The sequence below is a fragment of the Cornus florida genome, unplaced genomic scaffold (assembly GCF_030987335.1).
Source record: "Cornus florida cultivar Cherokee Brave unplaced genomic scaffold, ASM3098733v1 CherokeeBrave_3.0.0_Hap2_Chr03, whole genome shotgun sequence".
Lineage (NCBI taxonomy): Eukaryota > Viridiplantae > Streptophyta > Magnoliopsida > Cornales > Cornaceae > Cornus > Cornus florida.
Genome location: NW_026775573.1, coordinates 50401857 through 50473945, shown reverse-complemented (window position 1 = coordinate 50473945; position 72089 = coordinate 50401857). Strand labels below are relative to the sequence as shown.

General features: G+C 36.1%; 1 protein-coding gene and 1 pseudogene across 3 annotated transcripts; both read right to left on the bottom strand.

Moving 5' to 3' along the window:
• Positions 1 to 44727: 44727 nt before the first annotated feature.
• LOC132300489 (12-oxophytodienoate reductase 1-like) lies at positions 44728 to 45387 on the bottom strand (annotated as a pseudogene).
• A 2452-nt stretch (positions 45388 to 47839) lies between these two features.
• On the bottom strand, positions 47840 to 64795 carry LOC132300490 (putative 12-oxophytodienoate reductase 11). 3 transcript variants are annotated; one of them, XR_009480449.1, is made up of 5 exons: positions 64567 to 64795; positions 61354 to 61494; positions 61114 to 61243; positions 57756 to 59642; positions 47840 to 47955 (listed from the first exon to the last, which is right to left on the bottom strand). XR_009480449.1 is itself a non-coding variant. In XM_059797587.1 (4 exons), exons 1-4 carry the CDS (start codon positions 64668 to 64670, stop codon positions 59568 to 59570), a joined length of 450 nt encoding a protein of 149 aa, XP_059653570.1. In that variant the 5' UTR covers positions 64671 to 64795; the 3' UTR covers positions 57314 to 59567. The 3 variants fall into 3 exon arrangements, 1 of the variants encoding a protein (XP_059653570.1); XM_059797587.1 differs by lacking the exon at positions 47840 to 47955 and having other exon boundaries at positions 57314 to 59642; XR_009480450.1 differs by lacking the exons at positions 47840 to 47955; positions 64567 to 64795 and adding an exon at positions 61831 to 61846 and having other exon boundaries at positions 57314 to 59642; positions 61114 to 61494.
• Positions 64796 to 72089: the final 7294 nt, after the last annotated feature.

Genomic DNA, 72089 nt, shown 5'->3' with positions numbered 1-72089 from the left:
AGATAAGGGAAGAGAAATTGCAAATTATAACACGGCGATTTTTGCGAGGTTCGGAAACTCCTACTCCTCGGCTCAAGATCCCTCTTGAGACTTCCCAATCCAATATAGCTTCTCCTTGCGGGTGGAGAGCAAACCTTTACATGAAGCAAGACCTTGCTTCTTTTCCTTACTAGGAGAACACCCTTCTCCTAGGCTTCTTTTGGGTCACACCAACCCTTACAAGTTTATAGAAAAGATTGTAATTGAAATACAAGATTGAATCTCTCTCAAGATAGATATACAAGTGCATGCTCACAAGAAATATCTCTCAAAGATTGATGTACAAACGTTAGCTCTCAACTAGAGTATATATGAATATAAATGAAGCTCAAACTCTATAAATGATATGAATGAGAGAAGATGATATAAGTGAAGAACAAAAGCTCTAATGAACTCAATAAGATCTCTCAAGTGTAGAATAGAGCAAAAACTCTATGAAGATTAAAACAAGAGCAAAAGCCCTTTTAATCTTTACTAGAATCTCTCAAGATAGAATAAGAGTGAATGAGAGAGATGAAAAGAAGATTGGAGAACAAAAGCTCTCTTTAATGCAATATGATGTCTTTCAAATGATGTCTCTTAGTTATTTAGACATTCCCCACTCTATTTATAGAGTTTGCAAGCTCAATATAGCTGTTGGGAGTTGAATGCACAAAGGTCGAGAAGAATAGAGTCGTTACAGTTTGAAATCTGCAGATCCGACAAGAACCGGTCGACGTATGGCATAAACCGATTGACGTATCCTTATACAAACCGGTCGACGTATGCTACTTATCGGTCGACGTATATGTTGAGTTCCTGAGATTTTAGTACTGCCTAGATACCGGTCGACGTATGTGCAAACCGGTCGACGTATAGAGCTTCTTCTTGAATTTTGCTATAACATAGATACCGGTCAACGTATGCATCAAACCGGTCGACGTATGTTATGTTTCTAAAATTTCAGTACTGCCTAGATACCGGTCGACGTATGTGCAAACCGATCGACGTATGCTTCATGAACCGGTCGACGTATGCATCAAACCAGTCGACGTTTTTTGGTGCATTGACAGTTTTGACAGATGACAGGTTTATGCTTAGGACTTTTAGTACAGGACATCTGCACAAATATAAATTAAAGTAAATGTATTTACTTTAATTTATATGTCCATTTACTTTAAGTTTACAATGTAAATAAGGAAGTACCCCCCATTTGGATTCAATAAAAAATAATAGAAAATTGAAATCCAACTAAATCAAAATGTAGAAATTCAATTTTAGTACAAATTTAGATTTCGGACAGTTTTGGTAAAAATGAATCCTTATGTAGACCAATGTAGACTTGGTCAAAAATTCTGATAAAATCAGTTTAGGCTAGTTTAGGTATAAAGAGTTATTACCGGGAAAAATTATTTTGAAATAATCATTATTTCAAAAATCCATTTTTCACACTTAGCCAAAAACACAGTTTTTCATGACACGCATTCTGGGGTCCTAATGTCCGTTACCAACTCATGGTAATGAAGGCTTCTCATACCTTAGTTGTTGACCAATATGAATTATATGATTGATGTGCATGGTCTTAGCATTTATAGCACAAATGATGAGTTCTTTCAAAGCTTATGCAAGCTTGAACTAACTCAGTCTTTAGCAAAGACTCCATATGTCAATTGTATATAAATAAAGTACATAGTCTATTGCTAATGGATATAGGAGCATATGAATGATGATATGATATGCATGGTCCTATAGAGATGAGCTTCAAATGGATTCATAGATACTTTGACATTGAATCCTAAACACTCACCATCCTATCTACCCTTTTCGTCAAGCTTTGTCCATAATCCTGTAAGCTTTTAGGTAGACTTGCTTTCTTCCTTTCTTTGAGTTGCTTTCTTGCTCGTTGTAGTTCAAACCATCTTTTCTTGCAACTTTAAGTCTTTGTCTTCTTCGCCTTCCATAGATGTGATCTTGAGTAATGAAACACTTGGAATAGTCTTTATGATCTTCATTGAGGTTTTTCTTTGAATGCAAATCATCTATATCACTCAATGTAAACATTAGTCCTTAAACACTATTAATGATTTGTTATCATCAAAACAACTAGATTGTCCTTGGATGTAATCCTTAAGGTCAACAATTATATAAATCTTGAGTTTCTACATGATTTATATGTATTAATTCTTCTAATTGATCTTTTAATTCTATTCATATGTCTATGTATGTTAGAATGAATGGTCATGTGCTTACACTAGATTTTATGAGTTTAATGCATGTCTATGTGTGTTGAAAGTGTAGATCTCGTGATAGACAGGGCATATTGCTTAATTGGCTACTCCCTTGATTTATTTGAAGGATTATACTTATTTCTTGATGGATTGTGCTACCTCCTTAGCTTAATTAGTTTAATTTCCTTGTCATTAGTATAATTGTAGTGTAGTTGCTTTAAATTCCTAGATAGGTAGACAATCTTTACTTGTTATTTGATGATCTATGCTTATGAGTGCAAGTAATACATTTCTCTATATTTTTGTGTGCATTAATTGTTGGTTTATTGAATGGTCAATGGCTTAATTTGATTGGTTGTACTACTCACTAGCTTGATTAGAAAATGTATGTTTATTTTGTCATCCATGCTTAGTATTTCAATTAATAGCACACACACTTGTTTTATAACATGAAATCCCCCTAAATTGACAAATGCTAAATGTTTAGTGAGGTGAAGCTTAGTGGTGAATTCTATCCCCCAAGACTTCTCTATTATTCTCTATACCTTAATTACTTTAGTTCAACTTTAATTTGCATATTTTTAATTGAATCATTAGCTTAATTCAACCTACCAAACCTCTCTTTAATCATTCGACCTACTAACCCGAATTCAATTCTATAATACCTTGCAAATCCCTTGGGACGATCTCTACTCACTTTGTGCTACGTTAGTAGTATAAGTAGTAGTGGTTTTTATAAATTTAAACTTGACATCAAAGGTTACTTGAACCACTCTTACACTTATACATTTTAGCATATGCAAACGACCTTGTCAGTCATTATGTTTGGTGGTCTAATAATCATTTTTCTTATGAGCTTCGGAGCTTTATGTGGAAGTGTAGGGTATGTCAGTGTCAGTTTCAAGCCAGATATAGAATCCAATGGTTTATGTGGTAGGATGTTATGTGATGAGTACCCACATAGGGTGGTGAACATTGTGTTTCTAGTGGCAATGGTATGTGATTGCCTATTGATGTCGGTGCCAAATGCAATAAGGTTTTTGAGCTCATATTCTTGCGAGTTTTGTGAGGTGTTCTCCGGGAAGGGAAATGATTGTGGGCCTCCTTCATAAGGAAGGTAGATTGTATTGTCCTGGATTTTTTTGAATTTTTAAAATTTTTATTTTATTTATTTTTCATGCTTGTTTTTTAGTGTCACGCGGGCTCTGAGGCCCATTTAGGTCATTTTCTTGAGAAAGTGCGTTTTGATTAGTTTAAGTCAATTAGAAGCAGTAGGATTGATTTTTGAATTTTTCAAAAGTCGAGACGATTTATGGGCTTGAGAACTTCTCCCGGTTTTGCCATTTGTATTGGGAGGTATTGTAGTCATTTCACTCATATATACATATACATATCTAGAAATAGAGGAGATATTTTGTGAGACATGGATGGCATTGGAATAGATGATTGAGGGTAAGATGGTAACTAGGCCTAAAATTAGTAATCATAGGATGGTGATAAGTGGCGCATGAGGGCCACACACCAAATTACAAGACCAAACCCCCATTTCTTCTATTCCCACTTCGGCCATCATATCCTCTCTCTCTATATCTTCTATTACTCTCTCTATATACCATAAGCATTAATGTTTCAAGCTTGGATTTGAGAGGGTTAGGGTGAGAATTTAAAGAAGAGCAAGATGGGAAAGTGGAAGAGCTTGGAGAGGGATTTCATTTGAGACCACTATTGCAAAGGGTTTGGGGATTTTGAATTTGGGTGCTAGCTAAGGGCTTGTTTGGTTATCTTCCATTGAGGTAGGGGTTTTCCTAATGCTTCAATGCTTTGTCTTTCATTGAGTAGCTATTCTTGATTCGTTTGAAATTTTCTATGAATGCAAAATTATGAATTTAAAATGACTGTGTGTTAGTATGAAGAAAACATGCTAATAAATGATGTAATTTATGTTTCTTTTTATGTTAAAGACTTGTTTGATATTATTCTAGAGAAGATTTGCTTGGTATATGAATGCTAGCAAATTTTGGAATGGTATGGAGTAACATATTGAGTGTGCTTATAGTTGGTTTCAGTAAAATGCCTTATTTGTAATTGTATTGTGGAAAATGCCATTGTTGTATTAGATTTCTAAATGATGCCATTATATGCCATTATTGCTATATAGATGAAAATGTGGCTTAATTGATGGAATTGATGCATATGCATGACATGGCGGGAAAGGGCAATGAGAAAGGGTTGGAAATAGAATTTTTATAAATTAAGCCAGATTTCACGACCTGAGGCTAATTCAACCTAAAGGGAGCGCGTACCGGTTTAGGACATGAAAAGTTGATTACTAGGACCTAAATGGTTGCCAGATTTGGACCCAGGGATAGTTAATCAATCTCGCCTTGGTAAAGTCGGTTAGCGATTTTCGATGTGAGTTAGGGTCGGTAGAGACTAAGTTCGGGGACGGTTATGCATTGTATTGTATTTACATGAACATTTATGATATATTGTAAAAATGTTGTTGATGAGATTGACATTGTGATGTAAATACGATATAACCCCAATGTATGATCCCAGTTTTCTTTCATCCGCAATGTGTGATGTGTGGCTCAAGGGAGTCCAAAGTTCTCGCCTTAGGCAATTTCTACTGAGCCTCCGTGCTCACCCCTTCCATTAACATTTTTCAAGTTATGACGATGATGAGTTGATCACGGACCCTCACATGCATAGTCAGGGTTGACGAGATCATTTTTCATTAATTTTGTAACTAAGGTGTAGTCTATGTAAATTCAATTGTTAGGCATGGTAATTATGATCTTAAGGGTCTTAAGCTTGTAATTATATATTTTGAACATTCTTTTGCAACTGGTGAATGAAATGGAATGGATGGGAAGAAAATGCAAACCTAGGGGCATTTATGTCCTTTTGTCTTGTTATATGCTTGTAAATCATTTTGGTTTATCAATGTATCTATGTAGGGGATGTTTGGGGACAAGTTTTGAGTTGTATGAATGTGTGCATTACCATAATTGCAAGGTATGATCAAACCAGAGCTCTCTTAAGAGCCCATGTCCATATTCTGGGTTCTTTCTGATCAATCAGATTTAAATTCGATCAATCAGATTTTCCCATACTTAGAATATTTTGAAAACCCTCAAAAATCTACTTTTGGTCTGATCAATCGGATTTTTTCAGATTTGTCTAAATCGCTCGAATTGACCAAACTTTAATCAATCATAACTTGGTCATTTCTAGCCAAATTACGCCATTCTTGAGTCTAGATTGATGCATTTTGAGCCACCTTTCCATTGACATAAATCTTATTTTAATATTCTAACTTGAAATGACTATTTTATCCCTCGTGAGCTTAGGGTTCCAGTATGAACCCGAAGTCGGAGTTACCATTCTTTGACGATCTATTATGGTTATAAATAACTAGTATGACTTAAAATGACTCCTAACACATGGTTAGGTGAATAATGACCATTTTTCCCTTGACGACCCTATATGGTTTTTTTTTTTTTTTTTTTTTTTTTTTTAAAACGAAAATACCTATCAGATGGGTGTAACACAGGTCACGTACAGCAACCTAGCCACCCTAAATGTCCAATAGGTTCATTTATAGAAAAATATATTTATGTTATATAAATAATAAAACCCTTGAACAGAGTAATGCTCAGATTAATTAACTATGAAAAATCATCTATGTAATCTCTATTCATAAAATAATGGAGAAACACACTTGGGTATTCTCCGTAAATGATTAGCGGTTATTCAGAGGCAGCCCCTTTACACATAATTTTTTATATGAATATCATTGCAGCAGAATGCCCATCACATTGGCAAATCTCTATTGAACAATTGCTTATGCTAGATTAATCCAGAAAGGCATGTTCACAGTACATAAAATCCAAAATATGTATATATAACAATTAAAAATTCAAATCATCACTAGGATTTGATGAAAAACATGTAACCTGGCTCTGATACCAATTGAAGGCAAAACGGAAGTGACTATAAAATTTTCTGGATCGTGACCACATGATATTTCATTAAATCAAGAAGTACTGAAAGAGATTCCATATCTTTAGATGATTGAATATACGAGAACACTATTATTTGGCTTTGAACTCCGATGAATACTTTCTTCTTTGGCCTTGAATACCAGTGAGTCTTCACCTCTATGACTCCAATGGTAGGTTTGTGGAACCCTAACATTCTCTCCCACTCTCAATTATTCTGTATTCTGTAAGTTTGTGCATAAATAACCAAACAATCAACTTGAGAGATATATCACACATATATATGGGGCTAGAGATGATGATCAAAAGGGATTCTTACCTTAGCTCCAATTGGATAGAGATAGAGTATTCTATCAAATTAACTATAATAAGCACCAGAATAGTATTGTAATTTCGCTCTAGGATTCGGAAATTATAGCAAGGCCCTGTCATACTAAATAACTACATATAGGTCCCTTGTAATTTCACTCTAGGATTCAGAAATTACAGTAAGGCCCTATCATACTAAATAACTACATATAAGTCCCTCTACTACCGAATATCCATAAGTAGCCCCAAGGAAAATAAATATTGTCCCACCTAAGGCATGCTTACTTCTTATATTCTTTGAGTAACCAATTTAATCCTTATGATCACTGAAATTCTTTTATAAAATAATTTTTCAAAATAAATTATAGAAAATTAATCTAGTAAACATTTTACTAAAATGCCCTGGCCAAGTTCTAGTGATCAAACTTATTAAATTGCATCAAGGGGATATTCTAACTCTTATAGAGTATGAATTCCATGTTGGGTAGTTGAGATACACCCTAAGTTAAATATTGCATAAATCGAGGTATCTAACTAAATTGGAGGTGTTACAGTGATGCAATCTGGATATGGGATATTAAAGATTTCAAATCCAAAAGTGGATATGTCTTTAGTATTAAATATGTAGTTGTATGTTCTTAACAGAACTTAAAGTTAGAAACTTTGAATAAATCAAATAGGAAAGTTAATAAACTTTACCTAAAGGACATTTCAATGTAAGTCGACATCTGTGCCACTAAAAAAAATGATATTGCTAATACGCAATATTGGGTATACATTTGCTCTCAAATGGAGAAATCTTTACAGAGTATAATATTTCTAACAACAACCTTGTGATTACATATAAAATTGAGGGTTGTACTAAAGAGCAGTTGTACAAATCATCGAGGGAAATGGGGCTAAACCCGAAAGTTAATGAGTCACCTTAATGGAAACCCAACTTAGCTGACTGGAGATCCCAAGATCAAGGTTCAAAGGGATAACAATAATTCTGAGTGACTCAACAAAAGCACTGGGAAGATATATATCTTCTACCCATTTCTATGATGAGACAGTGCTACCTACAGCAAGGATTAGGATAAGTTATGCTTTTAATGATTCTTATACCTTAAAAATTCAAGTGGGGTATGGTAGGATACTTTTAACAAGACGTCACCTATATAAGTGTGAAGTGGGGCCGCTTCTATGAAAACTATAAAGGCTAAGTTTTCTGGAGCGCTCATTGAATACCAGGAGTTGTTCAGGGCCAAAACGAACACAACAATGAGAACTAACTTTATGAGGATGGGTAGTGTGTTTTCTATTATCTTGGTTTACACAAACGGCTAAACAGTTCAAGTAATCACATTCATTGGTTAGCCAGTAAATCTGATAATAATACACTAGGGAAGGTTCAAGGCTAAAAGTTGCATATCCTGATGCAGTAACTTTCCGTCTATACTCTCTATAGTGTCTACATGATCATCTTTTGCATTTAAGCAGTCAATTTTCATTCATGTGGGGAATTGTTAGAATTTTTGAATGAAAATTGTTTCATCTATCATCAACGGATGCTTTTGACTGAACATGTGTGATCACTGGTTGGTTATGTAATGACCCGGTCATTTTCATTCCTTTCTTTTTTCTTCATTTTTACAGATTAATTTTTTTCGTTAAAATTTCCTTTTGCGTAACCTCACTCTTCGTGGTCGGAGTCAATTTTTAACTCCACGTGCTTTCATTCTTGTTGGTTTCCTTTAAATGCATATCTTTACTTTTGGAGGAAAGCTCGCCGATTGTTTCTTTTTCCCGTAAGGGCATGGATGAAAACATTTTTCAGAAACATTTTCATTTCTTGGGGTGTTTTTCATAAATATCTTTTCAAGATATTTTGATTTGGGGGTTTTTAAGAAAATATCTTTTGTAAGATATTTTCATTTGGGTCACTTGGACAGTTATCCTTTTGTGCAGGGGCCTTTGTGCAATTAATGAAAGTTCATTGCAAAGTGTCTCCTTGGGGCTTGAATCCTCATACGGGATTCATTTTCACATTTTGTCGAGTCGTATACTCTAAGAATTGCCTTGCAGTCAAACTCCCCGGTTTTCAGGTTTTTGACCCCAGTAGCCGCCGAACTTGTTTAGGGTATATCTTTCTGCTCGGACCTCAATTTTTTACACCGTTTCTTCCATCGATCATTTTTTTATCATTTTGATTCTTTTTCATTCATGGTGTTTTGCCGTTTGAGCGCGTCTGCTCAAATTTCACTTTTCCGGACCCGACGGGACCCGTTCGGGGCACTTTTAGCGTTTTTCTATAAATAGGGGGTTCTAAAATGAAAAGTCAACATTTCTCATCTCTTTCCCCTCTCTTAGCCGGCATCCATGGCAGCCCAAGGGGCTGCCACCTTCTCTCTCCTCATTTGGATTTCTTCCCTTTAGTAAAAAGTAATGCCTTAGTGTTTATCGTTGGCCTTGGCTAGGCGGTTCTTTCCCCTTTATTAGAATCCGTTTTTGGCCATTTTTGAAGTTCGGGTTTGAAGCCAAGTTTGGATTTTGGTGTGACCTCCTTTGTGTTTAATGATCACCTTGTTGTCCCCGACAAAACCCCGAAGTTTCATAGGATTCAGAACGGTTTCATTTTGGTAGGGGATGTCTTAGGTTTATATTAATGTTGTATTGATTGTTTTATAAGCTTATACAACTTGTATGCATACCTATGTATTTAATCTAGCAATTTAATTTAATTATTTATTTGTCTAAGATTTAATTTACATGGATGTACATAGCTTAGAATTAAATTGTGGCATGCTATTAAATTAGGCCTTGGTATGTTTATTAACATATATTAAATTGGGAGTATTTGAATAAGTATTGCAACTTTTATTTAATAATTTTCTTTTACGAAAGTTTAATTCACATGGTTGTAACTAGCATGAAACCACCTTGTAATGTGATATTAAAATAGGCCTTGGTATATTCTTTAACCTATGTTAATTTGAGGACATTTGGAGTAGTTTAAAAATCTAGAGAAAATTAATTAATTAGCTTAATTAATTTTATTTTAAGTATTCTAATCACTTAAATTGACATTTGATGTGTTATATATGAAGGCCATGCTATGTCCTTCAACATATATTAATTTAAGTCTATTCGGAATTGATTTGAAATCTAGAGACTTTTCATGTTTAGTTGATAATCTCTTGAAATGTAGTACGTTTAATTACCTTGTGAGCATATTACTAATTAGATGTAGAATTAGTACTTTTGGCCTCTTAAAATGGTAATTGGACTTACCATGATATATAATATCATTATCTTGTTTAGTTTATTTAAATATATCTTATGTAGGTATATAACTTGTTTAGAATATTAAAATTTATTACCTTGAAAGGTAGTTACTAAATTATAACTTATTTAGTACTTGTGGTTTAGGATGGTCATTTGGTATAGTTGTTCTAAAATATTCTTGTTTTGTATATAAATTGCATATTGAGGACTTGATATGTCATATGCCATTTGGACTTGAATTCTAGGACATGGTCTGTGTGGATTGAACTTTACTTGTACATGGAATGTGGTGACTTGCATTTGATTTTGTATAAGTTTCGAACTTATTGATTTTGGAAAACTTGTAAGGACATAATTTATGTGATGGCTAGGGTTTGGCTCTAGTATAGGGACAAGAGTCCTCTTTCCACTATTTGATTTCGCATTTAATTTCGAGTTGTTAATCATGGATTACTTGTAGCTTGAGAATTGGTGCTTACTTCGTGTATTTGGATCTCCATTAGCATACTTGAACTTGTATCCTCGTTTGTGTATCTAAACTCTATCTAGTATACTTACGCCTTGTATGTTTGATTTGTGAAATCGGATATCATTTTAGTGTACTTATGCCGTGTATACTTGTCTTATGCATAATTTCACTTAGCTTAGTATACTTGTGCTTGAATACTTGATTCACGAGTTTTCCATATTAGTTGTATATTTGTGTATGTATGCTTAGACATTGCATAACTTGTTTAATATTGTTTAGTATACCTGTAAATGTATGCTTATATGTCGTATATTATGTTTCAATACTGTTTTGTATACTTGAGCATGTATACATGTATGTCATAGTTCATTTCAATTGCATGAGTAGCCTGATATGATCCCTTAGTCCCACTTTTGACATAGACGTTAAGTGGCATGACCTTTGAATTGTTTCAAGTTAATGTGATAACGTTATAAAATGTTAGGTCTATGCATGCTCATTCCCTACGAGTAACTTGTTTACTCACTGATGAGCGCTGAAAAGTGTGCATTTAAACCCCTTAAGCTTGGGTATTCTAGGACCTTTATCTATCTTATTTTCCCGTTTTAGACTAATTTCGTGTTATTTCCCTTTTTAGGTCAATAAAGTTAAATCGAGCTAAAAATGGTTTCTTAAGGCTTTTTTGGAGTCAAACTAAGTCTTGGTGAGAATTTAGAGCAAAAAGAGGTTGATTTGGAGTAAAAGGAGACTAATGCTGAAAAACTACCAAGTGAGATCTATTGACGAAAATTGGATCGATCGAAGAAAGTTAGATCGATCGAAAATGTGCTGGCAGAGAGCTATCTTATTCCCGCTCGCCCGAACTCCACCTACCACATAGTATAGGATTAGATATTTTGGGGGCTATATTTCTGACTTAGTGACTAAGAAAAGGACCTTGTATTTAAAGGGAATTAAACCATTTTGTAAGGGAGCTTTTTCATCATTTTATTTTTACATTGTAATTTTTATTTTCTCTCTCTAAAAAAGTTAGAGATTAGGGTTAGAAGAAAAGAGAGGAGTGGAGGAACATTTCAAGAACCCATCTCTAGATTCACACACACACACTCTCTCTCTAGAGCTTCAAATAAGAAGAAGAGGAAGAAGAAGATGGAGCCATGTTTGGAGCTTACCCTTGAGGGTTCCAAGAACACACCCACCTCCTCCATGATTGGCTAGACTTCTCCTTGGGGCTTGGATGAGCCCCAAGTTTGTAATCTAAACCTCTATCTCTTTTATATTTTTTGGGGAATAATATCTTGTGATTTGTGTTCTAACCTTGTGAATTTAATGAATCTTGGTATATTTCTATGATTTCTATGGTTTAATTCTGCCTATTAATTCTCTAGTTTATTTACATGTCTATGTGTGATTATATTGGGGATTATGTTTCACATGATTCATATGGTTTAATTCTTCCTATTGATTTTCTTTGTGATTGCATGTTGTCTTATGTGTGATTATTTGGGAATTGATCTCTACACTAGTTTTTCTATATTAATTGCATTTCTATGTGTGGTTGATTGAGAATCTAGTGATGGCTAGACATGATTTTTATTAGATAGGTTTATCAATTAATTTGATGGATTATTCTTATACTTGATGAGTTGTTCTATAATTTAATTCATGCTTGTAGGTAGGTAGACAATCTTTACTTGATTTGATATTCCATAGCTTATTATTGCAAATTCCATGATTCTCTAGATTGATGTGTGCTATAATTGTGACTAGTTTGATGGGTCATGCTTAAAATTGATAGGTTGTGCTGCACTTAGTTTATTTGTCGGTTAGGTAGACAATTCATACATGAATTTGATGGTCCATGTTTAATATTGCAATTGGTAGTCGCATTTTATTCACAAAATGTTTTCCCCAAATTAGTTGAAAGTGTGTGGTTTGGTGAACAAGCTTGGTGGCAATTCCAATACACCCCAAGACCTTACTTCTCATCTCTTAAATCCCTAACTCAACTTAGTTTATTTTAATTGAATTTTAATTAATTGAATTTTAGTGTAAAACAATCAATTTCTCCTTTGCAATCTTGTGATCCACTAGAGTCGAAGTTAAATTCCAACATGTATAATCCCTTGGGACGATCCCTACTCACTCTTGCTACGTTAGTAGTAGTGGTAGTAGTGATTTTTATAAATTTAAACTTGACCTAAAAGGCTTTTCTTGAACCGCACATTCACTACATTATTTTGGCGTATACAAGCGGTCCTCATCAAATTTTGGCGCCGTTGCCAGGGATTAACGGTTTTGTTGGCATTAAACTAGACAATAGTGTTCATTAGATTGCTTCTATTTTTATTTTATTTTCCATTGTATATTCTTTTATTACTCTTAATATTATTTGTCAATTAGGTACTTGACTACAAGAAAGGCAAAATTTGGAACTTGAAGCAATCATTGGAGCTTAAAGCTAACATTAAAATTTAAAATTGCTTAAGGACTGTTGTGAGCAATTCTTAGAACTCTTGTATTTTAATTGTGCACTTCTTTGCATGCTTGTGATAGCCCTTGAGGCTCATTTTATTGCTTAAATCTTTGTCCAAGTATCGGCCCGTGTAGAGGCCATTATTTGTTATATTTGGATTTTGAATGTGGATAGAGCCATTGTTTGATCCAAGTTTAGGGGAAAATTACTTCCCTTCACCTTATGTCCCTCCACCATATTTTGATCCTTATAAGGTTGAGTCTAATTCATTTCAATATGCATTATCTTACTATGGACTTGACTATTCTCATTATCCTCCTTGTGACTATTACCCTCCCCTACCATTTTATGAAGAACCAAATCCACCACCTTCTAGGTACTCACCCGGATTTGAAGAAAAAGTGTTAGCTTTAGTTGATGTGCATATTTCACAAACTCCACTTATTAATTCTCATTCTCAAACTTTAGCCAAGCTTGAAGCTCAAGTTGAGCAAATTGCAAGTACTCTTTCTCGTCAAGAGGAGGAAGAAGAGGCAAATGAAAAAATGGCAAGAACTTCAATGTATATAGATGAGGATGAGGAGAGTGAGAAAGAAGTAGCAAGTGAGCTAATGTCTAGCACGCTATCTTGTATAGAGGAGGAAGTGGCAAGTGAGTTAGTGACTAATCCAATAGAGCATAACATGATTAATGAGGACTTTCCTTGTTTTGATTATGATTTTATCATGGCCGTTGATACTTTAGAGAGTGAGGAGATATTAACCACTATAGAGGTAGGAGAGGAGGAGGAGGAACTTGTTGAAGAAAACCTTCCTTTTATTATTTCCAAAGACCCTATTGAGATATGCCTTTTCGAAATGTATAAAAATTGTGGTTTTGACCTTGAAAGCTCCAAAAATGAAATAAAGTCTCTAATGGACTCCTTAGCTAACTTGGAAGGTGAGGAGATGGTTATTCTTTAGGAAGAGAAGAGGGATGAAGAGAAGGTGTTTCTTGATATTCCAAATGAGTCTTTGAAAAACTTTATCTTGCAAAGTGTAAGGCCGCTCATCATTGATTTTATTTTCAAGACCGTGGATGAAAGGAACAATATCATCTCTTTCATTTCTTGTCAAGTCATTCTTTTGGAGGATGTTTACATTGTCATAAGTGAGGCATCAAATGAGAAAAGTGAAAAGAGGATCAATAAGGATGTTTCATATCCGGTTTTTTATTCTTTTAATTAGTGAGTTGACCCAATGTCTTGCTAGAGACATTAAACACTAGCATTTGTAGAGTTTTCAACTCTATTCCTATCCCATTTCTTTTTATCTTTCATTTCTTGTGGCGTCTAGATATGTTCCATTGAGCTTCATTGAAGATTTCATACATGTTAGGCATAAACACTAGTTTTTCGTGTAGTTTTCAAAACTCTATTCCTCCTTCATTTCTTTTTATTTGTCGTTCTTGGCCGATTCCATCGCACTACGGTCAAGTTTAGAGAGTGTTCATTAAGGCGAGGGCCAAGTTTTTCATTTATAAAGCCACTACCACCTTCACTAAAAATATAGTTAAGGCGAGTAGGGATCGTCCCAAGGGATTGTGTGTTTATGCTAGGTCGAATTATGTTGTGGAATTGCAACTAGGGTTAGTAGGTCGAATGATCAAACAAATGGTTGGTTGGTTGGTTGGTTGATTACACTAGAGAGCAACTAAATTAAACTAAGTATGAATGCAATAAAGAGTAAGAAAAAGAGATAGAGAGAGGTCTTGGGGTTTAAAGGTCACCACCAAGCAATGCATTTCTATACCATTCACAAGTGACTAATGAGGGTAAGGTGTGTTGCAACATTTGTGTGTGTGTGATTGGTTGATTCAACAAGCAAGGATGACCAATTGAGCATGTATTGTCTAAACATCATGTGAAAGGCACAATATATCTAATCAAAGAAGTATATATTGTCTAAACAACATGTGAAAGGCACAATAGATCAAAACAAGTCATTAATCCTTTCATTAAGCTCACAATCCAAATACACCCCAAGGTTAGAGATATATGCTATTTTCATCCAAAAGCATGGAACATCAAACAAAAAGCATGGATTGTCCTCCCATTTACCATCTACACTACAACTACACTACTAGCATGAAATTAAACTAAGGAGAGGCACAACCCATCAAGAAATAAGTATGAACCATCAATTAAACTATAATAGCATTCCATTAAGCACCATGTCTTGACAATCTCTAGATCCATAGCATCAATACACATAGACATGCATCAATAACACAAGAGATAGAGATGAGCACATGAACATCTACCCTAGCATACATAGACATATGGATAGAGGTTAAATGAACAATTAGAAGCATTAAAACATATAAATCATTGAATAAACAAGATCTATATAAATCAAAGTATCAAAACAAGTATTACAACACTAATCCCTCAATAATACACAAGATTAAGGTAAAGAAAGCATGCTTGGGGCTAACTCTTGCCCCAAGAGGATGTCTAGCCACTCATGGTGATGCTCCTCCAACCCTCAAGGGCAAGCTCCATGGATAAAATCTGCTCATTGGAAGATGAAAGGGCTCCAATGGTGTCTCTAGCCTTCTCCTCCTTTTCTTCTACACTAAGAATTGCCTCCCTTAGAATTCTATCTCTAATGTGTGTGTTATCAAAAAGTGCATCATATTCCTTTTATAGGTAGGTCAAGTGACACACCAAATGAGCTGGGGTCGTGCACCCAATATTCTCTAATGATTGGAGAGAGGACAACTTTAGTGAGTTGGGATTTCAACTTTTTCGCACTAGAGGAAGTTCGATTGATCGAACCTTGTACTTGGATCGATCGAACTAGGCTGAGATCTATTGAACTAAGGCTGGATCGATCCAACTGCGCTACGCTTTTTAGATAAGGACTATTTTGGTGATATTTTTAGGAAAAGGACAAAAGTGGTAGGTGGCTGGACAGCTATGGATAAGATCAATCATTTGAATGAGGACAAAAGTGTTCGATCGATCAAAGTATAGTGTTGGATCGATCGAACTTTGGGCTTTCTGTTTTGGGTTAAGGTTTGGAACTATCTTGAAATGCTTCGATCGATCCATGTTGGATCGATCGAACCTTCATCTCTGATCGATCGAGAATCTTGAATGACCACCTTTTTTCCTTTTTGCTTCTTTCTTTCTCCACTTTGCTCCTTTCTTTGTCCAATCCCAGAATTGCTCCTTTTAAGCTCTTATTTGGTTGAGTTAGCTTATTTTTGGGATAAGTGCCTGAAAATAGAATTAACATAAAATTAATCTAAAATGGTAAAGTAAGATAGATAAAGGTTCTAGAATACCTAAGCTTAACGGGTTTAAATACGCACTTTTCAGTGCTCATCACACCCCCAAACTTAAATATTACTAGTCCCTAGCAATGAACTACAAAGTAAAGAAATGAAATCAACAACTAATTAACTTTGAACTAGAAAGCAATAAATGGATAACGTCACTTTCGTATGGAACACGATTGCATTTAGTATATGCAATAAGTCTTTTAAACCCCTAGGTTACCCCTAGTGGACGAGTGAAGTCTCGTGAGGGTTTCCAGAAATGATACCCACAAACATTAAGCTCATTCTTTCAAAAGAGGCACCACTATTGCAAACAAGCATTGGGAGAAAACTACCTCAAGTATGCAAATTTTCAACCCTTTCTAAGCAATCTCCCAAAATCTCAACATCAAGCAAGCAAGTATGGTCCTCCACACATCAAGAAAATGATCATGCAAATCAAAACAACTCTAGAATCCTTTTTGAGTGGACCGGCATCAATGTGTTGCTATCTTAGCCAACTAAAGAATTAATCACATCCTTACCCTCAAACTAGCACACAAATCTAGTACCCATCATCAAGACAAAAAGTGGACCTTTTATTAAAGCTTATTGTTTTAGGTGCGCTTATTCTTTTCACTCATTCATATTTTTTTTTTTTTTTTTTTTTTTTAATAGGATCAAAGATGAAAGCATGGTGCAATGTGTTGATCTATTAAGCTTTCTAGCGATTCATGAGATCGAGCGTTTGGTCAATGACTCCCAAACCAAACCGCTTTAGGGCATTAGGCATTCAAACACCCCTACGGACTTACAAGCTCAAATCAACTAGGCTACAAATCAAGACAACCTTCATCTAATCATTTCCTACTTCTCACCTTTTGGGAGAAATCCTCACTTTTTTTATTGCTTTTGCTACTTTTCTTCTTTTTTTATTTTTATTTTTTAGAAGCAAGTTCAATTGTTAACCTAGAGTTTGGGCTCTCCACCTTTCGGCACGAGAAGTTCAATGCTTGATGAGGCTAGAATCCCGGCTACTTAGTGAAAAGGGGTTGTTATCCACCTTTATCAAGAATGAAAGCACTACTAGCCCAATTAGGATATAACCAATTCAATAATCAACAAAGCATGTACCCCACAAATGAATGCTAGTGTGCGCCGGTGCTAGTGTAGAAGACTAGAGTGAATCTCAAAACAATCACAAAATCAGGATGATGTGGACCACAAAAGCAAGCAAGATATCAATCTTTCAAAAAATTTACTCCTAAATGGCATCCATAAGGTATACAAGGAGTATTAGACTCTCAAGTCAAGCAATTTTTAAATTTTAAGCAATATAGTCCTCAAAAAATCAAAATCATAGCTAGTCATGGACCAATCATGAATATATCCCTCAAATACACAAGTCGTGCTCAAAAGATATGCAATTTAAAGCAAATACTGCAAAGCACCATTCCCCCCAAACTTAAATGGCACAATGTCTTCAATGTGCAAAGAGAACAAAGGAAAGAGTATACCAGTGCAACTAAGGCATAGAATGATCGGGACTGAGGTATCCGAAATGGGTGGCATGGCCCCCCCAAACTTGGGATAGACTGTGGTCCTGAAAAGATGGCACTTGGATAAACTCATCAGATAATAAGATGGGATAATCAATGCACAGTGGATATGCAAGTGTAAATGAGATAAACAGATAAAGAAGTGAGAGAGGTATAAGGGTGGTCCTGAAAATAGGGTGGCACTCTCTCACTGAAATCACTGGGGTGCATCTGATGGAGTCAAACATACAGATATAAGAACATAATCATATGACATCCATAATAAAAGTATAAATAAATGAAATAAAGTACTGGTACATCAAAAGATCTAAGCCGACAAAATGGCTGCAAAAATGATATATAGAGGATCAAAAATAGAGAAGGATCATAAAGAACTGGGGTCTCAGGATGAAGATGTAGGTCGGGCAGGTCGGGCTCCGCGGATATCTCTGGATAGATCTCGAAGTATAGTCGTGACCTCCGTGCGGAAAGTAGCAAAATTAGCTCGGTGGGCCACAAAGTCAGATCTATGGGCTGTAAGATCAGATCGCATAGCAGCAACAGTATCCTCAAGAGTCTGTAGGCGTACTCCAAAGCCAGGGGTCTGATCGGGAGACTCAGGTATAGAAGAATCAGAAAGATCCTGAGTCTGCTCCTCCTCATGTACTGGCGACCTAGCTAGAGAATGCTGCCCTGCTTCATCTGCCGGTCGCTCTAAATCTATGTCCATATGCTCGGCAGCCGGATCGACTGGTGCGTCGTCCGCTGCTGGCTCTGCTGCTACCTCTGCTGCTGCTGCCTCTACCTCCTCAGCCTCGAGCTCATCTGCAGCTATGACTGCATGGTCCTGCAGCCTCGTGATAATGGCATTATAGCTCTTGTCCCAATCCTTCTTCACGAAGAAGCATGAACCTCTCTCAGGATACTCCTGAGGATGAAATGGATAGCGCTGATCAATCAATATCTAGGTGATGAGATTGCCAAAAGGAAGAGACTTAGTCCTTCCAGGCTTCTTCTTGCTGATATATTCATCATAGAGTTTCCTCATCACGCTCCAGATAAGCGCGGGGATAGATACCCAGTGGCCTGTATAAAATGCGTAGAGAGCTGTCAGATAGTCTCCCCGCCGCTGTATCTTGTGGCCAGACATATAAATGTTCCGAAAAAGAACGAAATCCATAAACCATAGGTCATCTGGAAGATATGTGCGGGTGCCGAAAGTCTCGCCATCAGCGTGGTGACCTGTCAAGAAAATTGCCATGTCAGCATAAGAAGGCCTGTGTAGCCTCTGATATAGGTCCTGTAGCTCCGGAGGGCATCTGTGTGGATAATGGCATGATCTGGAAAGTGTGTCCACAGTGATAGTAATCTAGTGGCCATCAATAAAAGTGACCAGCTCTGCCCTGTGACGCGGGGACGGTCGGAGGTTCTAGAAGAACACTCGGACTAGCCTCGGATAGACTGGCCCGGTAACTGGGGCAAGAATAGCTGTAAGGCCCCTCTGAATAATGTCATGATAAGCTGCTCGAGTCAGCACTGATCTGGAGAAGAAATCTGTATCAAACAGCGACTCATGGTCCACTGTCATACTCCCATATCTAGGCGTAGGCCTATCACCCTTTCGAACTGGCTGAGCTGGCTGATGTGGTGGAGATGGAGATGGTGTAAACGTAGGCTGAGCCACAGAAGTAGATGGAATATGATCATCCTCAGTCTCATGAGATGGTGACTGAGGTGGGGTAGCATGTACTGGCTCCTGAGTATGAGAGGGCTCTGTTGGCTCTTCTGTCCTAGGCTTGACACGCCTCTACACTCTCTGATGTCTCGGAGGTCCATGTCGCCTATTGGCAATAGTCTTTGTCATCGGCATGGCCTGTAAAAGAAAATAAAAACTTGCAATGGAAGTTAGTGCCAAGATAAAGAATTAAAAGCACATAATAGAAACATGCATGTCAAATAAGATGGACAGAACATATATGACATGAATCTATGCAGGTGATAGACATATGCATCATGCTAAGCAATATAAGTATGAAATGCATCTAATGTGGAATATCACAGGCATTGGGCATATATAAGATAGCATGAATGCAAAATATGATGAATGAAGTGTACGTGTAAGATTTTTGAAACTCGATTTATCAGAAAAGAAGTGAGATCGATCACATAAGTTGAATCGATCGAAACGTAAGTGAGATCGATCTCACTTAGATTGATCAGGACACAAGTTCGATCGATCGAACTGTACGACGATGAAAACTGAAAAGTCACAGATCTATGACGATGGAAGCACGGGGCCCACACGAACGTGTTCGCGGGCCCTACAACACATCAAATCAACAAAAATCCATATCCAAACATGGCCCATACTCCTAAATCAAACAAAAACATAAAATATATACAAAAATATATACATATATATATATACACATATATAATGCTTCAAAGCTCGCAACAATGGAGGATTCATCAAATATAAAGCATGGATCAAACATATAAAGCATGAATGTATGAGATTGAAGCTTAAATCCAAATGAGAGAGGTTTGGATCTTACCCAAAATCGAGAGAGAGAAGTGGAGATGCGAAGGGGGGGGGAAATCTGAGATTAGAGAGAGAGATCTCGAACTTGGATCTCGCCGGAGATGGTGAACAGTGACGGCGACTTGAGAGAGATGGGGGTCAGGGTTTGAGAGAGTTGAGATCGATCTTTGGAATCGATCTCATAACTCTCAGATCTATTTTTAAAAACATTCCCGACATAGTTCGATCGATCGAATCTCAACTGAGATCGATCGAACTTCTCTCTTCAAAGTATTTTTGAAATTTTTGTTTTTTTTTTTTTAATAATTAAAAACTAAAATTAAAAATTAAATTTGAAAAATGGAAAATATTTTTGGATTTTTGAAAAATAGAATAAAATATTTTTGGTATTTTTGGAGAATAAAAGAAAATAAAACATTTTTTTGGATTTTTGAAATTTGAAAAGTCAAAAACAAGGTCAATCAATGAAATGAAAACTGAGATCGATCAGAACAAAAGTTCGATCGATCAGACAGAGAGTACAAATATGCAGGTTTTTGGTTTCTGAAATTTTTATAAGTGCTGGAACTCAAGATCGATCAAACTGTGAAGTTGGATCAATCGAATGTTATATAATCGATCTCGGAATGAATTCGAATGATGGGACAGAGAACTGAAATATGCAGGTTCTGCAGGCTCAAAAATATTCTAAGTGTCAAAACTCAAGATCGATCAAACTGGATAGTTGGATCGATCGAAGAACTTAAGATCGATCAGGAGATGAAGTTCGATTGATCGAACAGAGAGGTGATTTGGATGCAGGTGGATGCAGGTCAAAAAAATTTCTAAGTGTTGAGTGCAATCCACAGTTCGATTGATCGAACTCCAATTTGAGATCGATCGAACTTGGGCCAGATGCTCAATTATGACATGAAAGCTCATGCAATCCTTATCACAGTTCCTTTTGATGCATAAGAACCAAAAAACAAGTATCTAGACTTCGCAAGAAATAAAATATAAGATAAAAATGGGGGAGGAATAGGGTTTTGACACCCTACGAATGCTTTTGCTAGTCTTTAACGTTTCTAGCAAGACATTGGGCTCTTTTAGCCCGGATCAAAGATCTTGTTATGCATCCCCTCCTTATTGGGGTGAGAGATATCTTGAGTTCCACCCAACAAATGGTTCTTGGAAGAACTTCTTCGATCAAATTCAAAAGAAGATTTTATTCCTTTGTCAATGCAATCTAAACTTTTGGGCTTCCATGCCCTTTCAAAGCAAGAATTTGAAACAATGGTTTTAGAATGCAATGTTGAAGAAAGTCCCTTTGAAATTTTAGCCTTACTTAAAAGCTCAAATTCTTCACAAGTAAGATCATGACATTTTTCCACAACATTAACCTCTCCTTCATACTTGTCCAATGAGTTAGGGGTTGGATTGAATATATTCAACTTCACCTTCATATAGACAAAAGAGATCTTTATTACCCCCGTCCTACAATTAATGTTGGCATTTGAGGTTGCCAAGAAGGGACGGCCAAGGATAACGGGAATTTGGCTCTTAGGATTGGAAACCGGTTCCGTATCAATGACAACGAAATCAACGGGGAAGAAGAATTTGTCAATCTTAATCAAAACATCTTCAATGACACCCTTAGGCTTTTTAATGGATCGGTCGGCAAGTTGCAAAACTACCGACGTCGGTTTCAATTCTCCCAAACCTAGTTTGACATAAACCGAGTATGGAAGAAGGTTAACACTTGCTCCTAGGTCAAGAAGCGCCCGATTAATGATATGCTCACCAATGATGCATGATGTAGTGGGTGAACCGGGGTCCTTAAACTTTGGAAGAGTGTTGTGTTGCAAAATTGAGCTTACTTACTTGGTTAAAACCACTTTCCTTGGTGCTTGGCTTTTGTTCTTCCGCTTTTGGGTGCAAAGATCTTTTAAAAACTTGGCATAAGCCGGTATTTGCTTGATTGCATCCAAAAGTGGAAGATTAACCTTCATTTGCCGAAACATTTCCAAGATTTCATTGGCTTTAGCCTTTTGCTTTTCTTTTGAAATGGACCCTTTCAAGGCGTCCGGAAATGGTGCTTTCTCATAAACTTTTTTATAATTTTCTTTTGGACTCTCTTCAACACAAGAAGTTTTTGAATCTTGTTTCAAATCATTTTTCAATATAACTTCTTTTACATCATTTTTCAGAAAATATTTTCCAAATTCATTTTGCAAGACTGCTTTTAATGAATCATTTTCAAGATTACTTTTCAAATCACATTTTGAAGCTTTCTCATTCACATGGTCATGCACATGCAATGAAGGAGGAATAAACTCTGAAACGGGATGGGTGACAACTTGTGCTTGCACCGGTTCACTCTCTTCATTGGACATTTCAACTTACTTGTCCACAATCCTACCACTTCTCAAGGTAGTCACCGCATTGACATGTTCTATAGTACTCCCTTCTAATGAGGATTGGATTTTCACAACGCATTGTTGCTTTGGTAGGGCATTCATGGGCATCTTTCCCTTCTCTCTAGCATTAAGAGTGCTAGCTATTTGCCCTACTTGGGTTTCTAGCTTTGCAATAGATTGAGAGTGAAAATGAAGCAATTGTGTGTTTGCCTCAAGAGTGCCTAAAGCATTCAAAACTTTTTCTTCAAAGGCGGGACTTTTAAAATTACCTTGGGAATATGATTGATTGGGAAAATGAGAATTCGAGAATTGATTCCCTTGTGATTGATATGGCCTATAGCCTTGGGATCTTTGGTTTTGCATTGGAGGTGGAATGTATTTCCCTTGAAAACCGCCTTATGGAGGGTTTAGGCCTTTCCCTTGGTTTTTCCATGAGAAATTCGGATGATTTCTCCAACTTGGATTGTAATGAGTACCATAAGGATTGTTCCCTTGATTCACAAAAGTTGCATTGACCTGCTCATTAGGTTCATTTTGCACTTGTCCATGAGGACAATGAGAAGTAGAATGAAGAACATTAGAACAAGTCATACAAGCTTCATTGGATGCACGATGAGAATGGTTAGGGTAGGAAGATACTTGGTTCACCGAGTTTTGGTTGATCAAGAATTGATCAAACTTTTGAGATAAAGATTTCATCTCGGCGGCTATGTCATTAGAGTTGTCGACTTGATGTAAGCCAACACTTTTCCTACCTTATGTATTTCTACCATTCTTTGAAGACAATGTTCTATGCAATGAATTTTCACTCATGCTTTTATAAAGACGCCACACATTATCCTCATGCCTATCAATGTAAGAACCACCCATGGAAGCATCAACCATACCCTTATAGTTGTCCGATAAGCTCTCAAAGAAATATTGAACTAATTGCCATTTGGGCATGTCATGGTGCGGACACTTCCTAAGCAATTTGTTAAAGCGTTCCCATGCCTCATGAAATGTTTCCCCATCCCCATGTGTAAACTCTCTAATTGAGGTTCTCATGGCATTGGTCTTTGAAACTGGATAGTACTTCTTCAAGAACTCTTGTTGCATTTCTGCCCAAGAAGTGATTGAAAAAGGCCTAAGATTGTTGAACCAATATTTTTCCTTGTCTTTAAGGGTGAATGAAAAAAGTTTAAGCCTTAAGACTTCTTCCGGCATATCCGTGTATTTCACGGTAGAACAAACTTCAAGAAACTCATCCAAATGCTTGTAAGGTTTTTCACTTGGAAGTCCATGAAAATTAGGAAGCATTTGAATGGTTTGTGCTTTGATTTCATAATGGTATGCTCTAAATGGTGGCAATTGGATACATGTGGGTGCATTATACTCATTTGGCACATAATAGTCTCTTGAAGCAATTGGTGGGTTAGCAACTTGAGGTGCAACATGAACACCTTGATTTTGAATTCCTTGATTTATGATGGGAGGTTGTGGATCATACATTGGCCTTGGCATTCCCAATAGAACTTGGCCTTGTTGTTGAGATTGGTGAATGTATAATCTAGGCATGCCTAGTGGTACTTGCATGTTATCATTGTGCACATTAGGATGGAGGATACCTTGTTGATCTATGTGACCAAGGTCCTCAACATGATTATCATTATGGTCATCCATTGATAGATTGGTTCTATTTGAACTTCCTCTTCCCCTAGGGTTTCTAATGGTAGATTGAAGATGCAAGTCTAAAGGGACAATAGTAGGTCTCAATGAATGACGACCATGCATGCACAATGCTAAACACAACAAATGACAAACACTATGCCTTCACAATAATGCAATTAAACTTCTTCCACAAACACAAATCCCATGTGTGAAACAACAATAATGCAATGAAAAAGAAAAATTACCTCCACACGGGCTCACGATTTAACTACGAGATTAAGTCAAGAAAGTCTCACAAAGGTCCTATAGTATTACAACTCCAAATTTATAGCTTAGTTTAGCAAAAAAAAAATTATTTTAGCTTTTTCCTTTGTTTCGCTTAGCTTTGCTTAATTTCTCCTTTGCTTGGCTTCTCTTTAACTCAATGCACCTAGTCAAGGATGAACAAACACAATACCAATCTAATTGATTTCCACAAATTCGACATTACCAATCAAATCAATCCATCGATCAATCAATCCATCAATCCCCGGCAACGGCACCAAAAACTGGCCGATTCCGTCGCACTACGGTCAAGTTTAGAAAGTGTTCATCAAGGCGAGGGCCAAGTTTTACATTTATAAAGCCACTACTACCTTAACTAAAAATATAGTTAGGGCGAGTAGGGATCGTCCCAAGGGATTATGTGTTTATGCTAGGTCGAATTGTGTTGTGGAATTGCAACTAGGGTTAGTAGGTCGAATGATCAAACAAATGGTTGGTTGGTTGGTTAGTTGATTACACTAGAGAGTAACTAAATAAAACTAAGTATGAATGCAATAAAGAGTAAGTAAAAGAGATAGAGAAAGTCTTGGGGTTTAGAGGTCACCACCAAGCAATGCATTTCTATACCATTCACAAGTGACTAATGAGGGTAAGGTGTGTTGCAACATTTGTGTGTGTGTGATTGGTTGATTCAACAAGCAAAGATGACCAATTGAGCATGTATTGTCTAAACATCATGTAAAAGGCACAATATATCTAATCAAAGAAGTATGTATTGTCTAAACAACATGTGAAAGGCACAATAGATCAAAACAAGTCATTAATCCTTTCATTAAGCTCACAATCCAAATACACCACAAGGTTAGAGATATATGCTATTTTCATCCAAAAGCATGAAACATCAAGCAACAAGCATGGATTGTCCTCCCATTTACCATCTACACTACAACTACACTACTAACATGAAATTAAACTAAGGAGAGGCACAACCCATCAAGAAATAAGTATGAACCATCAATTAAACTATAATAGCATTCCATTAAGCACAATGTCTTGACAATCTCTAGATCCATAACATCAATACACATAGACATGCATCAATAACATAAGAGATAGAGATGAGCATATGAACATCTACCCTAGCATACATAGACATATGGATAGAGGTGAAATGAACAATTGCAAGCATTAAAACATATAAATCATTGAATAACCAAGATCTATATAAATCAAAGTGTCAAAACAAGTATTACAACACTAATCCCTCAATAATACACAAGATTAAGGTAAAGAAAGCATGCTTGGGGCTAACTCTTGCCCCAAGAGGATGTCTAGCCACTCATGGTGATGCTCCTGCTCCATGGATGAATTCTGCTCCTTGGAAGATGAAAAGGCTCCAATGGTGTCTCTAGCCTTCTCCTCTTTTTCTTCTACACTAAGAATTGCCTCCATTAGAATTCTATCTCTAATGTGTGTGTTATCAAAAAGTGCATCATATTCCTTTTATAGGTAGGTCAAGTGACACACCAAATGAGCTAGGGTTGTGCACCCAATATTCTCTAATGATTGGAGAGAGGACAACTTTAGTGAGCTGGGATTTTAACTTTTTCACACTAGAGGAAGTTCGATTGATCGAACCTTGTACTTGAATCGATCGAACTGGGCTGAGATCTATCGAACTAAGGCTGGATCGATCCAACTGGGCTACGCTTTTTGGATAAGGACAAGTCTGAGATATTTTGGAGATATTTTTAGGAAAAGGACAAAAGTGGTAGGTGGGTGGACAGCTGTGGATAAGATCAATCATTTGAATGAGGACAAAAGTGTTCAATCGATCGAAGTATAGTGTTGGATCGATCAAACTTTGGGTTTTTTATTTTGGGTCAAGGTTTGGATCTATCTTGAAATGCTGAGATCGATCCATGTTGGATCGATCGAACCTTCATCTCTGATCGATCGAGAATCTTGAATGACCACCTTTCTTCCTTTTTGCTTCTTTCTTTCTCCACTTTGCTGCTTTCTTTGTCCAATCCCAGAATTGCTCCTTTTAAGCTCTTATTTGGCTGAGTTAGCTTATTTTCGGGATAAGTGCCTGAAAATGGAATTAACACGAAATTAATCTAAAACGGTAAAGTAAAATAGATAAAGGTTCTAGAATACCTAAGCTTAACGGGTTTAAATACGCATTTTTCAGTGCTCATCAGTTTTTGTGTACATTCTTCCATCCATTTTTCAATCTCTATTCTTGTTACCATCATTGGGGCCTAGCATATGGTTTTCTGCACTTTCATCTCAAAATTAGGCATTTGGTGCCAGTTCGATCGATCACAAGTGTCCCTTCGATCGATCGAACCTCTCTGCGGTCAATTCTCTGCAGAAATTAGCTCTCTGTGTATCGTGCGAACTTTATTCCAGATCGATCCAATTATTTCTTGATCAATCTAGTTATCCCTTTGATAGATCTCAGTTCTGTACTTAGAAAATTTTTGAATCTCTGCATATTTCAGATCTCTGTGTATCGTTCGAAGTTATCTACAGGTTTTCACATCTTAGATCGATCGAGTTTCGATCGATCATCCTTAGATCGATCACAGTTTTGCCCCTTTGACTTTTTGAATTTTTCTTCTTTCAAATTTTATTTTATTTTGTTTTTCATTTTCTTTTACTTTTGTCATTTTCTTTTATCTTATTTGGTTAGTTTTCTCTTTTGAAAAAAAAATTATATATATTATTATTTCTTTGCATTCTTTATTTCCTTACATTTTTACTTCTTACATTTTTATTTATTTGCCTTTTTATCTTTGTTTGTGTACATATTAGTTTTTTCTAAAAAAAATAATAATAATAATAAAAGCACCAAAAATATATTTTTTTCACAGTAGCATTCCGTCTTGTTAGAGATGTTATACTTAGCACCTACATTATACATTGTGTCTTTTATCTCTTGTATCATACATGTTCATGTTCATTCTTATTTCTTTATTTTTCTTACATTTTGTTTCATTGTACATACTTTTATAAATATATATATATATATATATATATATATATATATATAATTGCATTCTTTATTTCATTGCATTTTCATTTATTACATTTTTATTTCTTTGCATTTTATTGTGTGTGTGTGTGTGTGCGCATACTTGTTATGTTATAAAAAAATAATAATAATAAATAAGAGTTTTTATTTTTATTTTCATTTTTTTTATTCTTGCATCCTTTCTTACTTTTTGTTTTTCATTTCTTGCATTGTACATATTCTTTCTTTACATTTTTCCTTCTTTTTTTCTTTTTTTTCTTTTTGCATTTTGTTCATGCATTTTATTCTTCGTTTTTCTTGCATTTTGTATATACTTTCTTTTATAAAAAGAAAAATAAAAAAATTACCATTGTGCCCTTGTGTGTATTCATGCTTTTATGCTTTGGTTAGGGCTTGATCTCATATCTCTCTTTCATCTTGTGTTATGTTGCCTTAGAATGTATGATTTGATTATTCTTATCCTATTTGATATGTCATGTGAGTTTACAAGTGTGGTTATTCAAATAGGTTGTTGATTCCAAGTTTGGGGGAGACCCTTTTCATATTAGATCATTGCCGGGCTTCATGTTTTCGCCACCACAGTATAATCTTTCTATCTTTTCCATTGTTCTCATTGCACATTGAGGACAATGTGCAGTTTAAGTTTGGGGGTAAGGTGACTTTGTTGCATTCTACTTAAGTTTGAGACTTAATTGTATGATTGAGATTTGAGATCCACGTTAGATATGATTTTGATATTTTGAGGACTATATTGTTTAGAATTTAAAAATTGTTTGACTTGAGAGTTCAATACTCATTGTATGCCTTATGGATGCCATTTAGGAGTAAAATTTTAAAAAATTGATATCATGCTTACACTTGTGGTCCACATCATCTTGATTTTGTGATTATTTTGAAATTCACTCTAGGATTCTACACTAGCACAGGCGCACACTAGCATTCATTTGTGGGGTACATGCTTTGTTGACTATTGAATTGATTATATCCCAATTGGGCTAGTAGTGCATTGAAAGCTTTCATCTGATAAAAGTGGATAACAAACCATTTTCATTGAGTAGCCAGGATTCTAGCCTCATCAAGCACTGAATTTCTCGCGCTGAAAGGTGGAGGGCCCAAACTCTAGGTTAATAATTGGAAAAAAAATAAAAATAAAAATTTATAAAAGCAAATAAATAAAAAAAGTGAGGACTTCTCCCAAAAAGTGAGAAGTGGGAAATGATTAGATGGAGGTTGTTTGATTTGTAGCCTAGTTGATTTGAGCTTGTAAGTCCTTAGGTGTGTTTCAACACCTAATGCCCTAAAGCCGTCTGGTTTGGGAGTCATTGACCTAACGCTCGACCTCGTGGATCTCTAGAAAGCTTAATAGATCAACACATTGCACTATGCTTCCATCTTTGACCCTTAGGGATAGAAAAAATAATAATAATAATCGAGTGAAAGGAATAAGCGCACCTAGATCAATAAAGTTTTAATAAAAGGTCTATTCTTTGTCTTGATGATCGGCACTAGATTTGTGTGTTAGTTTGAGGGTAAGGATGTGATCATTTCTTTAGTTGGCTTAAATAGCAACATATTTGATGCCGGTCTACTCAAAAAGGATTCTTGAGTTGTTTTGATTTACATGACCATTTTCTTGATGTGTGGAGGACCATACTTGCTTGCTTGATGTTGAGATTTTGGGAAATTGCTTCGAATTGGTAAAAAAATTGTATACTTGAGGTAGTTTTTTCCCAATGCTTGTTTGCAATTGATGAGCACTGAAAAGTGCGCATTTAAACCCTTTAAGGATGAGCATTCTAGGACCTTTATCTATCTTACTTTCCCGTTTCAGACTAATTTAGTGTTATTTCCCTTTTCAGGTGGTTATCCCAAAAATAAGTCAATTCAGCCAAATAAGAGCATAAATGAAGCAATCTCAAGCTGAATGGAAGAAAGGAGCAAAGTGAAAGCGAAATGAAACAAAGTGTGGAAAATCAGCAAGTTCGATCGATCTCAGAATTACTTCAATCGATCTCAGAATTACTTCAATCGATCTAAAGTTCATCGATCTAGACATTTCAAGATGGATCCAAGCCTTTGTCCTTATTCAAAAGAGTTTAACAAGTTCGATTGATCTCAGCATTTCTTCGATCGATCGAAATGGTTAGATCTTATCCAAACCTACCACCCCACCTACCACTTTTGTCTCTTTCCCAAAATATCTCAGAGATTTGTCTTTATTCAAAAAGGCGCCGCCAAGGATGATCGATCTCTGTAGTATTTGATGGATCTCAGCACAGTTCGATCGATCGAACCTCCTCAAGTCCCAAAAAAAGACAAATTCCAGCTCATTAAAAGTTTGCTCATGGTGCAATCATTGGAGGGACCTAGATGCACGAATCTAGACCAATGGTGTGACACTTGACCTACATATATAAGGATTTGGAGCCATTTTTTAGGGGGAGGAGATCATATTCATAAAATAATTGATCATATAACTTGTAATACCATTTCTCATATCTTGGAGAGGAGGCTAGAGAGAGCTTTACACATTTTGGGAGTTCTTCCATTCTTCTAGGGTTTCCATCAAGAAAGAGGTCATGCCTACCATGGAGATAGCCCTTAAAGGTTGGATGACTACTTCAATGAGTGGCTAAACATCTTCTTGGGGGTAGAGTAGCCCCTAAGTTTGCTTCCTAGACTTAGTTCTTTGTATATTTTTGGGAATTTATTTGTAACAAATGTTTTGATCTTGGATTTATATATATATATCTTGTGGTTTCTACTTGATGTGTATGGATTAATGCTTTCAATTGATTATCTACTTCTAACCATATGTCTATATATGCTAGAATGGATGATTCATCTACTTTTCTCTAGATTTAGTAGAGTTTATGCATGTCTATGTGTATGGATGAAGTTAATCTAAAGATGGTCAAAACATAGAGCTCAATTGAACACTCTTGCAATTTATTTAATGGTTCACACTTGTTTCTTGATGGATTGTGCCACACCTTTAGCTTACTTAGTTTAATTTCCATGTCCTTAGTGTAGAAGTAGTGTAGTTGCTTTAGATTCATAGATAGGTTAACAATCTATTCTTGTTCCTTGGTGTTCCATACTTATGAATGCATAAGGTATATGTTTATAGATAGTTGTGTGTGCATAAATTGTGGTTTCCTTGAATGGATTTTGGTCTCATATGATAGGTTGTGCTTTCCATTTGATTTGGCTTGACAATCTATGCTTATTTTCCATCCATGTCTAGTTTCAATTAATGTCACACACACACACAAGTTACAAGTCAATTTCCCCATTAATATACAATTGCCAGTGTCTAGTGAAGTTAAGCTTAGTGGTGAGCTCTAGTACCCTAAGTCCTCTCTTCTATATATCGTTTTCTTTACCTCATAAATCATTGTGTTTTGTTTACTTTAATTTCATTTGCATAATAGCTTAATCAATCAATCTAACCAACATTTGATCACTCGACCTACTAACCCTATATTTTGTTTCCATTGCAAAGGCACCCACAATCCCTTGGGACGATCCCTACTCACCCTAGCTATTTTTTTAGTTAGAGGTAGTAGTGGCTTTTATAAATTTAAAACTTAGCCACATTGGACACTCACACTCTTAGTGCACATTTTCAAGCTTTGGGTGCACCGCAACAAGGCACACTAAGTTTTTGGCGCCGTTGCCGGGGATTTAATTAGCAACGCCATGTTTTGGAAACAAATAGGAATTAGTACTCTTTTGATCGTGTCTTTTCTTTATTTTCTTCTTAGTTACTTATTGTGTTTGTTCTTGATTGACTAGGTGATTTGAGTAAGGAAATCAAGCAAAGGAGAATTGAAGAGCAAGGAAGCCAAGTGGAACTAAGTTAAGCACAAAAAAGGCTAAAATCTAAAAAAATTGCGAAGCATAGCAAGGCTTGAAAATTGAAAAGTTAAATTGAAGTTGCTTAAGGACCCTTTGTGAGATCTTTTTAACTCAATCTCTAGTTAAATCGTTGGCCCGCGTGGAGGCATGTTTTTACATTCCTAGATAGATCGTGAGCCCACATGGAGGCAAATTACTTCTCTTTGCATATTGTTCAAGCATGGGAATATTGGATCATTGTATATAAAGATTTGTTATTTGATTTTTTCTAGGGGCGAAGTGTTTGTTACTTGCTCATTTCTTGTTATTTGTTTTGCTAGTGCATGCATGGTCATAGGTCATTGAATCCTACTCTTGTTCCTCTTGATTTTCATCTTGAATCGGTTGTTCGTAATCCTAGGGGAAGAGGTAGTTCTCATCAGGCCATTTCATCAATAGAGGAGCAAAACAATGACCATGTGGAGGACCTTGGTTACATAGACCAACAAGGCATCCTCCACCCTAATGTGCATCATGAAAATATTCAAGTACCAGTAGGCATGCCTAGACCATTCATTCCACCACAACAACAAGGCCAAATTCCATTGGGAATGCCTCAACCTATCTTTGCTCCACAACCTCCCATAGTTTAAGCTAACCAAGGTGTTCGAGTAACACCACCGGTTGTAATTCCCCCTTTTGCTTTAAGAGATCACTATGTGCCTAATGAATATAATGTACCCACTTGCATTCAATTGCCTCCATTTAGAGCACATCAATATGAAATCAAACCACAAACCATTCAAATGCTTCCTAACTATCATAAACTTCCAAGTGAAGAACCCTACAAGCATTTGGATGAGTTTCTTGAAGTGTGTTCCACCGTGAAATACACGGACATGCCAGAAGAAGTGTTAAGAATCAAAAATTTTCCTTTTACCCTCAAAGACAAGGCAAAATATTGGTTTAACAATCTTAGGCCTTTTTCGATAACTTCGTGGGCAGAAATGCAATAAGAGTTCTTAAAGAAGTACTACCTGGTATCAAAGACCAATGCCATGAGAACTTCCATTCGTGAATTTTCTCAAGGGGATGGGGAAATGTTTCATGAGGCATGGGAAAGGTTTAATGACTTGCTTAGGAAGTACCCACATCATGACATACCTAAGTGGCAATTAGTTCAATATTTCTTTGAAAGTTTACTAGATAATCACAAGGGTATGGTTGATGCATCTATGGGTGGTTCTTATCTTGATAAGCATGAAAATGATGTGTGGCAATTGTATGAAAGTATGAGTGAAAATTCCATGCATAGATCTCTGTCTTCTAAAAATGGTAGAAATCTAGGTGGAATGAAGAATGTTGGCTTGTATTAAGTTGACAATTCCAATGACATAGCCACCGAGATGAAATCCTTATCTCAAAGGTTTGATCAATTTTTGATCAACCAAACTTCGGCGAGTCAAATGTCTTCCTCCCCTAATCATGTTCATCATCGTGCATCTAATGAATCATGTATGACTTGTTCAAATGTCTTGCATTCTACTTCCAATTGTCCCCATGGACATGTGCAAAATGACAACCATGAGCAAGCAAATGCCATTTTTGCTAACCAAGGGAATAATCCCTATGGCAATCATTACAATCCAAGTTGGAGGAACCATCCGAACTTTTCTTGGAAAAGCCAAGGGGAAGTCTCAAACCCTCCCTAAGGTGGTTTTCAAAGAAAGTATGTTTCACCTTCAATGCAAAGCCAAGGTTCCCAAGGTTTTGGATCATCATTTCAATCACATGGTAATCAATTTTCAAATTCTCATTTTCTTAATTAACCATCTTATTCTCAAGGAAATTCTAAGAGTCCCGCTTTTGAAGAGAAAGTGTTGACCGCTTTAGGCACTCTAGAGGCAAACACTCAATTGTTTTATTCTCATTCTCAATCCATTGCTAAGCTTGAAACCCAAGTAAGGCAAATAGCTAGTACTTTAAATGCTAGAGAGAAAGGGAAAATGCCTTTGAATGCCCCACCATACCCTTGTGATTATCCAGTAAACTTTCAAAGAAGAAGAACAAAAGCCAAGCACCAAGAAAAGTGGTCTTGACCGAGCAAGTGAGCTCTCTTTTGCAACATAACACTCTCCCAAAGTTCAAAGACCCCGGTTCACCTACTACTTCTTGCATCATTGGTGACCATGTCATCAATCGGGCTCTCTTAAACTTAGGAGCAAGTGTTAACCTTCTTCCATATTCAGTGTATGTCAAATTAGGCTTAGGAGACTTGAAACCTACGTTAATAGTTTTACAACTTGCAGACCGATCAATCAAAAAGCCCCGAGGTATCATTGATGATGTTTTGATTAAAATTGATAAGTTCTTCTTCCCGGTCGATTTCGTTGTCATAGACACAGAACCGGCTTCGAATCCCAAAAGCCAAATTCCCGTTATCCTTGGCCATCCTTTCTTGGCAACTTCAAATGCCAACATCAATTGTAGGACGAGGATAATGAAAATCTCATTTGGCCATATAAAAGTGAAGTTGAACATCTTTAACCCAACCCCGAATTCAATGGACCAACATGAAGAAGTGTGTGTTGTAGAGGAGTGTGTAAACCATAAATTTGATGAAGTTAAGTCTTTACTTGATGTTGAACATTCCCATGGTTTATCTACCAACTTGAAAGCGAAGAAAGTTGCATTAAAGTCAAGTGTTCTAAGGGCATCGAAGCCCAAGAGTTGTTTTGACCAAGAACCGTCAATGTCGTTTGAATCAAATCCAATGAGTTCTTTAGAGAACAATTTGTTGGGTGGGGTTCAAAAATCCATTCACCCTGTCAAGGAGGGGTTGCATAATAAGATATTTGAACCGGGATAAAAGAGCCCAACGTCTTGCTATAGACGTTAAAGACTAGTAAATACTTCGTAGGGTTTATAACCCTATTCCTCCCTCATTTTTATTTTACCTTTCATTTCTTGCGTCGTCTAGATATGTTTTGGGGTTTATACACATTGATGGGAACTATGATTGAGTATGCATGCACTTTCATTCTGAAAATAGCCATTTTGTTCCTGTTCGATCAATCTCAAAAGAGGTTCGATCGATCGAACACCCATCCCTGCATCCAATCATCTCTCTGTTCCATCGATCGAAATTTTCCTACATAAATCAGCTCTCTGTGTATCGATCGAAAATTTCCTTAGATCGATTTGAAAATTCCTAGATCGATCCAACTTTTTCTTGGATCGATCTTCACTCCACAATTAGAAAAAATTTTGAGATCCATGAAAAAGGCCTCTTTGTGCATCGTTCGAACTTGTCTGCAGGTTTTCACCTATTCGATCGATCGAAGTGTATTCCAGATCGATCTGGGATTGATCGATCTGTATCCCTTTGTTGACTTTGATTTGACTACTCTTTTGAATTTTAATTTTAATTTAGTAAAAATTCAAAAATATTTTGAGTTTTTATTTTATTTTATTCTCAAAAAATTTCAAAAATATTATTAATTTGAGGAAATTTTTCAAAAATCTAAAAATATTTTCATTTTATCTTATTTTTTATTTTATTTATTTTATTTTATTTATTTATTTATTTATTTTGTTGTATTTTTATTTTTATTTTTATTTTAAAAATATTTTCAAAAATTCCAAAAGATTTTTACTTTTATGTTATTATCCAAAAATTCAAAAATATTTTCTTTTTAATTCCATTTTATTTTATTATTTTAATTTTCTAAAAATCCAAAAAAATATTTTTAATTTTCAAAAATTCATAAAAAAAAAAAAAATTCAAAAAAAAAAAATTTCAAAAATACTTTGTCATTTTGAAGCATAGAGTGATCTGTGTTCCTTCAAGATAGATTTATGTTCGATCGATCTGAGATTTTTCCAAATTGATCGAACTCGTCGGGACCAGTTTTTAAAATAGATCCCTAGGGTCATTTTGATCGATTTGTACATCAATCTCAGACCCTCATCTCTCTCACCGTTGCAAATCCTATCTTCCCAACCTCCGACGAGCTTCCCGAGCTTCGATTCTCCCTTCCTCATCTCAGATCTCACGTTTCTCTCTCTCTCTCTTGATCCACTTCTCTCCTCGGATTTGGTAAGTTTTGGGTTTTGATGTTAAATTTGAGTTTCAATCATATGTTGTAGATGCTTTCCATGCTTAGATCTTAAGTTTCCATGATAGAATCTTTCCATTCATAAAGCTTTGAGCATGTGTATATATGTGTATAGATGTTTGTATATATTTTCATTTTCGATTTGATTTTAGGGGTCACGTGCCAAAACAAGTGACCATTTGAGTGTTGTTGAAGAATTGTGGGACCCACGTGCTCGGGTACCACCCTTGCCTTCCACGTCACAGATCTGTGACTTTTCACATTATTTGCAGAGTTCGATCGATCGAAGTTTTTCTCAGATCGATCTGAGAAAGATCGATCTCACTTAATTCCTGATCGATCCAACTTGAATCGATCTCATCTTTTCCTGATCGATCGAACCTCACAGATTTGCCTATGCACTTCACACACCATCTTTTGTGTTCCATGCTATCTTATTTATGCCCAATGCCTGTGTTTTAATGTATTTCATACTTATCCTGTGTAGCATGTTTCACTTAATCACTGTTCTTTGGCTGCGACATCACTTGCATAGATTCATATTTATTATTCTGAGTTGTCTATCTTATTTGACATGCATGTTTCTATATATACTGTGCTTCAATTCTTTATGTCGATACTAACTTATTCTGCAAGTGTTTTTCTTTCTGTTTTGCAGGCCATGGCTAGGGTAAAGACTGTTGCCCGTAAGCATTATACACGCCGAGTAAGGTAGAGAGTAGAGGAGCAGGCAAGACCATCTTATGTTCAGGACCCCATTCCAGAGCCAGCTCCAGTGCAGGTTGATGATACTGAGCAACCTGGGCAGTTAGAGGCAGATCCAGCTCAGTCCCCATCAGCCGCCTCTAGACTACAGTCATCAACTTCTGCATCTTCTTCTTCAGCCGAGGCTGAGCATGTACCTTCTCCTTCACCACCACCGGCACAGCCAGGCCAGGTCCATGACAGACCTAACAGGAGATACTCATACCTTCAGGTGGCGCATGAGTCAGTATTTGATATTACTTTCTTCTCCCAGTATCTCCTGACCTGGCCAGCTTACGATGATATTGACCGGAGGGGCATTTCAGCTATTTTAGCCCCAGTTACCTATCCAGTTTACCCGCGGCTTGTTCGGTTGTTCTACCAGAACCTCCGGCCGGCCCCGAGTAACCTATCAGAGCTACACACTGCCATTAATGGCCACCCCATCCGGATAACAGTTGATATTATAGCCAGATCTTTCGATGTCCTCATGTCTGCCCTCCTGATGTTCATTATCCTATCTTGGAGCGGAGGCCTTCTTACGCAAACATACCCGTGGCACTGACTGGCCACTATGCAGATGGTGAGACTTTCGCCACCCGGACTTATTTGCCCGATGAGCTTTGGTTATATGATTCGGTACTATTCCGAAATGTATTTATGGCGGGCCATAAGATCCAGAGGTGTTTAGACTTTTTGGCTACTTTATATGCATTCTATACAGGCCACTAGGTATCTATGCTGGCACTCTACTGGATGATGAGATTATATGTAACCTACATTAGCAAGGCCAAGCCCAGGCGAGCCACTTTTCTCCCATTTAGCCATCTTATCACTCAGATCCTCCGAGATCAGCGCTATCCTTTTCATCCAGATGAGCGTCCAAAGACAAGGGCTTGCCACTTTGGCAAAAAGGATTGGAACAAGAGCTACAATGCTCTTATTAAGAGCTTGGTGGAGGACATTGTTCTAGCAGCTAAGGAGCTTGAGGAGGAGGAGATGGCAGCCGCAGCAGCAGTAGACGATCCAACAGATGCATCGGCGGCTGCAGCATATATGGATATAGACTTAAAGCGAGAGCCTCTAGTAGAGGAGTTACCGCATCATTCTCCGGTAGGGTCGCCAGTTCATTCTCCGGAGCAGGCTCAGGATGTACCACAGTTTTATGATCCAGTCATACCTGAGGCTCTAGTTCAGACACCCGGTCTAAAAGAGTGTATCCAGACCTTGGAGGACGCAGTGGTCTCTCTTCAGTCAAATGTGGCATCTCTCAGCACGGACATGACTACTCTCAGCTCCGATGTCTTAGTTGTACTGCAGGGCATATCCAGAGATATCAGGGGATCACGCCCCACTCGCCCTACCTCATCTGCCTGTTCTCTATTCCTCTCTTTCATTATTCCATTATATCTGTGATACATTACTGCTATTTTGATATTAATCTGATATTTTTGTGGCCAGTCTGTCGGCCCTATTACTGTGATGTACCATATACTGTTTTTATTTTCTTATTTTATGCATGATCTTTTGGATGTCATATCTTTTTATTGATATATCTGTCTGTGACTAACTCCATTATCAGGTGCATACCAGTGACTTCAGTGAGAGAGTGCTGCCTAATTTTTTTTCAAGACCACCCTTTTCCTCTCTCCTTAGTTCATTTATTATCTCATTTACACTTGCATGTCCACTGCGCACAGCTATTATCCCCTTTGTTATCTAATCAGCTTTTCTCCCAATGCCATCTTTTCAGGACCACAGTTAATCCCAAGTTTGGGGGGGTTATACCACCCCTTTGGATACTTCTGTCCCAGCCATTCTTTGCCATAGTCGCACTGGTATACTCTTTCCTTTGTTCTCTTTGCACATTGAGGACACTGTGCCATGTGCCATGTGCCATTTAAATTTGGGGGTAATGGGTGTTATTTATAGTATTTGCTTTCAATTGAAAATTTTGAGCATGACTTGTGTAGTTGAGGGATTTTTTATGATTGGGTCATAACTTGCTATGATTTTGATCTTTTGAGTACTATATTGCTTAAAATTTAAAAATTGTTTGACTTGAGAGTCCAATACTCCTTGTATGCCTTGTGGATGCCATTTAGGAGTAAATTTTTCAAAAAATTGATATCTTGCTTGCACTTGTGGTCCACATCATCTTGATTTTATAATTATTTTGAGATTCACTCTAGGATTCTACACTAGCACAGGCGCACACTAGCATTCATTTGTGGGGTACATGCTTTGTTGATTATTGAATTGGTTATATCCCAATTAAGCTAGTAGTGCATTGAAAGCTTTCATCTTGATAAAAGTGGATAACAAACCCTTTTCGCTAAGTAACCGGGATTCTAGCCTCATCAAACACTAAATTTCTCGCGCCGAAAGGTGGAGGGCCCAAACTCTAGGTTAATAATTGACTTGGAAAAAAAAAAAAGTTGCAAAAGCAATAAAAAAAAAAGTGAGGACTTCTCCCAAAAGGTGAGAAGTGGGAAATTATTAGACAGAGGTTGTCTTGATTTATAGCCTAGTTGATTTGAGCTTGTAAGTCCGTAGGAGTGTTTGAACACCTAATGCCCTAAAGCCGTTTGATTTGGGAGTCATTGACGTAATGCTCGACCTCATGGATCGCTAGAAAGCTTAATAGATCAACACATTGCACCATGCTTCCATCTTTGATCCTTGGGAATAAAAAAAATAAAAAATTGAGTGAAAAGAATAAGCGCACCTAGATCAATAAAGCTTTAATAAAAGGTCCACTCTTTGTCTTGATGATCGGTACTAGATTTGTGTGCTAGTTTGAGGGTAAGGATGTGATCATTTCTTTAGTTGGCTAAGATAGCAACATATTTGATGCCCGTTCACTCAAAAAGGATTCTAGAGTTGTTTTGATTTACATGATCATTTTCTTGATGTGTGGAGGACCATACTTGCTTGTTTGATGTTGAAATTTTGGGAGATTGCTTGGAAATGGTTGAAAAATTGCATACTTGAGGTAGTTTTCTCCCAATGCTTATTTGCAATAATGGTGCCTCTTTTGTGAAAATGAGCTTAATGTTTGTGGATATCATTTCTAGAAACCCTCACGAGACTTCCCTCGTCCACTAGGGGTAACCTAGGGATTTAAAAGGCTTGTTGTATATACTAAATGCAATTGTGTTCCCTACGAAAGTGGTGTTATCTTTTTATTGCTTTCTAGTTCATAGTTGTTCAGTTGTTCATTTCATTCCTTTACTGTGTACTTCATTGCTAGGGACTAATAATATTTAAGTTTGGGAGTGTGATGAGCGCTGAAAAGTGCGCATTTAAAATCTTTAAGCTTGAGCATTCTATGACCTTTATCTATCTTACTTTCCCGTTTTAGACTAATTTCGTGTTATTACCCTTTTCAGGTGGTTATCCCAAAAATAAGTCAATTTAGCCAAATAAGAGCATAAATGAAGTAATCTCAAGCTGAATGGAAGAAAGGAGCAAAGTGGAAGCAAAATGAAGCAAAGTGTGGAAAATCAGCAAGTTCGATCGATCTCAGAATTACTTCGATCAATCTGGAGTTCATCGATTTTAGACATTTCAAGATGGATCCAAGCCTTTGTCCTTATCCAAAAGAGTCTAACAAGTTCGATCGATCTCAGCATTTCTTCGATCGATCGAAATGGTTCAATCTTATCCACACCTACCACCCCACCTACCAATTTTGTCTCTTTCCCAAAATATCTCAGAGATTTGTCTTTATTCAAAAAGGCGCCGCCAAGGATGATCGATCATTGCAGTGTTCGATGAATCTTAGCACAGTTCGATCGATCGAACCTCCTTAAGTCCCAAAAAAGACAAATTCCAGCTCATTAAAAGTTGGCTCATGGTGCAATCATTAGATGGACCATGATGCACGAATCTAGACCATTGGTGTGATACTTGACCTACATATATAAGGATTTAGAGCCACTTTTTAGGGGGAAGAGATCATATTCATAAAATAATTCATCATATAACTTGTAATATCATTTCTCATATCTTGGAGAGGAGGCTAGAGAGAGCTTTACACATTTTGGGAGTTCTTCCATTCTTCTAGGGTTTCCATCAAGAAGGAGGTCATGCCTACCATGGAGATAGCCCTTGAGGGTTGGATGACTACTTCAATGAGTGGCTAAATATCTACTTAGGGCTACAGTAGCCCCTAAGTTTGCTTCCAAGACTTAGTTCTTTGTATATTTTTGGGGATTTATTTGTAACAAATGTTTTGATCTTGGATTTATATATATATATCTTGTGGTTTCTACTTGATGTGTATAGATTAATGCTTTCAATTGATTATCTACTTCTAACCATATGTCTATGTATGCTAGAATGGATGATTCATCTGCTTTTCTCTACATTTAGTAGCGTTTATACATGTCTATGTGTATAGATGAAGTTAATCTAGAGATGGTCAAAACATAGAGCTTAATTGAACACTCTTGCAATTTATTTGATAGTTCACACTTGTTTCTTGATGGATTATGCCACACCTTTAGCTTACTTAGTTTAATTTCCATGTCCTTAGTGTAGAAGTAGTGTAGTTGCTTTAGATTCATAGATAGGTGGGCAATCTATTCTTGTTCCTTGGTGTACCATACTTATGAATGCATAAGGTGTATGCTTCTAGATAGTTGTATGTGCATAAATTATGGTTTTCTTGAATGGATTTTGGTCTCATTTGATAGGTTGTGCTTTCCATTTGATTTGGCTTGAAAATCTATGCTTATTTTCTATCCATGTCTAGTTTCAATTAATGTCACACACACACACAAGTTACAAGTCAATTTCCCCATTAATATACAATTGCTAGTGTCTAGTGAAGTCAAGCTTAGTGGTGAGCTCTAGTACCCCAAGTCCTTTCCTCTATATATCTTTCTCTTTACCTTATAAATCATTGTGTTTTGTTTATTTTAATTTCATTTGCATAATAGCTTAATCAATCAATCCAACTAACCTTTGATCACTCGACCTACTAACCCTATATTTTGTTTTCATTGCAAAGGCACCCACAATCCCTTGGGACGATCCCTACTCACCCTAGCTGTATTTTTAGTTAGAGGTAATAGTAGTTTTTATAAATTTAAAACTTAGCCACATTGCACACTCACACTCTTAGTGCACATTTTCAAGCTTTGGGTGCACCGCGACAAGGCACACCAGCAATATTGGTGCCTCTTTTGTGAGAATGAGCTTAACAGATGATAACTGCTGCTTCAGAAATTATTCTAAGTTAACAGATGAGACAGTTTGTGCACAGGACATCTGCACATACCTTATTTCCATTGAAAATATTTAACTAAATGACTTTACAGTATTTATATGTCCATTTACTTTAAGTTTACAATATAAATAAGGAAGTACCCCCCATTTGGATTCAATAAAAAATATAAGAAAATTGAAATCCAACTAAATCAAAATGTAAAAATTCAATTTTAGTACAAATTTGGATTTCCGCATGTTTTGGTAAAAATAAATCCTTATGTAGACCAATGTAGACTTGGTCATAAGTTCTGATAAAATCAATTTAGGCTATTTGAAGTGTAAGGAGTTATTACTGGGAAAAATTATTTTGAAATAATCATTATTTCTAAAATTCATTTTTCACACTTAGCCAAAAATATAGTTTTTCATGACGCGCATTCTGGGTTCCTAATGTCCGTTACTAACTCATGGTAATGAAGGTTTCTCGTGCCTTAATTGTTGACCAATATGAATTATATGATTGATGTGCATGGTCTTAGTATTTCTAGCACAAGTATGAATTCTTTCAAAGCTTATGCAAGCTTGAACTAACTCACTTTTTGGCAATGACTTCATGTGCAATTATATATGAATGAAGTGCATTGTCTGTTGCTAATATATATAGGAACATATGAATGATGATATGATATGCATGGTCTTATAGAGTTGAGCTTCAAATGGATTCATAAATATTTTGACATTGAATCCTAAACACTCACCATCCTATCTACCCTTTTCTTCATTCTTTGTCCATGATCGTTTAGGTTTTGAGATATTCATTCTTTCTTCCTTCCTTTTAGTTGCTTTCTTACTCATTGTAGTCCAAGTTATCTTTGGATGGACTTTGCATTTGGCTCATTGTAACTTTAACTCTTCTTTGTATCTATTCCTTTTATTGATGTGATCTTGAATAATGGAATACTTGGAATGACCTTTATAGCTTCATTGAGGTCATTCTTTGAATGTGAATAATCTATATAACACTCAATGTAAACATTAGTCCTTAAACACCATTAATGGTTTGTTATCATCAAAACATCTAGATTGTCCTTAGATGAAATCCTTAAGGTCAACAAAATGCAATTAAAATAAACTTAGTTGAGATAGGGATTTAAGAGATGAGAAATGAGGTCTTGGGGTCCATTGGAATTGCCACTAAGCTTGTTCACCAAACCACACACTTTCAACTAATTTGGGGAAAACCTTCTTATGAACAAAATGCGACTACCAATTGCAATATTAAGCATGGACCATCCAATTCATGTATGAATTGTCTATTTAAACTAAGTGTAGCACAACCCATCAATTCTAAGTATAGCCCATCAAACTAGTCACAATTGTAGCACACATCAATCTAGAGAATCATGAAATTTGCAATAATAAGCCATGGAATATCAAATCAAGTAGAGATTATCTACCTACCTACAAGTATGAATTAAATTGTAGAACAACCCATCAAACATAAGTATAATCAATCAAATTAATTGACAAACCCATCTATTAAAAACCATGTATAGCCATCACTAGATTCTCAATCAACCACACATAGACATGCAATTAATATAGAAAAACTAGTGTAGAGATCAATTCCCAAATAATCACACATAAGACAACATGTAATCATATAAAGAATCAATAGAAAGAATTAATCAATAGAAATCAAAGGAGAACCCAAGATTCATTAAATTCACAAAACTAAAACACTAATCACAAGATATTATTCCCCAAAAAGTATGAAAGAGATAGAGGTTTATATTACAAACTTGGGGCTCATCCAAGCCCCAAGGAAAAGTCTAGCCAATCATGGAGGAGGTGGATGTGATCTTGGAACCCTCAAGGGCAATCCCCAAACATGGCTCCATCTTCTTCCTCTTCTTCTTTGTTTAATTCTAGAGAGAGAGAGTGTGTAGATTTTGAGATGTGTTCTTGGTGGCTCCACTCTTCTCTTTGCTTCTAACCCTAATCTCTAACTTTCTAGAGAGAGAAAATAAAAATTACAATGAATATAAAATTGAAGACAAAAGATCCTTTACAAAATGGTTCAATTTCCTTTAAATACAAGGTGCTTGGAGTAGTAAACAAGTTAGAAAATAAGCCCTTAAAATATCTAATCCCGCAACTATATTGTAGGAAGAGTTTGGGCACGCGGGAATAAAACAGCTCGCTGCCAGCGTATTTTCAATCGATCAAAAAATTCACGATCCATCTAAAAATTTAGCATTTTTGACCTTTTTTTGGATTTTTCTGGAATCTTCTCGAAACTTTTGCTTGACTCCAAAAAGGTTGTAATGGACCATTTTTAGCTCGTTTGAACCTTATTGACCTAAAATAGATAAAAACACAAATAAGTACTAAAACGGGAAAATAAATATAGATAAATGGATTAAAATACCCTAACTTAGGTGCTAAAATGCGTCACATTTGAACACTCATCACAACTTAGCAAAAACTAATTCGAAGCATGATTCACCTTATATGTATATTTAGAAAAGTATATATATATATATATATATATATAAGAAAACTCAATCTTAATATATTATATATATACTTTCCGTGAAAAGTATTTTTTTCACAAATATATAATAAATTAAATAAATAAATATACCATAAGTTTTACCTCGCAACAAATTGCACATGAACCTATATAACTTGTATGCATTATTGCTTTGCAAACGAATGAATAAAATATATATATGTATAGATTACAATAATTTCTGATGTTGATTTTACTAGTCTTAATAAGTGAACGTTAGAAATTAAATTTAAATTTATAGTCTGGATAGATGTAACTATTTAGATAGTGACTTTTGGAAATAAGGGTCACATTAGTTCAGATGGTGACTTTTGAGTTTTAAACCTTTGGTACTCTATAAATAGTACTTGCTCAAATCCTTTATAAGTCTAAATTAGAAACAATTTCGTAAAGTGTTTAGAAAATCTCTTCAATATAGTTAAGTGTAGTATTCCAGTGAGGCAGTGATTTTGTTATATCCAAAAGATGTCCTGTCATAACGAATTATTTCCACATTGCAAGAAGGATGCAAATGCATACATTGAAAAAAAAAGGGTTCAGATTACGACTAGATCAAAATGTTAGTTTCAATGGACTTATTTGTCACAAGTACAACAATATGTAGCATGACTGAAAAATGAGAAATTTAACCAATTCAATTACTGAGAAGAAGAGTAATTGAAATTTGTTTACAACTTTTGTTTCTTATTGCACTCTTTCAGCACAAAAGAAGCACTAGAAAGAACGAAAAGTTTAACAGTCGATTTGAGATGCATAAGACAAATATAACATAAAACATATTTTTTTGTGTTCAAGAAGTTGTTTCAAGAAATGGATAATCAGTGTAGCCAATGACAGGATTTGGTATATAGAATATGTCTCTGTTGTACTTGTTGGGAGGAGAATCAAGCTTGAATCGCTCTGGCAAATCCGGATTGGCCGAGAATAAACGGCCATAAGCCACAAGATCTGTGTAGTTCTCAGCCACAACGTTGTTACCATCTTCCCTCTCATAACCTCCCGCAACGATAAAGGTACCATTGAAAGCCTTTCTCATGTGCAGAAGACTATGGGGACATTCACTTTTTTCTTCTGCAGTTTTCATCCTAGGCTCAAGCATGTGACAGTAGAGAATACCATATTTACTAAATGATTCAACTATATAAAGGCCTAGAGCCTCTGGGTTTGAGTCTCCTGATTCTAAGTAATTTGAGAAGGGAGAGAGCCTTATTCCCACTCTATCTTCTCCTATCTCATTGGTGATAGGTTCTCTAGAGAGCCTCCATACTTGTCTGTACGATCATTGACTTGGTCTTTCATAAACTGGTCTATTAGGTAACCATGAGCCCCATGGATCTCAACTTCTTCAAAACCTGTGTATCAAAAAAACATCATTGAATCAGAATATGAAGAGTGATATAGGCCATATATGTTTGGTATTTTAAAAAGTAGTCCAGGACACAGTTCAATAGATCTCCCAACAATCAATTTAGTAGTCCTAGAGTATAAGTATTGATGAATTCTTGAGCTTTCAAGAATCCTCCAATCAAGAAACTGTTTTAAGCTTTTCTTTGAGACACTGCCTTTCAAGAAGTTTCTCATATTGCCCAGGTATTCTACAATAACAATATAATAACAATTGACACACAACAATAATGCATAAATACACTCCTTTACCTTTATCTCAGCATCAGTTCACCCAAATGTTACCTTAATGCTCGCTTCCCGGAAAAATAAAATTTGGCGAACTTCAACTATTATGCACTTAACCTTAATATGTTGCTAATTTTTTTCCCTTTCTTTTTCCTGATTGTTTTTTTTTTTTTTTTTCATCTTTGACATGGAAAATTTTGATTCTTTTTTGTCCTCTGCAAGATTAATCATTGTGCATGGAGATATCATGTATCATCACAAATGATTCATAAAAAGAAAAGACGCCCTTCCCCTCAATTAATTAAATGCAGCAAGTGATCATGATCGCTGCCATTATTTGATGACCCCTGAAAATTACAGATTATGCACCTTCAAAAGCCATGTAAAATACAATAGAACCAGTTAGTTTCTACTAAATGTCAATGTACGTGATGGGATCCCACAACTTACCACATACGCACCACATAAACAGCGATTCACCATGTCATGTCACTCGGGGGCTTCAAGGAGGTTACGGTTTTGAGGACTAAGAGAAAGTCCTAGCTGGGAGGTCCTGCCATAGAGATCTTGTCACTAAAATACTTGGAGCATGTATATCAGTCCACTGCTAGTGGTCCCATACATCTTACATCACATGGGTGACTACCTCCAGTTAGCATGTTCTCACACGAGGAGGGATTGGACTTGTTAAGGGGAAGTATGTCACTTACTTTTAGAGTGAAAATGCATTAGTCAAGTGTCTCCATCTCCCTGATTGTCCTTCACATGTGCACAGGCGACTGATGTGGTATAGTGTATACGGCCACCACAATTAACGGAAAAAAGAGTCCTCTCTAAACTCACTTTATAGATGGGGACTTCCCTGTCTCTCACTTATATCATCTCCTTCCTCTCTTCATCATCTGACCACTCTATGGATCCTCTCGGAGAGATACCATTTGTTCTTTACTTGATACACTCTGCATGCCATCTCACCTGAGAATATTCTCCTAAGATTCATTATGCTCTGTTCGGTAGGACGGAAAAAAATTGAATGGAAGGAAGAGAAGAAAGGATGATTGAGACATCGCCAGGGAAGATATTAAGTGTTTCCCTCTTTTTGTTTGGTTGGATGGAAGAGAATGGAAAAAAACTGACAATTTAATTTGATCGGTAGGATAAAAGGAAAGACAAATTTTGCCTTTCTTTCCTTATATCATGTAACGACCCAAATCCGCTGGATCCGGATCATCAAATGGGTCCTTACCCGACCCAGAATCATCCGAGGATAATACGGTCATTTCACGTTAAATTAATAAATTAAAGTCCAACAAGGACAACATGGTCGTTTGTCATAATTCTATTGATTTAAGGCTCTAAGGGTATAATAGTCGTTTACTTGCATCGCCTAATAATTAAGATAAAGTCCGGGGTAATATAGTCCTTTCGGTGATCAAAATATAATTATTGAATTTTATTGCATCATAAAATAATAATAAAATAATATTCACAAAGTTAATTGGGTGCAAAAAGTAATTTGGGAAACTAGACCAAAAATGTATGGAATAGGAAAACCGGTCGACGTATAGATATCCACACGTCGACTGGTTTAGGTCACACGGACTCACTGCCAAGATACCGGTCGACGTATGGGAAGCCATACGTCGACTGGTTTCGAACATGAGTTACAATGGATTCCGGTCGACGTATGGGAAGCCATACGTCGACTGGTTTCGAACATGAGTTACAATGGATTCCGGTCGACGTATGGGAAGCCATACGTCGACTGGTTTGCAACGTGAGCCACAATGACCCACACTGTAAAGATACCGGTCGACGTATGGGAAACCACACGTCGACCGGTTCTGGAAAACTCTCACTTCTTTTCCCACTGTCCAGTGATAACTCAATTACACCAACATTGGTAATTCAACCACCCACGTCACTACACTTACGTGAAATTTTATTCACATTTTAACGTCAAATAAAAATACAACAACCATTAAAAACATAAAGCGTTACTTAAAACCCACTAAAGGATTTAGTGTAAACAAAATTTAATTACATTACTCCAAGGGCCATATACAAAATGAATCCAATCATTTAACATGTTGCAAAAATAATACATATTGATAACAAAATTTTTGTAGGATACATAACACGTTCCAATATATCATTTAAAGGCTGAATTACATAAGTCTTATTTTATACAAAATTCAAAAGGATTAAATATAAGAGTAAGACCTCTATGGCCAAAATTTACATAGCTTTGGTATAAATAAAAGTGAAGTCCTATCTACATTGATATCCATGGATGTATACTATTCACCGGCTCATCTTCAATCCCTGAAAAATGATAATAAGTAGAGGAGTGAGCACAAGGCTCAGTAGAGAATACCTAAGTGGCATCTCCTCAAGCACGGTAAATAATTACATGCCTTACAAGCAATGAATAGGAAAAGGAGCCGGGGATCATGCGAGGGATTCACATACGACACCTCAATTTTTTAAATAACTCACACACCATCATATTCAATGCTATGCACAAGATGCCAATGCAACCACATATCACACTCTACCCTCACATAATCACGCCTTCCGTCTATACCATCGTATATCCACGCATCACTTCCACACTCCTACACACCCACACATTTCATTCACCACTCCACACATCCACACATCACATTCACACCCTCACCTCTCTTATACACATCAATACCCTCATGACATGCACATGAAATACTTTGATTTCAACCATTCAAATTCTCATCATGCTTTCATTATCCAATAAGCAATTTCACAACCATAACAAGATAATCCAACACTTAAACATGCTTCTACATACATCAAAATGACTATACAAACAGTAATAGAGATAATCCACCATATAGCAACTTCATAGCATGTTAATTGAAATTCATACACAAGATAAACAGTTAATTTCCATCAAACACATTAATTAGACAAAGCTTATGCATCAACCAAAACCCTAAAATCTTCATTATTCAATTAACATCAAATTGGCATATCAAAGGAGAGAAAATCATCTAATTAACTACCAATTCCAAGGAAATCGACAATTAGATAAACTCTACCTCAATTAGAAGAAATGCCCCAATTTTCGAAATCCTCCAAGCCCTTGCACCTTTGGTCTCTAATGAAAGCTCATGCCAAGCTCTCCAACATCCCTTCTTGATCACCTCCAAAACCTCACTCTAAACACCTCAAATCAAGCTTGCAACAATGGAGAAATGTGTATATAGATGTATAGATATATAGAGAGAAGAAAAGGAAAAACTAAGGAGAGAGAGAGGTTGTCTCGGCTGAATGAAGAGAAGAAGGAAAATTAGATTAATTTTTCACTTTGCTTCCAAGGCCAATAATGTGCCACTTGTCCAATTCTTGTGGATTACTAATTTTGGGCAAAGTTACCTCCTAGTCCATGGTCTTTCATTGTAATAACATGCCTACCCCCAAAATATCCTCTCAAAGAATACATATAAATACACACACACACACACATGTGAAATGCCGATAACGCCACTCACTTAAGATGAGAAAACCAGGGAAAGTTCCCGAGTCCAGAAATCGTCCCGACTTTTGAAAAATTTTAAAAATGAAACCGTTACTTTTAATTGACTTAAAATAATTGAAAATACACTTCTAAAACCCTCGGCTCAACAAAATGACCAAAACACCCCTTGGGGCCCGCGTGGCATGCAAAACGAGGTACGAATTAAAATAATTTAGAAAATCAAATAAATTCCAGAATTTAGAAAAACGAAAAAAATTGGTAACGTCACATATCATCTCTACCGAACGAAGGAAATTTGTTCCTTCCTTCCTATTTTCCTTCCACACTTCTTCTTTCCTTCCTACTGAACATAGCATTAGTCTCTGTGTTTGGCCAAATTGCTTGGGCACATACACTAGCTCTAAATTGCACAATGCAGAATGATTGTAGAGTATAATATGGATAAGCAACATAGAGGGAGGTGAATAGGTTCAACTTGCTCTTTTATCCTATTTTTGCTCAAATTAAATTTACCAAAATAAAAGTAAACTAAATCACCCACAAAGCAAAAACTTAAAGTGCAAGAAACGTAAAAAGTAGAGTTAGCGAGGAAACCCAGTTCGGAAAAACCTCATAGACTATCACATGCTCTCGAGCGAAAAGATTCTTTATAGTTAAAACAAAGTACAATGGATTTCGACTCAGACTCGCACCCCTTTACTCTACCAAGAACTAATTGTTAAACTTCTTCGGCTTTGCAACTCCCCCGTCCAACAACAATTGAATTCAGACTTTCTCCCTTATCCCTATAGAAGGATTGTTGGTAGATCAACAAGCATTCCATGAATGCCTTGATCCCTTCCAAGTGTGATCTCTTCATTCTTTTCTTCAAATCTGAATTTTTGAAGTAAAAAGACAATACTGCTTTGATGATCGGTAGCAAAAGATCTTCGATGAACAAAAACTCCGATCAAAGAGAGAAACACAACCTAAATCACTCGTGTGTTTATTATGTGTGTTCTCAGACTAAAAAATAAGTAAACTCTGCAAAATCTCCCAAAGGCTCTCCTAGGGTTTGAAAACTTGAATATTGAAAGTCGTAATGATTTTGAGAATATAAGAAATATATATATATATATATATATATATATATATATAGAGAGAGAGAGAGAGAGAGAACCTTAAAAGCCTTTGGAAATAATTTTTAGCAATTTTGTGCAAAGATTTTCCTTTAAAACCCAATCAGAAAAGGAATCAAATTGGTTTTTAAAAGAACTTTTCTATTTGGTTCGAACAAACACAACCGGTTGCGTTTTTACTAAGAGCTATTTTCTCACCTGATAAAAACGCAATTGATTCCAATTCCAATCTTGAGACTCAAAATAAAACAAAGATTACAACTCGATCAAACTTGTTTTGACACCAAAATATGCCAATTTCAAATTCATACTTCATACTAGCTACCGCCCATCACCAACTATTCTTTGCATTCCTCTAACCTTAATAAGGATGAATCCTGACCTCATTTCAAAAGCTTCTGAAATGGAGGATAACAATGAACTTGGAAATCTCCTAATTTTTCTCCATTATTGCCACTCTACTATTTTTCCGAAGGCTACACTTCGTTTAAACCATAGCCCACTAGCTTTGGGACCTCCAATATTATCCTATGTGTGAAAGCTTCATCTCCATCACCAAAAACATTTACATTTTTGGCACCTCCATTAGGGAAGTTAACCATAGTTTGATGACTCCATTGAGGGGATTGTGATTCATGAAACACATTCTCCTCTTTACTATTTAGTTTAAAACCTTTTTTTATGAACCACATTTTATCACGAGAGTTTGGCTAAAAAAAATCGGCTGCATTGAGCGATCTTTAATACTCCCTCTGTCTCACAAAAAATGTCCCTTTTTGGGAATCTAACATTTTTAAGAGTATAGTTTTTAATATATATATATTTTTTATTACAGTGGTAGGGAATGAATTTTTAAATATACCTTTCTATGGTGGGTCCACATGCTTCTATAACTTCAAGGCAAGGATGGTAAATTATGATTATTAAAAAAAGTACTCCCTCTATCCCATAATAGATGTCCTTTTTGGGAGTAGAACTTTTTAAGGTGACATGCAATTAATGCATTGTCCCCTTTCAAAATTACTATACTATCCATTTAAGTGTGAATACATAAATAATCAAGTTCGAAGTGTTTTAAAACTTCAAGATTATTTAAGCAATGATATGAAATATATTGTATGAATTTAGTAAGTGGACAAGTATTTTGGAGCAGCGTAAAAAGGAAAGATGGACAACTAAATAGGGATCGAGGGAGTAGTACATTGGATTTTGAATTGGGATAGCCAAAAAATAGAAAGGTAGACACTTTTTATGAGACAGAGGGAGTACCAAGGTAAAGGTCCCAGCTGGTAAAGGGTAGTCACACCTTACAATACCTGAAAATGTGGTGTCCTACAGGGGCTGAGCCAAGATTTCAATTCCCGCGGGGTGGGTGGGGCGCCCCCTCGTGCCTCAGGAAGCATCATGTCTAAGGTTTGATTTATCTTGGGTGCAAACAATTCCTTGGAGCGGTGTCAGTACCAACTAGGGGAAAGAAAAAAAAAAAAATCACACCCACAGCCCAAAATTGCCATTTTCTTTTTTGACTCGTTTGCTTCAATCGTGGTCTGGGCTCCTTAGGCTTTATGTTATCCTATGGTTATATTTGTCATGCTTTCCTAAGAACATGCATTATGCTTTCCACCACTTTAGCGAGCAAGTAATGTGACTACATAGTACATAGTCTATATTCACCTAGCTTGCTAGTTAACTATGTCCTCATTATGAGCTAATCAAAAGGCCTGTATCTGAATGCATCATCCTACTACCATAAGTTAGGCCTCCATGGCAAGCGTTATTACAAGGTTTAATAAGAATGGGATTCACCTAGGGAACATAAATGCTCTTATTGGTAGAAGAATTCACCAGTGAAAGGTTATAACCTCAACATAAGAGCTCATTGTATTGACTTGCTCTTAGCCTCTATAGCTCGTCACCATCAACCTCCATATCTTATTGTCACCACAATCGCTCTGACATGTTACCATTAGCCTCTACAATTAAGTTATCTGCTAAATACAAATGATATATTGAGGAAATTCCTATATGAGGCGACATATATCTATAGTAATGTACCAAAGACGGGGAGGTTATCAACAGAGGGGAAATTTTGGTGTTATTACTATTTGTTTTGGAATTTGGTGAGCATAAAAGCGCAACCCTTGGTCTCATCTTCGTCTTTGTCTTCGTTGTTGGAGGTGTTGTGGTTCACACATTAAACATTCAAGAGATGTAAAGAACACCGAGGCCACTCATGCCAACCCCTTTTGCAACGCAATTGAGATTTCTGTAATATAAGAAGCTTGAATTCTCCATCTTCTTTGATATAAGAAAGGTGACTTGATTAGGGAAGGATTTTAGAGGCAGAAAGTGGAATGGAATGTAAACCCTAGGAGAGAAAAAATGCCCATTTCAAGCCAGCTAAAGCAAAACACTTTGGATTGTCCCTTTAGCTTGAGCTATCTCCTAAATTGCACAGCCTCCCACCAGGACATTCTCTACTACCTCGCTCTTTGACACTTAACCCCACCATAGTCGCCTTTAGACACATGCACCCTATTGAATTTATTCCTGCTAGATCAATAATGGGATCCAGGGAACTCCTTGAGCCCAGAATGGTATTTTAGTGGTCTTGTATCCTCAAGGCTAAAACTGAGGGCTTAACAAGGTGTATCGACAATCACAATCTATATCAGGGCTGGTCGTAGAAAGAAAGATACCAAGTGTCCACTGAGATGTGTTAGCCACACGATGGTGCTCAACAGACATCAACTCAGTTGTTTATGTTCTCAAATGATCTCTTGGTATATCCATTTAGCCACACTCATGTCAGCTAGTTATCACTAGATGTTCTTTACAGTCTGTAAGTCGTACGCAGCGGAATGTATATAGGAAAGTTTTTGTTTGTTTTATAAAACAGATCTGTGTCCTTAACCACTTTACTTATTTTATATTTTAGCAATTAAACAGTTAATCACATGCAGATAAAATAAAGCAAAGTATAAAGTTATAGATGACACCAGGATTTTAGCGAGGAAACCCCAGTTGATAAAATACGTCAACTGTTATGGGAAAAACCTCGTGGACTTGTGCAGTCCAAAGTAAACCAATCCACTATGCTTGGAACAAAGTATACCGAACTTTGACTCTGGCTCACACCCTATCGTTCTACACCACACCAACTGCTGACAATCCTCTGGCTTTGTGACTCCCCGTCCAACAGCAACTTGATCTCAGGCTTACACTTGATATTTGTAGAAGAGTAGCAGGTAGATCAGATGGCACTCCATGAATGCTCCAACCCTTCCAATCGTCTGAATGACGTAGAAAAAGATCTGTTTTGTCTGATCGATGTTGATATGACTGTATGATCACGATCAGGATTCGAACACTACAACTCTAACCTAACTAGGTGAATAAGTGTATGTTCTAGGAAGACTACAGAAAAATCAACTTTGATTTTCTGAGAGAAATAAACTTCCTATGGCTTTTTAAGAATAATGAATTTGTATCACAAAAGCCATGTCTAAACCAATGTATATGACATGGTTTATATAGAGTATAGAATGACCTAATCCCTCTGAAAATAAGGTAAATTTCGTGCATATGATTTGGTACAATTCTAGACCAACTAGGAAATAAATTGGAAAAAGGAAACTGAAGTTGTATTGCAAACAAAAGATCTTGAACCGGTTCAAGTTTGGCAGTGTATCAACCTTAAACATCTTGAACCGGTTCAAGGAAGCTGAACCGATTCAAGGTTGGCAAACTTGGATTTCGAATTCCTTCAGCCTTGGTTCATTCTACGGAAATTGTAGACTAACATGGAAAGTGTAGAATGTCTAACCTTGTTCATATTCCTTCCTAATGTAGTGTCCTTACCCTTTTCATCACACATTCTTCAAGTATGGTAAGTTTGAACTCCTTCCCAGTTGTGGAATCCCTATTGAACTTGATGACTTGTAGAACAAGTAATTTCAATTACAACTCAACTTGGACTTGTTATGTCTACGATAATTGCCAAAAATAAATAATATCTCACAATCTGCCCCTTTGGCAATTTCGACAAAACCCTAAAAACAATATTTGCAATCTATCCAAAGCAGAAAAGTAAATTGCATGATTTACTTAAAGGTAATAGGAACACTGTTCTTCTTGGATTCAAAGCTTGACCTGTTCCCTGCACACTATCAAGCAACAACTACCCGTGAAGTTTAATAAATAAAAATTTAAAAAATCCCCTTGGATTAAATATCCAATTATATCTTCCCCCATAATATCTCCCCCTCAAATTGATAGGTGGACCCCCATATTATCTCCCCCTCAAATTGACAGGTTGACTCCCCCTTTTTGTAACAAATTGACAAAGGAGTGAAAGAATACTAGCACAGTAAATTTCAATTCAATGAAGACAATTAAAGCACAATTCTGATAAGCATAAAGTCTAAGAAAGCATATTCCAAGAATATCCAAAAACAAAGACAAGTTGTGCAAAAATTAAACAAACCATGATGTCATGATGCATGTAAAAATGACATTAAAAGTAGCATCATGTCCCCTCCATAACTCAGAGAAAAAAAACATCATCCCTAGTCTTCATTACTTTCTTCTGCATCCTCTTCACCACTCCCTTTTGCATCCTCATCCTCCTCATCCGCATCTGTATACTCAGCCTCATTTTCATCATCTCCCTCAAAAACAATCAACAAATGCAAAGTTGTATTCTCCAAGTACAATCAAGCTTTAATCTCTTCGATCAACTCAAAAGATTAACCAATCCTCTAAGTTCTAATCCCAACCTCCATAAAACTTATTGAAACCCATTTTGCAATTTTCAATGTTCACACCCAATTCTTGTTTTCAATCTCATGAATATTATGCAATGATCATATATATCATGAATGAATGACATAAATATATGATATAATGCATATGGATATTTATGTTTGAGTTGTGTATAGATATGGAGTGAGAGAAAGAGCAAGAGAGATGATGAGTCTATGCAATAATGAGACCTGAAGCATTTTTAAAACCCAATTCCCTTGCTCTTGAACCGGTTCAGCCCTCTTGAACCAGTTCAAAAAGGGCAGTGCACTATGGTGCACAAGACTTGAACCGTTTCCACAATCTTGAACCGTTTCAAGATAGACAGTCACTTGATCGTGGCCAAATGACATGCTTGAACCGGTTCATCCCTCATTGAACCGGTTCAAGACCTCCAGTCTTGAAACTACAGTGTTGTTGTTGAAAAATAACTATTCCAATGAATTTCCAGAAAATTTTAACACATCAGTGATTAAAACTAGCAACAAAACAAACTAAAAACCTAAAAATCAAAATCTTTTTGAATTTTTCAAAATTTCCAAAATTTTTTTTAATAAGACTAAAAATAAAATCACCAATCATGAAAACCATCCCGTCAACACACGATTCAAAACCCTTTCAGATAATTTTAAAATTATCTCAGAGAACAAATATTCGTCTCCACAGACTTCAGATAAATTCAAATCTCAGAAAGTAATCACAACAAGAAATCAAACTTGCAAATTTTACTAAAAGATTTAGAAATTAATCTAGCAAGTTCATGTGTGTGTGTGAAATCCAATCTAATCCATCTTCAGTTGAATTTCAACAGATCATTGTCTAAACCTTATTGATAGAAAAACATCAAGATAAAATTGTTTTGAGCAATTTTTTTCAAAGTGGCTTTCACTCTAAAGAGTAGTCAGCAATTCCCCAACTCAACTTATCTCCACTTTTCGCTTCAATTCATAGTTTAATGAGAGTTTTAGATAAAATCTCAATAGGTAGCCTTTTCCTTAGCAATTTATTCAGCATATATTTTTTTCTCTTTTCTTGTTTTTGCTGAATATTTTTTTTTCAATCTTTTTATTTTGTTTTTAGCTCCTATTTTTTAAACAATAACCTTTATACCTTTTGTGAACAATAAACCCTAGTCAACAGATCAAAAGATTTTCAACCAAATTTGTCAAAGATGGACTAGTGCACAAAAGTCTATGAACTTAATAGATTCAAATCTAAAAATCCCTTAAACAATGCAAATCATCTTTCACTGTATAGATTATAGACCGAGAATCTATTTTTATTCAGATTATCATGTGTCTCTATTTGCTTTCAAAGATAGATTATAAATTCTTCAAAAGAATTTTCACATGTCTATCAAAAAGATTATGATCAGAAAATCAAACCCTAACCGAACCCTAACAAATAATCTAATGGCAACAAGATTTTTTTTTCTAAACACATGCCATGATCATTGAATCTTATAGAACTCAGTTTGAGTGTAAAGTCCTTTTGGAAACTAGTTCCACGGACTCAACAGGCACATAATTGATCAAATCAGACTTTTTGATCCACATAGCTTTCACTCTCACTTCCTGAAATTCTTTTTCTCTCTTTACCTCTTTCTTAGGCAAAATTTCAGTTCTAGAAACCTTAGGTGATAATTTCTTTTTAGAAAACACATTTTTCTTTGCATGAAGATCATGAGAATCAAAATTAGAAAAATCTTTCTTTTTCCAGTGTGAATTCCTTTTAGCACGAAAATTTCTAGGTTTATTCCAATTTTGCTTTGTAGCATGAAACCTATTTTGTGCAAAGGAATTATAATCATGAAAATCATAAAAAGAATTATCTCTTTTCTTTTTATAACAATAGTGTTAACTGTGTCTAGTTCTACCACAATAAGAACAATACAGCACCTTGGACACATTCTTAGCATGCATAGGCTCAACAAAAACTTTAGGTTTAACAATAGGCACATTCAAGTTCATTGGTTTAACAAAAATAGTTTGAGCCTTTTTTCTAGATGAAGCCTCATTAAAACCTAATCTAGTTTTATCACTTACATGCTTACCAACACTTAGGGGTGGCAATGGGGCAGGGCGGGGCGGGGCGGGGCGGGGCGGGGATCTCATTCCCCATCCCCGTCCCCGCTGAATTTTTCAATCCCCATCCCCGCCCCCATCCCCGCTTAAAATTTCACCACCACCCCCATACCCGCCCCCGCCCCCGACCCCATATCCCCATCCCCGACCTCGGCCCCGATTAACATATATTATTTTTATAAAAAAACTTAATTTTTCTTATTTTCATATATAAACTAAATCAAATTTAGTAATAAATTATTAAATGTAAGGATATATTAGTAATTTAACACTTAATCGGGGCAGGGCGGGGCGGGGCGAGTTTACCCCATCCCAGCCCCCGCCCCCATCCCCGCCGGGTTTTCAAAATTTACCCCCATCCTTATCCCCGTTTACATAAAATGGTCCCCATCCCCGCTATAAACGGGGCGGGGACCCGGCGGGGATGGGGAATTTGCCATTTCTACCAACACTAATCATCTTTTCAAGCTTAATCTGCCCAGAAGTAAAAGTAATTAATTTCTCTTGAGATTTTTTCAATTCAAGTTCAAGAAAATTAAATTTGGCAATAACAGATTCTCTAGCAGAATTAGCTTGACTTACCTCGCTCTCAAGGAATTTTACCTTGTCATGAAGATTTTGAATTTCAGATTTGTTCTCCTCAAGTAATTTCTGTTTTTGCTTATCCTCCTTCTTCAAGGAATCATTCTCCATCTTCAAGGTATCTCTTTCCTTTTTTAAGGCATCATTCATGCTTTCTATTTCTCTCAACTTCTTAGATTGCTCCTTGACATCCATGCTTAATAACTCAAGTTGGGTAAGATTTCCTACACACAAAGAAGAATTATTAGTAGGATCATTATGAATATGGGCAATAAAAGCAATAGAAGCATCTTTATTGTTTTCCTTATCTTTCAATTTAGAAGGATCTCCTTTATTACAATTAATATTTTTTCTATTTTTAAGGAACCTTCTAGAATTTTTAAACATGATGAAAACAATTTTTGAATACAAAACAAAACTTTCCAGTAAGGATCAACTCAATGTATAGAAGTTGGCTCTGACACCAAATTGTGAGTCGTACGCAGTGGAATGTATATAGGAAAGTTTTTGTTTGTTTTATAAAACAAATCTGTGTTATTAACTACTTTACTTATTTTATATTTTAGCAATTAAACAGTTAATCACATGCAGATAAAATAAAGCAAAGTATAAAGTTAGAGATGACACCAGGATTTTAGCGAGGAAACCCCAATTGATAAAATACGTCAGCTGTTATAGGAAAAACCTCGTGGACTTGTGCAGTCCAAAATAAACCAATCCACTATGCTTGAAACAAAGTATACCGAACTTTGACTCTGGCTCACACCCTATCGTTCTACACCACACCAACCGCTGACAATCCTCTGGCTTTGCAACCCCCCGTCCAACAGCAACTTGGATTTCGAATTCCTTCAGCCTTGGTTCATTCTACGAAAATTGTAGACTAACATGGAAAGTGTAGAATGTCCAACCTTGTTCATATTCCTTCCTAATGTAGTGTCCTTACCCTTTTCATCACACACTCTTCAAGTATGGTAAGTTTGAACTCCTTCCAGTTGTGGAATCCCTGTTGAACTTGATGACTTGTAGAACAAGTAATTTCAATTACAACTCAACTTGGACTTGTTATGTCTACGATAATTGCCAAAAATAAATAATATCTCATAATCTCCCCCTTTGGCAATTTCGTGACAAAATCCTAAAAACAATATTTGCAATCTACCCAAAGCAGAAAAGTAAATTACATGATTTGCTTAAAGGTAATAGGAACACTGTTCTTCTTGGATTCAAAGCTTGACATGTTTCCTGCACATTATCAAGCAACAACTACCAGTGAAGTTTAATAAATAAAAATTTAAAAACTCCCCCTGGATCAAATATTTGAGACAGGTAATCAACCAAACCAAATTTGCAAAAACGCCCATTTACCGACTATTGGGACAGGAATCAACAAAAACAAAATTTTCAAAAACACCCATTTATTGCCTAAGATACAGGAAAAAATATATTGGTAAATTTATACATAAACCAAAAAAAAATTAGTATATATTTCTATATAACAATGCAACAGCTGAAAACTAGCAAGCAAAAAGTTCTACCAGAAAATTCTGTTACACAAACAAGAAAGCTATTTTTTTTTTCCAATAGAAAGGTAGTTTTAAATCTGATGAATTGTTTAAGGCAGTTCAAACTTGTGGATACTAATACATCCTGTTTTGCCAGAAAAAAAAAAAAAAAGAAGCACATTTGAAACATTTAACTTACCCTATCCTAACTGGTGCTTGGTTAAAAGTCATCCCATGACAAGAATAAATGAGCTAAGAAGTCAAAAAAATACCTTGATTTGAAACCCTCCCCACATGCCAAATCTGGCAAAAGAAGATACCGCCTTTGTCATGCACAGCATCTACTATGGGTTTCCAGGCTTCTACTTGCTCCTTTGTCCATATACCAGGTGTATCTGGGACCCTATAGTGAAGAAAGCAAAACTACTGATGAAACTACATATTCTTAAATAAGTATGTTGTTTTTTAAATCTATGACCCCAAAGAACTCGGATAAGTAAAACTAGCCTGTGTCAGAAACTACAACATGGATGACCCCAATAAAATGTTTGGCATTCAAGAAATGATAGCCCTTTGAGGGGGAAGAGGTTTCTAGCCAATTTTAAGGGTAGCTTAAAAAAAAAAATGTGGACATAAAATTTTTGTATTGCAATTCATTATCCTTTAGACTCGCCTGGAAGCCCACTTACTGACCTTTTTTTATAGGAGCATGCTACATAGCAAAATTAGCACTCACAGGCTTGTAAATATGCATTCACAAATCTCCATTTGTTTATCACTGTCTTCGTAATATATTTTTTCAATTTGACATAACAATGGCCAATTGTACCTGGACTCTGTTTAAGTAAAGAAGAAGAAGATATGTTCCGTAGTTTATGGTCACTATACACCACCAACTTTTAATTAATATTACAAAATCCCTTATTCAATGTGATTGCAATTGACAATACAAAACCTTCTCCATCATTATTAATATTTCTTAAACTAAGAACAGTTGAAAATTAGTGGCTACACGACAATTTTAATGTTGTATTTTATGAGTTATATGGATCATCCAAATTACCAACTGTGGGCATTTTCAACATGGCATGGAACAGAATATTGGTCTCCAAGGTTATATCAATGAGGTTTTTTGTTAGATTGGGTGATACTAATACCAGGATCTACACTCCGAATCCAAACCTTAAGGGGTTATTTATAATGGTTTAAATTTAGAATATATTTCTTGTGAGCTTCTAAAACATGTTTACAAAATGTTCTTACAGTAGAATGTTGCCTTATCATGATTATATGTAAATTGGAACTTATGTCTTAAGTTTTCTTTTCCCCTTTTTCCCTTTTTCATTCTGGTAAAGCTTGCATTTAGCTAGCATTTTACAGGGAACTTGCAAAAACACCCATTTGACAGGTAATCAACCAAACCAAATTTGCAAAAACGCCCATTTACCGACTATTGGGACAGGAATCAACGAAAACAAAATTTTCAAAAACACCCATTTATTGCCTGAGATACAGGAAAAAATATATTGGTAAATTTATACATAAACCAAAAAAAAATTCGTATATATTTAAATATAACAATGCAACAGCTGAAAACTAGCAAGCAAAAAGTTCTACCAAAAAATTCTGTTGCACAAACAAGAAAGCTATTTTTTTTTTCCAATAGGAGAAAAGAAACCTAGAAAGGTAGTTTTAAATCTGATGAATTGTTTAAGGCAGTTCAAACTTGTGGATACTAATACATCCTGTTTTGCCAAAAAAAAAAAAAAAAAAAGAAGCACGTTTGAAACATTTAACTTACCCTATCCTAAGTGGTGCTTGGTTAAAAGTCATCCCATGACAAGAATAAATGAGCTAAGAAGTCAAAAAAATACCTTGATTTGAAACCCTCCCCACATGCCAAATCTGGCAAAAAAGATACCGCCTTTGTCATGCACAGCATCTACTATGGGTTTCCAGGCTTCTACTTGCTCCTTTGTCCATATACCAGGTGTAACTGGGATCCTATAGTGAAGAAAGCAAAACTACTGATGAAACTACGTATTCTTAAATAAGTATGTTGTTTTTTAAATCTATGACCCCAAAGAACTCGGACAAGTAAAACTAGTGATCACCCTCGGCCTGTGTCAGAAACTACAGTGGCCTCTGATATGAGAAGGCCTCCTTTGGTGGTTCTCTGAGAGTAATACAAGATAGCATGTGGCTGAGGAACATTTCCGAAAGATCTCTGCCTAGTCAATGGTGCCAAAACAATTCTGAAAATAGTGGAGCGCAAAACAGTTACTAGGTATTGGAAATTATTGTTAAAGGAAGTAATAAACTAGAATAATTACATCTATGTAGTCCCTAAGAAGTTCAAAGTATAGTTAGGCGATTCACTGGCTCTAAATTTCATTACAATAGCTTGCTTAGGATTGAAATTTGAAAAATACAATACAGTGTATAATTAACAAGAACAGGAAAACTTTGAGATTTTCAAGATGTAATTATCATAATTTCTTTTCTAATTACATATGTATCTACATGTACAGTTGTACACTAAGTATGAAAATAACATTGAATCAAGAAACCAAACTAATTAAGGGGCAGACATTTAAACATCTAGAAAGCGCAATCTCAGAGTCTAAATCATCTCTCTTGCAAAATGATTGCTTGACATTTGTTCTGATTAAAAGTATTCAGCACTATTATGTATAAAAGTTGTGTTTTGATAAATCTATTGTTGGGGGAAAAAAAAAATGAAAAAAAAAAAAAGAAGAAGAGGAAAACGATCAAATATTAGTTTTATAAGCCACCTAAATAAGAAAATTCAAACAGAGTGCATTCCTCTAAAAAAAAATTGGATGAGAATGCCTACTAATGAGATGCAGCCTTCCAATCCATCATTTGGAGTATTTAAGGACTATGAAATGCATAAATTTTCAAATAAATATCTGATCAGTCTTCCAAGGTCGGCTGCTTTTAGCTCCATTTCATTCTGTTTCGTTTTCCTTTACATTCTTACTGAAGCAGAGTGAACATACAATGAGGGCAACCACATAAGGGGTGGGGAATAACCACTGAATGCAATAATTTTTAGGTCCTCCAGGTACAACCATTTTGAAATTTTTAGATCCTCCAGGTACTACCATTTTGATTTCTCATCTCAACTAAATATGTTACGGGAAATGCTATGATGCTGCTACTAACTACGTCTTTACTAAGATTAATCGGCAGTAGGAACAATATGGTTCCAGTGATATAAGGAGTTTTGTTCTAATTGAACAACACTTGCCTACTCACCAGTGAGTAGGAACCTTCTCCTCACTACTGATGTAGCGCAATGATAGAATGAAATGTGCCCATTATTGGATTTAAAATAAGAGCGGAAAAGTTAAAGACTTTCTTCTTCTTTTTTTGTCTTTTACATTTTAAATTCAGAATCGACACCTATCATTGGGCCACATCAGTGGTGAGGAGGAGAATCTTGCTCTCCGGTGAGGAGGCAAGCATTTTTTCTTTCTAATTCATCATGACAGATCCACATGCTATGCAATAAAGATTGGTGTAACTAACACATACTATTTTGCAGATTGCCAGATTCTGCCACTGCTTCCCTTATTTCTTTCCAATTCTTGGAATTATATCATTAAAAAATTCTCACCTCTTTCCTAAGTTCTTTTTTGTTTATATCCCTACATAATTAAGTTTCACATTTCGGCAAAGAAAAGGCACTTATTTTTCCTCAGTTCAAAACAATTTATTAAATTTCATGCATTTGATAATAATGAGTTGAAAACTTTTCTGTGTGACACAGATTAACACTTGGCAATACAAATTAATGATAGAAAAGAAAACAATTTCCAACCATAGCCGGGAAAAACATTTTCATTGGTTTTGCTACTTGAAGCTCAAAATGCCAACTCAAGTTCAACTTAAGAAAACTAGAGTTGTGTTAGAACTTCAAAAGAGACACATGGGGCTGGTGTAAGTTCTTGTCCCACATTAGATCCAGATGGAGAGGGTCTTAGGCTTATTAGGGTCAGGTAGGCAATACCACTAACAGCTTAAGCTTTTGGGTCGGATGGTAAGCGTCTAGCCTGTTACAAATGGTATCAAAGTAGGCCAAGTCCTTAATCCAATGTCACGCCAAGGGCCCACATGGTGGCTCAAGTCCATGTCCCGGTCCTTACCAGGTCCTCCAACCATAGAGTGGACGGGTAGGCAAGAAGGTGGGGAGAATGTAGCTGGCCATTTCAGGAACTAGAAAAGCAAAAGTGGACGGGTAAGTAGGAAGGCCCGATGAGGGTGTTGGGAAGTTCGGGTGAGGGGTAGGTAGGAAGGTCTGACGAGGGCGTTGCGGGTCCGGATGGGGGAATCTAGCTCTGGTCTGGCGAGAGCTCTGGTCTAGCTCTGGTCTGGTCATTTCAGCAACTAGAAAAGCAAAAATGGAATGGGCCTTTTATAATCAAGAGTGACATGGTCTGGCGAGGGCGTTGGGAAGTTCATATGAGGGGTAGGTAGGAAGGTCTGACAAGGGCGTTGCGGGTTCGGATGGGGAATGTAGCTGGTCATTTCAGTAACTAGAAAAGCAAAAGTGGTATAGGCCTTTTATAATCAAGAGTGACATGATCTTGAGTACCTAACATATTCATAAGAACTCTTAAACCCTAAAGAAGCATTCTCATGATTGAACAACAATCCAATCTAACTAGAGTACCTTGCAAAGTCATGGAGGCCATGCAATATTAATCGCCAAAACAGCACCAGAGATAATTTAACTAGGGTATCTTGCAAACATTGGATGCTTTATTTATGTCTAAATCTAGCACAAAGGTTTAAATGTTTGCTTTAAAAAATGACAGAACATTCATAAAAATAATATATATAAATATATATATATGACGACAAAAAAATATAATCTATAGATAAATTACAAAAAAAAAAAAAAAAAAAAAAAACACGTTGGGACTTGGTTTTTTAGGTAGTCTACTCAGCCCTTGGAGAAAAACAACTTTTCATTTTTCGAAATACTACTAACATACTCACTAACTACACAGAATTTGCTGAATACAGGGAAGTTAATTGACAATGAATTACTAAATTTCACGAGTCAAAGAATTTGTCAACTGGATTTTCATCAAACACTTGATGCGTAACAATTTAGATTCATGCTACAACAAATCTATACAGCAACAACAAATATGCATAAAAAATAAAAAACCAATAATATTAGATTATATATATACACACACACACACTGCATATTATACTGTAAAACTAGAACAACAATATCAGAATTCAAGTGGGAAAACATGGGAAATTGGTAGTGTTGATAAGATATATACCTATGGGAAAGTTGGAAGTTCCCCCGTTTGTATGGAGTGAGAAGAGGGATTTGAAGAGCAAGCTCTTCCTCTTGACCTTCTTCTGCTACTACTTTCTTTTCCATTTTTTGGCTTCTATTTTCCTTTGCAACACTGAAAATGAATAAATATATACAAGTACCTAAATTAAGTATTTAAAGATCAAATTCTTCTCCAACACTGACAGTTGTCCGGTTATCACACTTTAAGAAAATACAAAGATAAACCACACAATATTTTGGTAACCTGTATCAAACTATCACTGCGAAACATAAATTTTGACCGCAGCACGCCAATGAGCGTTTGACCGCAGCACCAAGATAGCAGTCTTGATTCTTGTTTGTGTGATGGGGGCTTCCTTGGTTTTTTTCCTTCTCGTACCAAGCGTGTTGTAACTGTCAATAGTAAGTAACTATTTCTGTGATGGGACTTTTTTGTCTTTTTCCTTCTGGTTCCGACGAGTAACTCTCAAATGTAAGTAACTATTTCGTATTATTAAGAAAAATGGCTCTTTAACACCGTCTATGCTTCATAGTTGATCATTTTGAACATTCTATCCTTGCATCAAGCCATAGCATTTTATTTTAAAAAAAAGAAATTTCATTTTGTCACTTTTTAATTAAAATAATACAAAAACCATTTTAGAAAATAAGAAAAGAAAAAGTTAGAAAATGTAATAGATAAAAAAATAAAAAGGAAAGGAAGAATATCAGCTCCAACTCAAAAGATAATGGATCAACAAGGTTGACATGAAAAAAATAATAATAATAATTGAAAATAATAAAAGGCGCGACCATGACACATGTTTTATTATAGATCTCAAGTTCCTTCTGAGTACATTGTTGTGGTGTATTTATTGTTTATGTTTATCCCAATAATTTTGACAAATGAAAAGTTGACATGTGGCGAGTTTCACTCCAGATTAGTTCCGGCAACTGGAAGAGAAATGTTACCCTACAAATAGTCCCACATAACATGTAGTGTGGAACCACTGAGATCTGCCACATGGCACTAAAGACCAGGTTAATGGTAAAGGAAATCTATTGAAAAAGAGAGCCCACCATAAGAACACATATGGTCTATTACTGCCACATGGCAAACATCTAGAAAGCCATGTGTACCTTTGACCTAGTCATCAAGAATGACAACTCTCTCACTCCTATAACATCTCCTAGTTTATAGGAGTCACTCCAAGAATAAGGCAACCACTTGTCTTATTTAGGTGAGGAGGTTCCTAAAAATTAACAAGTGGGCTGAATACATGATGCATTTACTAAAGAAAGTTGAGAAATTATGGGACACATGGCATGATCCGAACCTTTCAGGTGGAAGTTCTCAACTGCTACTAGAAACCGCCGCATTTCTATCTATGCAGTTACAGATCATGGGTAAAGGCTTGCAAACATGCATTCAACCGCCAAATACCACTATTTATCAGTTGTAGATCATGGGAGAACATGATTTTACATGTGTCAACATTGAGAGAAGGCTGGAAGATCATGGAACACTTGGCAGTCTAAGGAAAGGCCACGTGGAAGCTGCTAAAACGGCCACATATCCACCTGCTGCAAGAAAACTCTATAAATAAAGCACTTAGGCCAAACATGTAAATCCTGCTCAACACACACAATACATCAATACAACATTTTTGCTATTCATGTATCTTTCATTTTCGCTATGAATTTACATTATGTCTAAATTTAACATTTTGCTATTTCATGTATTTCTCATTCCAGCAATGAATTTACATTCTTTTAAGTTGAGTCCAGTACTTTGCTATTCAATATAACATTCATTTCAATAATGAATTCTCATAATGTTTGAGTTAAGTCCAGTACTTCCTTTCACTATTTTCCGTCAAGTAGTTTTCCTTTCTTACATTCCACCAGTTGCATTTCAATTTCTTTAAATTCCATCCTTGCACTTCAATACCGTCTTCATTTCCACTAGTCATAGAATAGTCCAGAAGTTCTTTTTTTCAAAGGCAAAAAGAACCTTTGAAGGTGGTCATTGCACACCTTCGTGCAATCACCAAATCACTACAATCTCCAACTGGAATATTGTTTGGATATCCACTTTGGAACAAAAGCAATTCATGGCATGCCTGCAACACCCACACTACTATTTTACTCTCCACACTATCCAAAAAGACGAACCATTTTTCGCGAGCCAAACATATTGGCATACCCAGCTGGACATCCTGACAGATTGTTCAATGGTGGTGGAAAGAGGCAAGACAAGTCTGCACAGGACCCTACCGAAATAGAAAAGATGCAAGCCAGTGAACTTCCAGTTGAAAGTTCACAATTTGCACCTAATAAAAGAGATATGGTGGAAAAGTTTGATAAAACAATGGCAAATGGACCCATAATGGAAAACATCCGCATGATGGCTATGCAACAAGACAAGTTTGTGCAAGACTAAGCAAAAGTCGCTCAAAACTTAGCAAAGGCCACTCAATAACAGGCAAAAGCGGCTCAAGAACAAACAAGAGCCACTTATTCTCAAGAGTGGAAGTTAGAAGAAATGGTGGACCGAATCTCTTATAGGTTCGAATCTATGTTAGAACGGTCCTTTGGAAGCTTGACTCAAGCTTTGGCCCCTCAGTCAAACAATTATGAAAAGACTCAACAGTCGGCCTTTTAAGTCAACATGCCAACTACATTTGTTGAAGGCGGTCCCTCTCAATAACATGCAGGTTCATTCCTTCCAAATCAGCAGCAGATGCAATATATTCCTATGGCACAGACTTACATTTCAGTTGCACCTATGGCTTCTCCAGTGGCGCAGATGACCATTCCACAATTAGCGCCTATGCTAGTCATTCAGTAAGTTCAGAACCCTCCACCTATGGTGTTTCCACATCAGACTTGGCATAATCAGCCTAGCCAAACATGGCCATACCACATTCTTTAAAGACAACAGAATGTTCTACCTGTGAACACTCAGCCAACAGCAGCTACACTTCCAAGGCCACACATGGCCATTCCTATGGCGGTTGGGGGGCAACCTTTTCCAAGAGAGCTACTTTCAGATCAAGGAGGAAGAAACCGCTGGAGGAACAACCATGCAAATGCCAACCCACTGCCAATGGTAGGTGGGGGGCATCAAGGGGTCAATCAACCTTAAGGTTGGTCGATTCCACCGGTAATGCAACCACAATCACCACCAGTTTAGGTTTCACTTCAAGTAGAACCCCAAGTACAAAACCTTCCACCAGTAGTAGTTCAACCACTTCCACTACAGGTGTAGGTTCCACCTCAGGTGCAGTGTCTTCCACCACCAATAGTCCAACCACCTCTATTTCATGTTCCATTTATGAGCATTCAACAATTTGCAACCATGCCACTTAGGCCACCTATGGCCTTTCCAATGGTGTTTGAAGGACAACCCCCTCCAATGAAACTTCAATGGAGCAACAACCTTCCAGTAGACCCAAACCTACTTCCAGTGGTGTTTGGGGGGAAAGCATGGCTAACCAACAATTTATTTAGCCAAAAGATGAACAAATACGTCCTCCTTATAAACTTTCAGACCCTAGGGAGGGGGGGGGAATGAATAGGATGAAAGATTATCACCCTTCCATCTATGAAGAATGAAAAGCCATAGTGCTTCAACGGGCCATATGAAGTGGTTGGTAGTTTCCTTTCTAAGTAAACCAGAAAGCTAGAAAGGAATCAAATGGCCACACATAGACATCCCAACAACTAAGTCTAAGCCTGTGAAGGATCATTTATTCAAAGGAGGAAAGACTAAGTACTTGAAAAGGATTACATTGGCCAGAGCCATGAAGTAGACTTAGCTGTATTTCCAAGATCAGCTAATTTCCTAAGTATGGAACGTTTCATTGAAAAAGGGACTATAATACATGATCCAGGTTCTACTCATACTGGAAATTACTCATTTTGCTTATTTTACATACACATCCTATTAAAAGTTAGTTTTATTTTCCAAACTGCAATCTGAGTTGTGAAGAATAATGGAAGCTACAATGACAACCATTATGGAAGGTTTTTGTTACATGCCAAAGCCTCGCTCAAAATATAAAATTCCACACCTTGTGATCGACTACTCCACAAGGCATGAAATTTGGGGGGCATATGTTTATCCCATTATTTTTGACAAATGGAAAATTGACATGTGGTGAGTTCCAAGGGAACTTGCCACTCTAGATTAGTTTCAGCAACTGGAAGAGGAATGTTACCCTACAAGTAGTCCCACATAACATGCAGTGTGGAGCCACTGAGATCTGGTACGTGGCACTAAAGACCAGGTCAATAGTAAGGGAAATCTAGTGAGATGAGAGCCCACCATAAGAGCACACGTGGTCTATTACTACCACATAGCAAACATCAAGAAATCCATGTGTACCTTTGACGTAGTCATCAAGAATGGCAACTCTCTTACTCCTATAACATCTCCTAGTTTGTAGGAGTCACTCCAAGAATAAGGCAACCACTTACCTTATTTAGGTGAGAAGGTTGCTAAAAATCAGCAAGTGGGCTGAAAACATGGGACACGTGGTATGATCTGGACCTTCCAGGTGGAAGTTCTTAATTGTTGTTAGAAACTGGTAGTTATAGATCAAAGGTAAAGGCTTGTAAACATGCATTCAACTGCCAAAGACCACTATTTATCAGTTGTAGATCATAGGAGAGCGTGATTTTACACATGTCAACATTAAAGGCTGGAAGATCATAGGACACTTGGCAGTCTAAGGAAAGGCCATGTAGAAGCTGCTGAAATGGCCACATTTCCAAGTATTGTAAGAAAACTCTATAAATAAAGCACTTAGGCCTAACATGCAAATCCTGCTCAACTCACACAACACATCAATATAGCATCTTTGCTATTCATGTATCTTTCATTTCCGCAACGAATTTACATTATGTCTAAATTTAGCATCTTGTTATTTCATGTATTTCTCATTCCAGCAATGAATTTACATTCTTTTAAGTTGAGTCCAGTACTTTGTTATTTCATATAGCATTCATTTTGGCAATGAATTCTCAAAATGTTTGAGTTAAGTCCAATACTTCCTTTCTTACATTCCAGCAGTTGCACTTCAATATGTTTAAATTCCAGCCTTGCACTTCAATACCATCTTCATTTCCACTAGTTATAGAATAGTCCAGAAGTCCTTTTTTTCAAAGGCAAAAAGAACCTTCGAAGGTAGTCATTCCAAACCTTCGTACAATTACCAGATCCCTACAATCTCTAACTAAAATATTGTTCAAATATCCACTTTGGAATGACAACAGTTCCTAGCACGCCACAACACCCACATCACTATTATACTCTCCACACCATCCGGAAAGCAGAACCAATGCTTTTTCGCGAGCCGAACAGTTTATATAGAATACTTTTATATAAGAGTAAAATACAATGACAGCCGATTTGCCCTAATTACACATATTCTTAAATATGCATTTTGTTCTACCATGGTCGGTACTCCTATATGGTTACTCCAAGATTAAACGAGAAAATTCAAACAACATAATAATTTAGTATAAATGACTAACCGATAGCATAGAACATAATAGTTATTCACAAACTATGTTTCTTTAAGCACAAAGTTGTAGACATTATACTAATCCACCTGCATCAGATACAGAAACCTTACTAGATATATCTCGACATGATTCACAAGACAAGAATAGTAGAAGAATGGGAACAAGATTGTATTAGACAGTCTACTGTAACATCTTTTAATAATAAAGCCCAAGCTTTAGATTATTGTGAAACTCTGTTAAGGGGAACATTTAATAATTGGTGGTAAACTTATAAAGCTCAAGCTTCGGAACAGTACATCCTCAAGAGAGATAATTTCACAGTCCAAAGTTTCACAAGTTCAATAAATAAAAAAAAGGTATTGCTTGGAGAAGATCGATTCTCACAAGATACACATACAAAGAAAACTGAAGCATTACGTAACCTAGAAATGCTACAGAGATGTAGATTCGAGTATATAAGAGATTATACAAAAATAAAAAATAAAAATTAATATTTTACTGCCACAGCTTGAACAAATGATTTAATTCTATTAGATATATATCTTCATAAATTATCAAGAAGTATTGGAACAAAGATATGAGAAAAATGGCTAGATCATCCGCGTAGAAATAGTACAAGTCTAGGAGACCAGGTAACACATGTTTATGATATGTTAAAAGCAAAATATAGAAAAATATAAAATAAAAAAAATAAAAAAAAAAAGCAGTTTTATTATACTTGTAGACAACTTGACTTTCCACCTCAATATAGTTGTACAACCCAAAAAAAACTTAATGCGTAATAAACCTAAAAAGTGTAATCTACGCAAAAGTAAAACCTATAAACAATATTGCTGTAAAAAAATTTATAAAACCAACCCTAGACAATTCTGAAAATGCCCATGGTACAAAAAACAAAAAATATCTAAAGATAATAAAGACAATAAAGATATTAAGGATAATAAAGTAAGGGAAAAGAAATGTAAATTTTTTGTTTACGGAGACCCAAGTCATATATGATCAAATTGTCCTTATAGATTCAAGCAAATCCCTATCAAAAGAATACAAGAAAAAATTAATATACTTGAAGATATCGAAGATCAAGCAGAAGAACTATATGAACTTGAAAGTATTTATGATTCTGACATAGATGACAATGAAAGTATTTACAGTATTGAAAGCCTAGATGAAGAATTAGACAAAAATGAAGATCTCGAACAAGGAATTCAAGTGATAGGAGAATATATTTATACAATGAAAAATTCCTCATGCACTTATACTTTGCAAAAATTCCCTTTCTTATCTTTTACTTGCAAACAGTGCGATAATTCTATTCGAGAAGGCTATTCTTGCAAAAGTCATTGTAAAACTTTATTATGCCATGACTGTTATTATAAATATGAAGGCACGATAGTTGAAATGACAAATTCGATACATAAACCATCTAGTCTTATACAATTCCCTATTACAATATAATTTAAGAGAAACCCAATACAAACCTCAGCTTGTTAGATACTAGAGCATCTAAAAGCCTAATCCAAAGACACCTAGTACTTGACGAAGCTTTAATAAAACTAAATTATAATGTTAATATGAGCCAGTATAACAATCAAAAACTCCCAATAACCCATTGTATCCAAAATATTCCTATATTAATAAATAATGAACGTTTTACTTTACCACAAACTTGTGTAGTTTCTATTCCTAGTACCTATGATTTTATTTTAGGATTAAATTTTATAAATTCACTTTACCGGAGGATTCATGTATACACCTATTGGATTACAATTTTTTTTAAAATGAACTTTTATCTCTTCACCTTCTACAAATATTCCTCAAAAAAAAAAAAAAAAAAAAAAAAAAAAAAAAAAAAAAAAAAAGGGTCTTTTACTTATATCAATACTTTACCCACAACAGAATACAGAGAATTTATTTGACGCCATTGATTATTTAGATGAGGTTTCAGAAGTCTTAATGTTTCTAAGTCATTTAGATGAACTAAAAATATGCCTT

Excerpts from the sequence above, each read along its gene's own strand:
- LOC132300490 (XM_059797587.1), bottom strand. The coding sequence starts at position 64,670 with ATGGAAAAGAAAGTAGTAGCAGAAGAAGGTCAAGAGGAAGAGCTTGCT. Across the intron at positions 61,495-64,566 it reads AACTTCCAACTTTCCCATAG|AATTGTTTTGGCACCATTGA; the intron begins GTATATATCTTA and ends CACTATTTTCAG. Across the intron at positions 61,244-61,353 it reads GTTTCTGACACAGGCCGAGG|GATCCCAGTTACACCTGGTA; the intron begins GTGATCACTAGT and ends TCTTCACTATAG.